The sequence below is a fragment of the Peromyscus maniculatus genome, chromosome 1, assembly GCF_049852395.1.
Source record: "Peromyscus maniculatus bairdii isolate BWxNUB_F1_BW_parent chromosome 1, HU_Pman_BW_mat_3.1, whole genome shotgun sequence".
Classification (NCBI taxonomy): domain Eukaryota; kingdom Metazoa; phylum Chordata; class Mammalia; order Rodentia; family Cricetidae; genus Peromyscus; species Peromyscus maniculatus.
In genome coordinates, this window is record NC_134852.1 from 394,213 (window position 1) to 455,160 (window position 60,948).

Consider the following 60,948-nt stretch of genomic DNA (forward strand, 5'->3'; position numbering starts at 1 on the left):
TTATATGCTTAAGCCAAACCAAGTGAGACATTTTTCTTCCTGTTACCTATGGATCAAAGATGTAAAATGTTCAGCTTCTTCTACAGAACTATGTCTGCATGCATAGCACCTTGTCTTCCCACGATGATAAAGGACTGAGCCTTTGAACTATAAGCCACTCAATCAAATGTTTTCCTTTGTAAGAGCTACTGGGGTCATGGTTCTCTTCACAGCAATAGAAATTCTTAAAGCTAGTCACCAATGTCTATTCCCTTATTTGGGCACTTCCTCCTCCTGAGGCTGACTATCAAGGTCCAGCATTCAAAGAATTGAAGTCCAGCTTCCCAAAACTCTGTTGTGTCTGTCCTAATTAAACTTTCCAATCAAAATTAAACACTTCAGCCTAAGCAGGGGTTTCCCTTTCATCTTTATTAGCTGCCATTTTCAAAGAGGCCATGTCTATGTCTTCCCTATCCAGAGTAGTTCTTTGTCCTCCATGGCAAAAAAGTCTTCCCCCTCTTTCTTATTGTTTTCCTCTTCTCCTTTATTCTCTATCTCCTGTTTCTGTCTCCTATTCCCTGCTCATTTTTCCTTAGGTCAAATGAATCTACTTTGTGTTGGCATGTCATGTGTGAATTCTAAGTGTCCCTACAGATTAGGTTTAGTATTTCTTCTATGTCAATGTATTTGGACTAGTAAATTTAAACTAGAAAACATATCACAGGAAGTGTCCCAATAGAAGACACACTCCCCATCTTTTATAGGAAGAATATAAATAAAACAGACAGAAAGACATTAGGAGGCACAACAACCATGGGATCGGAGACTTTAAAATACACTCTGTGTATTTTATATTGGTTAATGATTTCACCCTCTGTCAATTCACCAGTTTAAGTCATGTACTGAAAATATCTGTGCTTTATGATATCATAACAAATGACATCATCACCACATCGTAAATTAGACAATACACAGTGTGTTTGGTTTCAATCCCAATAAAGATAATGAATGAGTATTATGAAATGGAAGCATTGTTATTCAGCAATGTCCTTCCACTCCATCCTCAGAAACAAATGCAGATAGTGCAATGCTTCTTCAGCACATTAAATTGAAATATCAAGTCAAAAAAATGGCTAAAGCTGCATTAATCATACTTTCCTTTCTCCATCAGATGTGGAAAAATGTGTGAGGTGTCCAGAGGACCAGTATGTCAACAGTGAGCAGAACCAGTGCATTCCCAAATCTGTGGTCTTTTTGGCCTATGAAGACCCCTTGGGGAAGACTCTTGCCTCAACAGCCTTGTGCTTCTCTGCATTCACAGTGCTTGTTCTTGCGGTCTTTGTCAAGCTCAATGACACTCCCCTTGTGAAGGCAAACAACCAGAATCTTAGTTACATGTTGCTCATCTCACTCATGTTTTGTTTCTTGTGCCCCTTGCTCTCCAATGGCCATCCCAGCTCAGCTACCTGTATTCTACAGCAAATCACATTTGGAGTTGTATTCACTGTGGCTATTTCCACTGTGCTGGCCAAAACAGTCACTGTGCTTTTGGCTTTCATAGTCATAGCCCCTGGAAGAAGGATGAGGTTCTTCATGATTTCAAGGGCACCCAACTACATCAATGCCATATGTACCCTTATCCAAATTATTCTCTGTGCAATATGGCCTCTAATTTCTCCTCCCTCTATTGACATTGATGCACACTCTGAGTATGGCCAAATCATCATTGTGTGCAACAAGGTCTCAGTTACTGTATTCTACTGTGTGTTGGGATACCATGGCTCCCTTGCCTTAGGGAGCTTCATTGTGGCTTTCTTGGCCAGGAATCTCCCTGACACATTCAATGATGTCAAATTGCTGACCTTCAGCATGCTATTGTTCTGCAGTGTGTGGATCACCTTTCTCTCTGTCTACCACAGCACCAAGGGCAAGGTCATGGTGGTGGTGGAGGTCTTCTCCATTTTTTCCTCAAGTGCAGGTCTGCTGGGATGCATTTTTATCCCCAAGTGCTACATAAATTTGTTCCGACCTGAGAGAAATTCTCTTCAAAAGTTATGGGAGAAAACATCTTCCTGAACACTCACTTCATAAATTGTTACTGAAAAGTATAGTGATGGTACAAAGACACCAGTTGTGATACAATGCAAGATGTATGTATCAACTATCGATTCTCATTGTTTCTTTTATGATAATGCCCAGAAATGTCAGGTGTACTTCTTTTCTGTACATTGTATCCTATAATCTTCCACTCCAACACTTATTTTACATGACCTGGTTCCTGGAGATTAGTGCATAAGGGATGTGTTCTTTTATCTCTCTAATACAAAGTAATATTTGAAATTAACTCCAAGTAATTCTTTAATATCTGAATTAATGTGTGACTTTTAATGTAAGAGAAAAACCAAGAAAGTTTGTAGTAGAGGGAATGAATATTTGCAGACTAATTACCCCTTCTGGAGGTGACAAGAGACTGCTGCTGCATCCTAGGAGTTAGAGGAGTAAAACTTAGGAAAAAAAAGATGTTTTGTTATATAGATAGAAATAATATTGTGAAAGATGGGGAGATGTATTAGCATTTAAAATCATATACAGCTTTTTGAAACTAGACCAGTTAGTTCACTATCAAATCCATGCATATTAACATTCATAGGTACCTTTAACAAGAGTGCCAATGGATCAGATGCCTTTTCTGTCTCTCAAGAACACCTACATGCAGGTGTGCACATAAGAGCACACTCAAAAGCACACATACATATAAGGGAAATTAAAAGAAAAATTTAAAGTGAAGTTCACATAGCACTACAATGGAACACTGATTTTCTTTCTTTCCCATTCATTGAAATAGATTTTCTTTCACAAAATATCCCCTGATTATGGTTTCCCCTCCCAGCTCCTTAAAGCTCTCCCAAGATCCTCCCCACATTACTTCCTATCTGAATCCACCCCACTTCTATCTCTCACCGGAAAACAGTAAGTTTTCTATGTGATAATAATAAAAAAAACATACTATGATAAAGACAATCTAACACGTTGGAATTGGTCAAAATCAGCAAACATAAGGAAAAGAGCCCAAGAGCATGCATGAGAATTAAACACATGTTTTTGTACAATCAGGAATCCCCCAAATATCATTTCTTGAACCATAGCATATATGCAAGCAATGTGTAGTTTAAAAGTGAGTAGAAATTACATATATAAAAGTGTGTACATACACACACACACACACACACACACACACACACACACAGCATGAAATACCTACAAAAGTGGGACAAAGTGGGAACTCTCATAATACTATGAGACAAGAACCTCCAAAAATGAGGTTGACTCAATTTTCTGTTCCCATCTAGCTCTGGCATGCAGTCTACCTTTAAAAGTAGTTCAATTACCTAATGAGAGTCCTTTGAAGGAAAGTAAATTCTCATTAGCTGATGGTTTTCAGTTGGAGTTAACTTCTGGTTTAGGGATGAGGCTTGTGATCACTTGTACTCCCAGGTCTGGGACCCCAAGTGGGAAAAAAACATGTTTGCACTATCCTGTTTCCTAGGTTCTATGATTTCTTTTATTTATCAATCCTGTTCATTTATAAGGATTTTTTCTTTGGTGTCCTCTGTCATGGTATCTGCTCCACCCATGAACATGGGCTATACAGGCCAAAGGAGGCTTTGCTTCTTACCACCATACGTGACCTCTTAAAAGGAGAGGGAGAGGCGTCACATTCTTCTTCTTACTGGCTTGATCTGTTGGCTAGGTGCATTTGCTCACAGAATAGAAGATGACTTGAGTTTACTTGTGTCTGAATTAGTGAGTGTATTTCTAAATTTAAATGTTAATAAACCCATATTACCTATTAAATAGACTCACATGCTTTGACCTTAAGAGGATAAGAGGCAGACGGACCTCCACTCCGTCTGCCTCTTATCCTCTTTCCACATATGTGTCCATGTTATTTTCTGTGGCTTTTAGGGAGATATGTGAAGGAGGCAACCTTTTTAAACTTAGTTTTCTTCCTCTCACCATAATGTCTGGCTGTTGTTTTCTGTATGCTCCTTGTTCCTGTCTGCTGCAAAATGAAGATATTCTGAAGATGACTGAGCAAGATGTTGATTCATGAATTTGGATCATTTGGTTTTACTGTAGGTAAGGGTGGATCTAAACCTAGAAAGGAGAAAGTTAAGCTTAATTAACAACACATCCACCAGGCTTTCTCAAACAGGTAATCTGGATTCTTAAGTCTGTTCTTAGTGAATCTGTGAAGTATCTCAAATAAGATACTTCGTCCATCCAGAGATGGTCCTGGATGAATGCTGATAATGATGATAATTACAGAAAGGCCTTAAATTAGGGATCCTGGGCTGGAGAGATGGCTCAGAGGTTAAGAGCACTGACTGCTCTTCCAGAGGTCCTGAGTTCAATTCCCAGCAACCACATGGTGGCTCACAACCATCTGTAATGAGATCTGGCGCCGTCTTCTGTGTACATAATAAATAAATAAATCTTTAAAAAAAAAAAATTAGGGATCCTGGCTGTGTTACTGCCCAGAAGTTTATCTAAATATTCCATGAGTAGAGGGGAAATTGTGCCTAATAAATGATGGAAATGCTACAACAACACATGAGAAATTCATAGCAGGAAATGGCTAATAATCAAAGGACGATATCACCAAGGCTCTTTGAGCCTCGGCTTGACCTTGGCTTCTTCCAGGTAATAGCTTGTCATAATCAGCTGAAATCTTACTTTGTACTATTGCAGCTTACAATAGTTCTGTTTTTTTCATTTAGCAAAGAAAAGTAGAATGTTTAATTCTCTCTAGAGAAAACAAAAATGTGGATAAATTTAAATTTAGAGATGACTGGAAAAATGGTAATGGTTAATTAATATTGATAATTAATCAATATTTGTATCAATAATGTATAATTATAATTAATTAAATATATTTATAATCAATAATCTATATAGATAAAAAGCTGAGGATTAATTTAACCATTTAATAGGTGTAGTCAAAAGTTTTCCTGTGTCCCAGCTGGCCAGCCATTGGGACAAGTCTCTCTCACTTCCATCCCCCAAGTAAGCAAATGGAAGCATATATATATATATATATATATATATATATATATATATATATGAATTTGGATCATATGGTTTTACTGTAGGTAAGGTTGGATCTAAACCTAGAAAGGAGAAAGTTAAGCTTAATTAACACATCCACCAGGCTTTCTCAAACAGGTAATCTGGATTCTTAAGTCTGTTTATTAAAGACTTATTTATTTATTGTGTATATAATGTTCTGCCTGTATGTATGCCTGCAGGTCAGAAGAGGGAACCAGATCTCCTTCTACATGGTTGTGAGCCACCTTGTGGTTGCTGTGAAATGAACTCAGGACCTTTGGAAGAACAGCCAGTGCTCTTAAGCACCGAGCCATCTCTCCAGCCTGGAAGTTTATATTAATTATATCTTCTTCACCATTAGCTCAGGCTTATCACTGACTTAACTCTTACAGTTTATTTAACCCATAATTCTTATCTATGTTTAGCCATATGGCTTGGTACCTTTTCTCAGTTCTGCCTTGTCATCTTGCTTTCCCTGTGTCTGACTCCTCACTCAGCCTTCTTTTTCCCTGAATTCTCCCTGTTTGCTCATCACACCTATATTTCTTGCCTGGCTACTGGGCAATCAGCATTTTATTTATCAACCAATTAGAGCAACACACATCCACATCATACAGAATTACATTTCACAGCAAATAGGTGTAGTTGTATGTAATTAGAATATATCTGTCCCAAGGAGGGAGCAGAGAAGTAACATAAAAATCTATCATTAGTCAGTGTGATATAATATGGTAAAGTGTGTCTAAGCAATAAGATTCTGATTTATCAAACAGAAATGGTTAATTTGGAATATTAAGAATATTTTTTAGTTTTTGATTAGTGGTATTAATTTGATTAATCTGTATTTTAACGAAGTATTGCTAGATTAAGAGTTACATGAGTTAGTCATGAGCAACTGTGGGGCTGCAGGTGAAGCTGACCTAATAGTTCAAATTTATAATCAAGGCAATGGAAACCCATTTAACTTTGAGAGGCCTGTAATAACCTGTGTCAGGGTATATACAGAAAGACTTACAGAACAATTGTCACAAGCACATGACGACTGTGTCTGATAGGACATACAAGTCAGGATCACAGGCAGAGTTCACACAATTAATAATAAAACCTTAAAAAAGGTAATCTAATCTTTTTATATGAAGGTTATGTAAGCAAAAAGGAAATGAAGGGGAGTGACATTTTGGGGCATGGAATTTGCTTATAGTTGCTTCATGCTGAAATAGGGCAAAGTTTGGAGCTGAGAAGGCTGGAACACAGAGGAAACTCAGGGAAGAGTTGAATTTTTCAAGTGTTGTCCATGCAGACCACAATTTGAATCAGTCTGTGCTTAGAGACAAACAGGAGTGCAGAAGGACTCCTTGGTATGTGGGCTGGAGTGTGGGGTGCAGGGCTGCAGCTAGACAGCACACCAGTTGGCAAGAGGTTGACAACCTTTAACTCTTTAAGTGATTAGAATTCCTGCTGGAAACAAATATATATTAGTGGTAGAACATGCAGTGAAGGAGTTATTAAGAGGAACCTTTTTTTCCTATCAATTAATTCCTAAAACCAAGGTTTAAATATTAAGAATCTAGAGGTATATTACAGCTTGTAACCTGACTGGCAGCTAGGAGTGCTTTTGCCTGCAGTGGCCTGGCCATGAAGTATGATCAAGTGATCCAGGATCCAAAAGGGTGAGTCAGTTTACTGTTAAAACATGCAAGCATATTGTCTTACTGTCACTATTAAAACATCAGGACCTTCCTATTACCAGTGAGGAGGTCCAAGAGGCTCAAGTGTAACTTTTGTGGAGATGTGTCTGAGGAAAGAACTTTTATTGTCCATATATATATATATATATATATATATATATATATATATATATATATTCATATGATTAAAATGGAACATGATTTAAGTTAAGATGGGCAGATGAATATTAAAATCATCACATTGCAATTTGGATACTTGGGTGTTTAAAGTGTGATGAGCTCTTTCTACCATAGCATGATGTTGGAGGTTATAAGGAATGCCTTTTTGGGATATAGGAATCCTGAGCAGCAGTTCTTAAAATTTCTTGAAGTGTAAGAAGGCCATTGTCCTTTTTTAGAGTTCTAGGCATTCCTGATATTGAAAATCAATGACCCAAATGCTGTAGATTGAATTAACACCTGAAATTATGAAAGCATGTTTAGTACTCTTACAAACCAATATTGAACAGATAATGGTCATGTAGTTTATACGAAAAGATGTATATTTATCCTGTCTGAGGTACTTGCCAATCTTCAGGCTCATAATACAAGATATTATGCTTTTCAGCCAATGAAGGAGGATTTTCACATGAATATCTTGCCCAAATAAATCTTTTCTTTTTGGTTTAACTTCCTTCCTAGTCCCAGTAGTTTAGAATTAAGTCCCTCTCACAAACAGCCAAGGAAGCTTTAGCCTCAGATATATAATTTTCATGATGATCTTGGATTAGGGTCAACAAAGAGGTATGTCAAATAAAGTTTTGAGTACAAACATGGGTACATCTAAATAAGTATGTACTCAGGAGAGATCATCAAGCAATTTTTGAAAATCATGTAAAGTTTTTAAACAGTGCATTCCCAAATGAAAAGATTGAGGAGAGACAAAATTTGTTTGAGTAACTTGCCCCAAATATGAGAAAGGAGGTTGAATTTGGATTTTTCTGGGGCCATTTGAGGCCCAATATAAAGTCAATTGTTGGACCAGAAAATGTAATATTTCTTGTAAATAGGCTCTGTCAGCATGAGAAATCAATATATCATTCATACAGTGAACAAGATAAACCTCAGAATACATTTTACAAACTTCCAAAAACATAATTTTGACATATTGTCAGGCTAGTTTTGCCTCCTTGAGGTAAGGTATTTCCCTCATACCTCTGATAGAGTCTATGAAAATTTGGGAAGGTAAGCTGAAAAGTGAAACATTGACAGTCTTTAGGGTGTAGAGGTATGGTAAAGTAGCAATCTTGCAAATCTATGACAATTAAGTTTTTGATTTCTAGGGATGGCCATAGGAGATGGCAAGCCAGGCTGTAAGTGTCCAAAGGCTCCAGTGAATTCCATTTAATTTTCTATGATCTTGTAACAGCCTTCCTTAGCCTGATTTTTTTCCTTAATAACAAATATTGGTGTGTTTCAAGAGCTGGTGGGGGGCTCTATCTTCCACCAGACAGGTAGCAGCTTCATATTTCTCAGCATTTAAGGGCCATTGTTTAACACTTATAGGAGCATCAGACTTCCATGTAATGGAGGTCAGCAGTAAGAACAGTGGTCCCTAGGATAGATTTTGATACACTAGGCCATGTCTATCATTTTTTAATTTCTGGAATAATGGGCTCAATTTTGCCTTGTGCTTGTTTACCCAAGTCCTTTTCAGGGTGTAAAAACCATCTGAAGCATTTGAGCTGAAACCAGTTCATTAGCAGAGCTTAATAAGACACCCATTAGTTGTAGCACATCTCTTTCCCATAGAGTGATAGGTATGGAGGGGATGACATATAGACAGAAAGTTCCATGATTTTCTCTATCAGATCACCTTAATATTCCTGAGCTTCTGGCTATAACATTAGCTTGACCTAGGCCTAGTAGAGAGGAAAGTGTAATAGTTGTTTCAAGAACTCAGCCAATCTTTTTGCAAATGCTTGAAATATCTGTGCCTATGTCTAGCAAGCCAATTATTTTCTTTCCCTGTGTTTTAAACATTTAGTTGGTCTGGAAAATTTAATTTCCTGTACCCAGAAAGCCATATCACTAGAATCAGAACTGGCACCTCCCTTCGGTGCTGACCTGCATGAATCTGATGTTTTCGTAGAAGGTAGTACAATGGTCTTAATCTCTCCAGTAAAGTCAAAATCAATCATCCCTGGGGTAACATTGATACTTTGTACAGCAGAGGAGCTATGGCCTATAATTAGCCACAGTGTCCTTCTAGAGAGGTCCATAGACTCTTGTATCAAGGCATACTGTTGGGGAGTCAGTGTTTGTATTGTGAAGGAGGTGGAACATAACTCCACTCCTAAAGCCTATATATCTCAGACAATAAAAAACTTTATCATTATATCTAACTTAGACATACATCATCAGTATATCTAGCTTATTTACTGAGACTCATGTATCATTTATTACATATTAGATGTTTATATGTTATATTTATCTCTCCCAATAAATTTTATTTCACATAACTTCAGTTATTTCTGAACTTCCCTAAACATTCTTTATATCTAAGCCTTCATATCCTTGTAAAAACTTTACATCTAAAAGCATCTTTGTATTAATTTCTTCAGGAGACATGAATGAGCAGCCAATGTAGAGTGATGAATTCCTTTAAACAAAGTAACAGTCAAAGATCATTTTGAAAACTATTTTTTAGACCTGGTAATTAGAAATATAGAACAAATGATCCCAAAGTCTAATTTGGACTAAACCCTGGCAGTAAGGGGCATGGCAGTTTTGTCTAAAATGGGAATCTTAAACATTTTAAATGCCAGGGTCTAAGTAATGAATTGATTATATTTGGCATACTTAGCAGGTATGTAAATATGATTTTACATACATTAAGGAATTAGACTTTTTAAAAAATGATCAAGATGTAACTTGTATCCCAATAATTGTCTTTAATAGCTTATAATTTAAGTACAACTAACTTATCCTTAAACAGTTACAACTTAAGTTGGCCAAGCAATTGATAAGTTGTATATCTTAATTATCTTTAATTGTTTTTAATTAATGTAAACTTATTCTTAACATTTTATAAGTTAGTTGTCCATATAAACTTAGAACTTTAAGATTTATCCATGTTAGGTTTAGGCTTAAAAAATTATAAGCGTGTACTGAAGTTATTTTAATATAGGGACAAGAGCTCTTATTCAGAATTATTGTATGTAAGGAGAGTAACAATTGGATAAATTCTATGTGATGTATCATAAAATAAGATAAGCACAGTAAAAAAAAATTAAAGGGAGAAGTGTATTGTTTTGTCATTTTATCTGTAGCAGCCAATTTGTTCAGTTTGTAATCAAGCCAGGTAACTGCTGGGAAGGGCAAGGTGAGGAGAGGGCTTGAGATGAACGGGGAAGTGACCTGTGACACAGCAGAAATGCAAGAAGATTAATTACAGGCAGGCAGTTAGGCTCAGAGACAAAAGAAGGCAGATGTCCAGGAAGCATTTACTTAGGTAGGATTTCTCAGTCTCCAGAAGTCTCTGGGGTCCAGAAAACCCATAGGATTTCCAGATCCTGGAAGAGTGTCCCTTTTCTGCAAGTCTGGTTTGAATGATTTAACTGGAAGTTCTTAGATTTGGCCAAGATTTTTGTAAATAACCAAATACCCCATAGAAACAGGCAACCCAGAAAGAGAAAAGGAAAAACAGACACTTTTGTAATACAGTGATAGGAGAGCTAAAGAAGTAGTTAATGAATGCTGGGGAGTTGCCATAGTTTTAAAACTGGCTCAAGCAGGGCTTTGAGGCTTGCATTGTTATTAAAGAAAGCTGCTGGATGGAGCTCCAGGGCTATCTGCAGAACAGGTTAGAAATTTTACAGCCCAAGTTATCCTTTTAGATTCTGCTGAGTCATAGCAAAAAAAAAAAAAAGCTGATTGTAGCAGGAGGCTGTCACTTCACAGGACTTAGTAGACTTCATTAGCTGTAGTTTTTGCTCTCAGGAGGTCATGTAGTGTGATAATATTGTGTTATCTCTTTGTAAGGCACTGAATGAAATAACAGCAGGTTTCTTCCTAGAAGAGAAAGGTTAGAAACTTTGCCACTTATCATAGTCTGCAAGTGAAACCATCCCACCAGGTCTGAGGCCCTTAGGGGTGCTTTAAATCTTTCTTTTTTATTTTTCATGGAGCCTTTGGGATTAAGATAGTCTGTTGCTTCTTTATCTAAGCTTGTAAACTGACTGGAGCTGGCTGAAATACCCTCTTATCTGAAGACTGTGTCCTGTAAGTTCTATCAGAAGCTCCTTCTCTTTGTTCTGATAGACTTGTTCTGATAGATGGTTTGAAAAATATTCTTAGGGCCTGGGCAAGGTATTATTCAACTACTCAACACTCCAGGGGGTAACATGTCCTTGGGGGCTGCAGCACCCTTTGGTTAGGTCCACTTGGTAGCTGAAGACTTCAGAGATCATCTTTATGACTCTCTGGAAAACTGACTCTACTCTGGACAGCCTCCTCTAATTGATTCCTCTCTCACTGGATGTACTTGGGTAATTACTCTTATGATTAGTATGGTTATCATGCCAAGCACCAGGTAAAGAAAGCTATTGGGGTCCAGCCCCTGAATTGCATTCACCCAGTGTTTTAGAAGAGATGCTACCGGTGGTGGATTAATCTGAGAGATTCTCTAATAAATCTATGTACACAAAGCTCTTTAGTCTATATGCTTTGTTATTCTGAGTCAGCTCTCTCTGCACATGCCTTCCATTTGCTCTCTTACTTAGCTCCTTTCTTGCCTAATACTCTCTACCTCTTTCTTCTGTTCCCTCTAAGACTATTATTTCTGCCCCATCTTTGTCTTTCTCATCTCGTTCTTCCCCATCTAGCTCTTCCCCATCTGACTTCCTCATCTTCTATCTCATCCTCCTCGTTCTCTCTTCTAGTCCTCCAATCTAGTTCTTCTCCAATTTAGTTCTCTTTTAATCTACTTCTTCCTCACCTCAGTTTATTCCCCTCCAGTTCTTACCTATCTAGTTCTTTCATTCTCTATTTTCTTTTCTATCTCTGCTCTGAAAATATAACTTCCTTTTATCCCTTTGGCCCTTATCTCTCCAAGCTATCTCAGCTTCTGCCACTTCTGGCAGGGTAGGGAAGTTTGCTTGGTCACTAGGCAACTTGGCTAGGCAACTTCAACCACATCTAGATGTACCTGTAAATAGGAAGGTTTCAGTTCTGAGTTAACTGTTAAGATTGGACCTAAAGCTAAAAATAAGATTTTGGAAATGAGAATGTTAAGCTTAATAAGCTCATTTACCTTCTTAAACAAATAGTCGGGATGCTTAAGTCTGTTCTTAGAGAATCTTTGAAGTATCTCCGGTAAGACACTTTTGTCTATTCAGAGATGATCCTGGCCAGATGTGACTAATGATAATTACAGAAAGTGTAGAAATTAGGGATCCTGGCTGTGTTACTCTGCAGAAGGTTATTGTTGTGGGATAATGATTTTGTACAGTTTTAATAAACCACTGATTGGCCAGTAGCCTGGTAGGGAGTATAGGTGGGATAAACAGACAAGCAGAAGAGGAAGGCTGAGTTGAGAGATGCTGGCCTCCTGTCTAGGGAGGAGCATTTAATGACACACAGGTAAAGCCACAAAAGACATGGGAACACATAGATTAACAGAATGAGCTGGGTTTAAGTGTAAGAGCTAGTCAGTGGTAGGTCTGAGCTCGTGGATGAGCAGCTTTAATTAATATAAGCCTCTGTGTGTTTACCTGGGTCTGAGCAGCTACAGACTGGGCAGGACACAGGACAACTTTCAGTGACAAATTTTGGCAAAACATAGGGCAAGTGTTTCCACCTAAAACCTGAGAAAGCTTTCAATTGTTGTAACCAAGGCTCTCCAGTCTTGAGAGATAGTTCTATTATAAGTTTACCACAAGTTTAACATCTGCTTCACAAAAGGTGAATGCATAGCATATGAGACTATTGATTCCTTGAATCTCCTTAAGTCTAACATTTGAACAGGAGTCTATTAAGCTCTTACTCATCCTTGAGGATATCTACCATTTGGCAGTTCCTGTAAAGTTACTGGGTAAATTAAGGTTGGTTGTTTGAAAATCTTAGGTTGTTCCTCTCAATCTTATAATGCAGTGCTGAGATTGGTTCTCCTTTAAATTACTTGCTCAGGGTCTGAATATCTCTACCATCCTTTTTAATTAGTCTTTTTCTAAACTTTTATCTTGGCACTTTATTAATTAATTTTTAGTGATAAGGCAAAAAAGATCAGAGATAATATTTATAATTGGCACTATATAAATCCCATCTAAATTAATTATCCTGTCATTTAAGTGCTCCATTTCCAAACTGCCCAGTGTATTGTCATACAGACACCTAATTCCCTCCATGTTAATAGTTTCCCATTTTAATGTGGGGAAAAACTCTCTTTTAACTAAATCTGCCTTTGAGAATTTCCAGTTGTCTCACCAAATCTGCCAAAGTTCCCAATTCAGATGATGGTGAAGTGAGACAGATACCTACTGTGACAGTAGCCCAAGAAAGGGGTCCAGGGAAAACCTACAACCCACCAGGAGAGAGAACCTGTTATCTGATAAAATGCACACAGTAGATCATGAGGAAGAAACTTGTGTGGTGTGAACTGCCTAAAGGTAGATGTGTCTGATCATGAGAGGGGATAACTTCAGCAACATTCTGAGCCCATGTGTCTATGAAGTTTGCAGCAGACAGGCTATAATAGAAAAAAAAATCCAGACGTACTCAGTGGGCTTGGGAAACAGAAAGGAAATCCTTAGCTTTTGGGTTATCAACTCTGGCCATGTGTAGCCCTAGTCTGTGCTGGTGGCTGCAAAGCCACAGATGAGTGGCTTTTTGTGAGTTCATGTCTCACAAGTTGGATGCCAGATGTGGGGTGAATTCTAATTGATCTTAATAATAAAAACCCAGAGCCAGATATTGGGGTAAATGCTGAAAGATTTGAGAGACAAAGGAACAACCAGCCACTCACATCTTACCTTGCCAACTCTTCAACCTATAAGAGCCAAGCTCCTGTCTCTGTCCAACTTATATTCCTTTCTCCACCATACCATATCACTTGCTGATTCTACTTCCCATGTGCTGGTATTAAATGCATTGTGCCACCACTGCCTGGTCTCTAGTCACTAGCTCCATACTCTGATCTCTAGGTAAGCTTTAGTTGTTAGAGCACAAACAAAATATCTCCACAGATGCTGGGGGTGGGGTGGGGACAAAGTACTGCATTTGGATAGAGAGGAGACAGATGAATTCTGAAGGCAAATGGCAGTTTATAGAGCTAAAAGAGGAAACCCCATGTTAGGATGAGGTGTTTATTTTTTTAATTGGAATGGTTAATTAGGGCAGCCAAAAAGAGACTTTTGATTGCCAGACTTCAATACTTTGATAGCTGGACCGTAGTAGCCAACTCAGGAGGGGAAAGTGCCCAAATAAGGGAAATTACCTTGGTGGCTAGCTTTAGGAATGTAATCTAACCATTTTTATTAAGGAAGATAGAAATATCTTTCATATTCTTGGATTGGTAGAATTAACATAGTAAAAACGGCTATCTAAGCAGAAGTAATCTACTGACTTAGTACAATCCCTGTCAAAATTCCAACACAATTCTTTACAAATGTTGAAAGGACAATCCTCAACTTATGTAGAAGAACAAAAGCCAGGATGACTAAAACAATCCTGAACAATAAAAGGGCTGATGGAGGTCTCCGCATTCCAGATTTTCAGTTGTACTACAGAACTTTAGTCATAAAAACAGCATGATATTGGAATAAAAACTGATATGTTTATCAATGGAATTGAATTGAAAACTCAGACATGAATCTACGCACCTATGAATAACAGATTTCTGATGAAATAATAAGTCAGAAGTACACATGGAAAAAAGACAGCAACTTTATCATATGGTATTGGTCAAATTGACTTTCTACATTTAGATAATTGCAAATAGATCCATACTCATCACCCTGCACAAAACCCACATCATAAAACCTATAAACCAGTTACACTAAACCTGATAGAAGAAAAAGTGAAGAATAGCCTTGAATGCATTGTCACAGAATATGGCTTTCTGAATAGAACACAGATAGAACAGGCACTAATATAAAAAATTAATTAATGGAATCTCTTGAAACTTAAATGCTCCTTTAAGGCAAAGATACCATCATTCAGATAAGGCAGCAGCCCACCTAATGAGAAACAAATTTTACCAACTGCATGTCCAACAGAAGATTAACATCTAAAAAATATAAAGAATTCAGTAAACTGGACACAATCAAACCAAATTGTCCAGCTAAAATGGGACAGAGATGCTGTGGGATGTTCTGTATGGCAAATGTGTTGCTCTGATTGGTCAATAAATAAAACACTGATTGGCCAATGGCTAAGCAGGAAGTATAGGCGGGACTAACAGAGAGGAGAAAAGAAAGAACAGGAAGGCAGAAGGAGACACTGCCAGCCGCCACCATGATAAGCAGCATGTGAAGATGCTAGTAAGCCAAGAGCCGTGTGGCAAGGTATAGATTTATGGAAATGAATTAATTTAAGCTTTAAGAACAGTTAGCAAGAAGCCTGCCACAGCCATACAGTTTGTAAGCAATATAAGTCTCTGTGTTTAATTGGTTGGGTCTGAGCAGCTATGGTACTGGCGGGTGACAAAGATTTGTTCTGACTGTGGGCATGGCAGGAAAACTATAGCTACACAGAGATCTAAAAAGTGAATTTTTGATGTGAGTCTTTGTTCACCTAGCCAGTCACTCCAGCATTTAGGCTTTAGGCCCAGTGGCACAACCCATGCCCCTATACCTCTCCCCATTACAACCTGAGGTACAGGCCAACAGTCAGAACCTTTAAAGGCAAACCTGACTATCAACCCCTCACCAGACACTGTAACCAGCAAGCCCTACTCCACTGCTCCAACCCACCTATCCCCAAAGACCACAGCAGCTCTGAGACACAGACTTCACCAGCTCTGATTGGACCAAGAGGTGAATCTTTGTTCTCCTAGATGATCACCTCAGCCTCTAGGCATTAGGCCCAGGGGCACAACCCTGCCCCTATATCTCCACCCAATGCTGCCCCAGGTGCATGACAGTAGGCAGGACTACCCTCCACTGAGTAAATGAACAGGACCTACAGATGCAAGCAAAACCAAAAGAATGCAAGAGATGGAGGAGAGAATTTCTGGCATTGAAGATACAACACAGGAAATAGATCATCAGTCAAAAAAATTTAAAGGCGAAAAATTCATAAAACACAATTTCCAGAAAATCTAGGACACAATGAAAAGACCAAACCTAAGAATAATAGGGATATAATAATAATAATAATAATAATAATAATAATAATAGTATCAGGTCAAAGGCACAGAGAATATATTCAACAAAATCATAGAAGAAAACATTCCCAACCTATAGAAGGAAATGTTATGAAGATACAAGAAGCTTACAGAACATGAAATAGACAGGAACCCCCCCAAAATACCCTCAATACATAATAGTCAAAAAATAAACATACAAAATAAAGAAAAATTAAGCTCTGCAAAGAAAAAAAGTGAGGTAACATATAAAGGCAGGCCCATCGAAATAATATCTGACTTCTCATTGGAGACTCTGAAATTCAGAAGGTCTTGAACAGACATTAAGAAGCCATTGGTGCCAGCCCACACTATTATACCCAGCAAAACTGTCAGTCACCATAGACAGAGTAAACAAGATATTTCATAACCAAACCAGATTTAAACAATACTTATTCACAATTCCATCCCTACAAAAGCACTACAAAGAAACTCCAACATAAGAAAGTTAGATGCATGCATGAAAACACAGGCAATAAATAATCGCACACTAACAAACCTCAAAGAAGGGAAATACACACAGACACACACAGACACACACACAGACACACACACACACACACACACACACACACACAGACACACACACACTACCACCAAAAAATTAACAGGAATTAACAATCACTGCTCATTAATATTCCTTAATATCAGTAAACTCAATTCTTTTATAAAAAGACCCAGGCCAACAGAATGGATATGAAAATAGGATCCATTCTACTGTTGCATGCAAGAAACACACCTCAACTTCAAAGACAGGCACTACCTGAGAGGAAATCGCTGGGAAAAGTTCCAGTCAAATGGACTTAAGAAGTAAGCTGGTGTACCTATCCTAATAGCTAACAAAATAGACTTCAAACTAAAATTAATCAAAAGACATCAAGAAGGTCATTACATACTCACCACAGAAAAAATCCATCAAGATTAAGTCTTAATTCTGAACATTTATGCCCCAAATACAAGGGCACCCACATTTGTAAAAGAAACATTACCAAATCTTAAATTGCATATCAAACCCCACACACTAATAATGGGAGACTTCAACATCCCACTCTCACCAATGGACAAGTCTGCCAGACAGAAACTTAACAGAGAAATAAGAGAACTAACAGAGATTATGACTCAAATGGACTTTGCAGAAATCTATAGAACATTCCACTCAAACAGAAGAGAATATACGTTCTTCTCAGTACACCATCGAACCCTCTCTAAAATTCACCACATACTCAGTTACAAAGCAAATCTCAGTAGATACAAAAAAAGTTAGAATGGCCTCCCATATTTTATCTGACCATGATGGCTTAAAGTTAGAATTTAAGAACAACAAAAATTACACAAATCCTACAATCTCATGGAAACTGAATAATGCTCAACTGGATCACCACTGGGTCAAGGAAGTAATAAAAAAAGAAATTAAAGACTTCCTAGATTTCAATGAAAATGAATGTACAACATACCCAAACTTATTGGACACTATGAAAGCAGTACTAAGATGAAAGTTTAGAGCTCTAAATCCCCACACAAAGAAGTTGGAGAAGTCTTACACTAGCAAGGTAACAGCCCACCTGAGAGCTCTAGAAGAAAAAGAATCAACAGTTTGTTTCAATTGACCAACCTGTCTCTTGTTATGACTGTATCATGTGGTTTTTATAACTATAGGTTTCCAGTACAACTGGAAATCAGAGATGGTAAGAGTTCCAAGAGTTCACTTATTGTTTTTAGTTATTTCAGCTATTTGTTTATGTTCTTCTTGTTGTTTATCCATATGGATGTGAAAAAATTTCCTCTGATGATCTGTTTAAAATTGAGTTGGAATGGTACATTCTTTTTTTATTATTAATTAAATTTTATTTTACAATGTAATGTAGTTCTATATATCAGCCATGGATTCCCTTGTTCTCCTCCCTCCCACACCCTAGAATGGTACATTCTGATGGTGAAGCTTGGCTATATTTTTCCCACATGAATTTTTAATTTTTTTATTTCCAGAGATCTTTCACTTTGGTCCTTTTTCTTACTATTGATTTCCTTTCCATTTTTAGGTATTGAAGTGTATTATTCAATTCATTCCCCTGTTTTTATTTTGTGTGTGTGATCCTGGATTTCTTATTTAATTATTATTATTCCCACAAAAATTACATCCTATCAGTAGCCTCCCCTCCCTCCATCCCTTCCGGCCACCATGCCACAATTCCTCTCTCCACTAGACCCATTGCTTCTCCTTTTCCTTCATAAAGAGCAGGCCTCTCAGGGAAGTCAAACAAACACAGCATAACAAGATGCCATAAAACTCAACACAAACCCTCTTTTCAAGGTTGGATGAGGTAACCCAGTAGGAACAAAATTGTCTCAACAACAGTCAAAAGAGTGAGAGACAGACATGCAGTCCCACTGTTAATAGTCCCACAAACGCCCCAAGCTAAACAACCACTGCATGTATGCAGAGGACCTAGCATATACCCATGGAGGCTCTGTGTCTGCCCCTTTAGTCTCTTTGAGCCCCTGTGATCTCTGCTTAGTTGATCCTGAACACCATGTTCTCATTGTGTCCTTGACCTCCATTACTCCTACAATCCTTCCTCCTCCTCTTCCCTAGGGTTCCTGGTGTTCCACATAATATTTGACTCTTTTATTCATCTACAGTAATTATCCTATCATTGGCTATGTAATTTCGATGTCCAAAACTATCAGACTTTTTTAACGCTGAAAAAACTCTCCAGGCTCTGAATTGATGATGTTTTATTTTGTTCATGTTCTTCATAATTATATCATTTAATTCTCAGTGAATTAAATGATAGTACCAGCTGAGTACTAATCAATTGTGTGTATATAAACCTCATGAGTCCTTTAAAAATTCTAATATGCCTAAGAGAAGATTGTAATCAAAATTATAATTTGTTTAATTTTACCACTAACTTCTATCATTTGTGACTTTTAAGGAACCCATTTATTTAAGTTTTGGTAAAATTGCTGTTCATTATTTGGGTAAATATTTCCTTATACAATCCTGAAGAGGTAGCTTTGTGGTTAATAGCATTTGCTATTCTTCTAGAAGACCAGGGTTCTATTCCCCAGAACCTACAGGGCTGCTTATACCTCTTCTATTTCTGTTCTGAGGGTATCTGGCTACATATTCTGGCTTGACCATTCATTGGTTTGTCATCTCTGTAAAACCATTGCCCCAGCATGTTACATAGGCAGGAAAGACTGTAGGTCAATGGTTATGTGGCTGGGTTGTTATCCCAGTACCTCCACTGGAAATCTTACCTGGCCATAGGAAATGTACTGTTCAGGATATGTATCTGGTCTAGGTAGGTGTCCTAATTGGGGTCATCTTTACACATTTCTGTGAATTTCCCTTTCACCAGGTTTCTACCTTACCCCAAGTTTCCTCCACTATCCAGTCATCTTTTTCAATACTATTTCCCTCCACACAGCCCAATCTGATACTTCCTGTTCCCACCCATACCCAAACCCAGCCCATTAACAAAATCTCTTCTATCTCCCTTTCCCAGGAAGAATCATATACCCCCTTGAGCCCTACTTGTTAGGTAGCCTTTCTGGGTCTATTGATGGTGGCATGGTTATCCATTATGTTACAGATAATATCCATCTTTAAGTAAGTACATATAGAAGGTGATAGAAGGAAAATGCCTTCCACAAAGACAGAGGGATTAAACAATCTTAGACTATCAAAGAAAATAAGTGAAGCACACACACAAAGCACCAACAGCACCCAAACTAAGTAACAAGAATCAATAATCATTAGTTATTAAAATCTCTCGATATGAATGGACTCAATTCCCCAATTTAAAAGACAGGGACTGACAGAATTGATGTGAAAATAGGACCCATCTTTTGCTGCATTCTCAAAAATTACCTCAACATTAATACAGACATTAACTCATGGTTAAATACATGGTTAAAAATTGGAAAAATATTTCAAGAAAATGAACTTAAGAAGCAAGCTTGTATAGCCATTTTAATATCTGATACCATAGACTTCAAACCACTAAACAAAGCTCTTAGGGGAAGGACAATACATACTCATCAAAGTAAAAAAAAATCAACCAAGATAACATTTCAATTCTTAAAATCTCTGCTCCAACACAAAGTAACTCATGATTGTAAAAGAACCCAGTATTTTAAAATTCATATATTGAGCCCCACACGTTGATAGTGGGAGACTTCAGTACCCCACACTCACCAATGGACAGGCCATGCAGACAAAACCTAAACAGAGAAATACTGTACATATCAGATGCTGTAAACCAAATAGACCTAACAGATGTTTTCAGATCATTTCACCCAAACATCAAAGAATATGTCTTCTTCTCTGTACCTCATGGTGCTTTCTCCAAAACTGACCTCATTTTTAGAAACAAAGCAGTTCTCCACAGATACATGAAAATTGAAGTAAATTCCTGCATCATATCAGGCCATCATGAATTAAAGTTGGATACAAACAACAAGAGCAACAACAAAATCTCACAAAGTCATGCAAACTGGAGTATTCTCTAGTGAGTGAGAAATAGGCCAAGACAGAAAAAAAGAAAAAAATAATGACATCCTAGAATTCTATCAAGATGAATATACAGCATACCCAAACTTGTGGGACATGAAGAGCAGTGGCTCCAAGAGGCAAGTTCATATCACTAAGTGCCTACATGAAAATGTTGGAGAGATCTGGCACTAACAAAAATACAGCACACCTGGAAGCTCTAGAACAATAACAAAATGAAACAATGTAACCCAAGAGGAGTAGATACAAAAATTTAATCAATCTCAGGGTTGAAGTCAATGAAATAGAAATAAAGTGCTCTATATTGAAAAAAATGTAATCAAGTGAAGCTAGAGTTTTCCTGCCTTGCCCACAGTCAGGACAAATCTCTGTCACCCGCCAGTTGCACAGCCGCTCATACCCAACCAAGTAAACACAGAGACTTCTTTTGTTTACAAACTGTATGGCCGTGGCAGGCTTCTTGCTAACCGTTCTTATAGCTTAAATTAATCCATTTCCATAAATCTATACCTTGCCATGTGGCTCATGGCTTACCGGTGTCTTCACATGCAGCTTGTCATGGTGGCGCCTGGCAATTTCTCTGATTCAGCCTTCCACTTCCCAGAATTCTTCTCCTCCTTGTCCCGCCTATACTTCCTCCTGCCTGGCCACTGGCCAATCAGTGTTTTATTTATGACCAATCAGAGCAACAGATTTGACATACAGACCATCCCACAGCACTTCCCCTATTTTTTTTCAAAAAGAAAAATTTTAACTTTTACACATCTCCAAAGCCAGCTTGGTATGTTTGGGAATTTGGGCGTAGCTCCTCTTACTACTTCCTGCTGGAGGGGGTGCTGTATCTTATGGGGACACATAGAAATTTTAAGGATCATGGAGTAGTCCGTGAGGCTGTATCATCTGAGCCATTTACCTTGAAACGATTCTGGATGGTGGATCATCTGGGCCATGGTGTCATCGGTGACCATTCAGGGGGTCTTGGCTGGTCAGACCTGATGTATCTTAATCTGGAACAAATCCATATGCTCTGGCTTTCTGTGGAGACAAAAGCAGAACCTCCTTTCCAAAGCAACATATCCTTACATCCAAATTTTGAAGTCATGGTACCTTTAAAATATACATTTTGCCATAACTCAACAGCTTTTGCAATCAAATGTTTTTCTTCAGTTACAAATATCTAAAAGAACATAATCCAGATTCTCTGTGTGATAGCCATCTTTATGTGGCTTATTTTTTTTATATTACCTTGAGCCTATTGCTTTAAACTGCAGCCTTTTAAGCCTGAAACAGTGCTGTGGCTGCTGGCTCTGCCCACTTCAGCTTCCCAACATGGTGGTGGTATGTTTTCTGCCAGCTCTGGGAGTCATCAACTCTCAGAAACAGTGGGTCTATGCATTTATCAAGGCAGCATGTACCCCAGAAACCTCTTTTTGTTTTGTACTAGCAAAGGCTAAATCCACCACTCAGCTTAATGTGCCTCTTGCAGAGGCCTCATTCCTGCCGTACTGCAGGACAAGCACACACAGCAGGAACCCGCCATTGGAGCTAGTAGCTCAAACACGCATGCTGCCACTAACTTGAAAGAGACAACTATGAACTGTTTTAGGCTCTGTTTTAAAATCTCTTTAGTCAGATTTTAGGTGGAAACTCTTGCCAACACGTTGAGTGCTATTTGTAGCTAGAGTTTTCCTGCCTTACCCACAGTCAGTACAAATCTCTGTCACCCTCCAGTCTCACAGACACTCATATCCAATCAAGTAAACACAGAGACTTCTATTGTTTACAAACTGTATGGCCATGGCAGGCTTCTTGCTAACTGTTCTTATAGCTTAAATTAATCCATTTCCATAAATCTATAACTTGCCACGTGGCTTATGGCTTACCGGTGTCTTCACATGCGGCTTGTCATGGTGGCGCCTGGTAATTTCTCTGACACAGCCTTCCACTTCCCAGAATTCTTCACCTCCTTGTCCCTCCTATACTTCCTCCTGCCTGGCCACTGGCCAATCAGTGTTTTATTTATGACCAATCAGAGCAACAGATTTGACATACAGACCATCTGACAGCAATCAAGAGCTGGTTCTTGAGAACCATAAGAAAAATTAGTAGGTTATCCATGTTATCTAAACAGACTCTAGAAATTCAGACTTTTCACAGATTCTAGATATAATTGTGTGTATCTGTATGTATATGTGTATGTGATTGTGAGTTTGTGTGTGCATGTGCATGTTTTTGTGTGTGTGCATCATACAAACATTTTACACAAAAAAAGTAGGAGAGGTATTACGTAGATGTAATTCTAAATGGTCTTATTAAGTAAGAAACACAGAGCCAAATAAATAGTTAAAAGCCCAAGAGGTCATAGCACTAGTGAATAGCCTTTAGCTTACCAGTTGCTGCCATTCTGCCCCTGAGAGAGACCTTCTCCTGTGTGACCTGTCGTTTTATTGCCTTTCTGTTCTGCCTTCTCATTGGTTTTAATTCAACCACATGACTTCCTCATTAATGCCTTTCTACACAGACCTCCAGGTTTCTGTGTTTGGTACTGGCATTGAAGATGTGTATCACTATGCTGGCTGTGTCCTTGAACACAGAGAAACTTTGCCTGCCATGTGATTGGATTAAGGGCATGTGCTACCACTGCCAGACTTCTGCTAAATGGTGTGCTATTAGCTCGGACTGCCAGGCAACTTTATTTATTCACATACAAATAAAATCACATTTCAGAATAAATAAAATATCACATGTATTATTTGGGAATTTAAGGCATAAGGATCTAAGGAGGGGTTCCCATGTGAAACTAAAATAAAGAAAATATAACACTGTCTCATTAATTTAATATGCACACATACAAACATATAAACATAAGAACATTAGAAGGAAAGCACTTAGAGTGAGGAATGAAATGAGTAGTAAGTTGAGCAGTAGATGTGGGCAAGAGTAGAGAAAATACCACCAAAGGACACATGATACATGTGTGAATTGCCAGAATAAAGTATATTAAATAAAAAAAATAATTATACACACAAAACAAAGCTGGACACAAAGTGGTCCCAAACTGGACCACTGGAATTTTTATTTGCACTCTTCATGAAAGGTGATATTTCTCTGTCTTCCTATGAAAGACTCTTCCTGTCACATTCCTCTATTTCCACATTTTAGACTCCCAGGATAGCTCATCACAAACTAGAAGTCTTGCACTCTTTAAATGTTTTTTATTGAATAATAAAATAAGATCCAGATAAGAACAATAGCCATGTGTGCGTCATCTCAAATGCTAATTAAGACACATCACTAATCACCCCAAAGAAGTGCCCTACTTTTGTTCTGTTTCCTCTGTAGTCCATATCCACTGAAGGATGATCAGCCCACACTCATCAGAATGCTCTCACACTGGCAGTGCAAGTTCTGGAATGCAAACAATAATAGAAAACTAGGAAAATGTTATAAGAACAATTTACACATTAAACACAGGGCCACTTCCCATTTGTTATTTGCTTCTGAGATACTCAAAAAGCTTTCTTCACAGCATTTTTTAGATTGTAAAATGAACTAAAACAATGTATGGAATCAAATATAAAGCAGAAGAAATGAGTCAACAAAGAAATTGATCTATGAGAATTGAGGCTTGGGGACAAAGATGATGTTTTAGATATCAAATATTCAACTTATCTACACTTTAATAATTATTCGTGTAGAGGAGAAATGAGAGATCTTATTTAGTGTTTGAAGGGTAGGGCAGAAGATCTCTATGGATCTTTTTGAATATTTAAAAACATTTTTGTAATGCTATAAATGTAACCATTGTCTCTATGTTTAGCTTGATAGTATTAAAATGGCAGGATTAAGGAAATCATGGAATTTGGTCTGATTATTGTTTCTCAACATGTGAAAGCACAGGATTTAGTTAGACATTAACTATCACAGGTGTAGGTCCTGTGCATGGTGTGTGTAACTCAATTGCTATAAACATGAAGCTGCTTTAGCCTACCAGAGACTATGTGATACAATTCCCAGTATGTAACCATGAATTCTGACTGTGAATCCCCCCTAAACCATAACTGCAGGTCTCAATGCGGATCATCCAACAAAATCTACTGACATCATTTCTAAAGGCATTAACATACATAGATTATTGAGGCAGTCCTGGGACCAAATTTTCCAAAACTGGCATCCTCCAAAGAGCATTAATTTCCACAAATATGAGTGATGTCATGAAACTAGCTAAACTCTTCTCATATATATTTATCAACCAAATTTAATTACATGGACATCAGATGCAGAGCCCCAGGGAAGGGAGTGTCCAAGATTCTCTCGAGCAGAGGGACCATCTGGAAAAAAGGAAAACATGAATTCATAAGTAGTCCCTCCTTTGGCTATAGGAACAAAGCAAGGGAAATATGGGTGCCCAAATCATGTGTTGATCTGAATAGCACTTCACAATTCACATTGCTCAGGTGTCAAGTAAGACAAAGATGTTCACTTTGATTTTTCTGTTCTTCCTCCTGAACATTCCACTTCTTGTTGCCAGTTTCATTCATCCCAGGTGCTTTTGGAGAATGAAGCAGAAAAAAGACAAGGATGGAGACCAGTTGACAAGTTGTATCTTCTTCCTTAGGGTTGTGAAGGTGCATGTTGAGAAAGATATTTTCAACTACATTCTGAATACACAGTAAGTTTTTTTGTATCTTCTATGTAAATGTGTGAAGTAGATGGTTAGGTAGATGAGATACATAACATTGCTTTCAGCCTTTTGTCCTGTTACCCAGTCTGCACACCAAGAAACAACTCCAGATTCTTATAGAGACTCAATTCTATTTTTCTACTTTTACTTTGTCCAAAATGGTTTGTTATCCTCCCGTTAGCCTCCTACTTATTAGGCTGGAAGCTGAGTGAAAAAGTTCTCTGTATCTTGTTCCTCACATATAGTGCTCCTCTTGACAGTTTCTACAGCACAGTAGCTGGTGATGTCTCACTATAAGAAACCCCACACTATTCAAGGAGTATCATTATAAATGAGTGTAACGAAATGACTGTCAAATGAGTCTGTGATGACCCTTTGATCACTATGTCTCTCATAATGCATGTGGGAGGACAACTAGTATTTGTAATATTTGTGGCCACCCTAGCCTCAGAGAATTTTTACATAGCTATTCAGTTTCTCTCTCAGATGTTTTTCACGCAATCACATTGTGCTTTCTAAAGCTGCATCAAGAACAAAAGTGGAGACCTGTCCACTGTGAACTTCACATATGTTCCTGTTTTTCAATACATCACTTATAGACATGTGTAACAACTTACCTTTAATTTCATAGTCTAGTTCTTCCCTCTCTTTATAGGATACAGAAGGAATGTGTGGAGTATAAATGACATGTTTGCATTCTTTGAAATGTGAGGTGGCAACTAATTGTTGTGATTGCTTACTTTCTTTTTTTAATTAAGAATTTTTTATTCACTTTTCATACCAATCATAGATCCTCCTCTTCCCTCATATGACTTCTTACTTTCATTGTCATTTGCCTGAGTGACAGCTGTGGCATGTGATAGTTGGCTACACTTGAAAATAGTTACATACAAGTACATCTCTAACATTATTTAAGAAGCATATCGTTTTTCTCTTTTTGTCTAATATGTTTATTCTCTGACCCTTATATTTACCTCTTGTGTTTCTCTTTCTGTAATTTTACTAGTTATAGCTGCATATTTTACTAATTTGGATATAATATACATTTTGATTTTGTATATTACTGATAGTTGTTTTCAAACATAGCACTTTAGTCCAGTAGGTAACAGTAAGAGCTCCAAACATTAATGTTTCATATTGTTTAGTGTGCAGGAGTTGTTGTTTGAGATTCATAAGTTATGCTCTCAAATTCTGGGTTGACTGGTACTGAAAATTTCAATGCCATTTTTCCATGTGGTAATAAAGAATATTCTAAGATGTTTTTTATTTTTAAAATGCATAAATAAACATTTCTATTTATTCATGAAGATAGCACAGTGGTACAATTTCTAAGTGGAACATAGATTGTATCTAACTCTGAGTGAATTATTTAGAATGAAAAAGTATGTTTCAGTTTGATGTTTATTGGTCAGATGATATGAAATTTGTAATAAGATATGGGAGTTATTATTCTAGTCATACACATAAACAGAAAATTATATTTTTCTATTCCTACTAATTTTTAGACTATTTTTTTCAAAATTCATAAACATTTTCCATACATTGTAGACTCTATAATCTTTTATTATACAAACATGTAATATTGGCACAAAGAAATCTCAGTGCAATTTCCAGATGTTCCCAGTTCTCAGTAATATGCTAATGTTGTGCATATGTATGTGGAAATGTACACAAAATGTACTTTGTGTAGGAAAATTTTATGTTGTTCAGATATACCAAGTGGGAGTACATTGAACACACCTCTGTAAACATAAAATAGATGACCAATACTGTGGTACATACCCTTAATCTCTGCATTCCTGAAATGGAGTAGGAGTATTACTGTGCATTTGATGCCAGTCCAGTCTAAAGCCAAGTGTCATTTAAAATCAGGGAATCCATTATCCTTTTATGGCATAAATGAGTAGTTCTCATGTCCATACACAGATGCATATATTTACCAAATATACTCTGTTATTTAATTTTATTTAAAAATAAATCTTTTAAAAAATTGTGCCTGTAATAGACACATCAGAAAGAAAAAGAACAAGATGAGGATGCATATGAAAGAATATGATAACTACATTGCCCACTAATTCTAATGAATTATAAGTATTGGAGCCAAATGTTGCCCCAGAAAGATTACTGTGCACACACCAGTCATTCTTTGAATACCTTATCCAATTCAGTTTATTTCATAAAAATTACCAGAAACTTGGCTCATGCATCACATGCCATATGCTATAATTTCATAAGGAATTCAAGATTAGGTTTACTGTTTGGTCAAGTAGTGTGCCAAACAGTACAACTATTATTCACTTCTGAGCAAACTAACAAAAAACAGAAGACACAGCCCTCTCTGTGGAAAATGCAATGCCCCATTTTTTTATGGGACATGCACTCTCATGAACTTTATGAACTTATTGGCAGCAACTGTCATCATTGGGATATTCTTGGACATCTACCAATCATAGCAGATGAGTTTTTTGAGAGTGATTTTGCAGGAAATCCTGTCTCGACTGATACCACTCTCAGATTCTATGAAGAGTGTAAGGAGGAGACTGGCCTCACACTTATGTCAAACTGTGTAGTTCATGGGTACTATTCAGAGACTTGAGGGGACTTCCATATTTCCTTGTGTGAAACAAGATGAGGGAAGAAGTAACAAGGCAGGAGATTTTCTAGAACACTTAGCAGAAAGGTGTTTATAAGTTTTGAGGAGTGCATGATACCTCATGATACTGCCTGTGTCCTAGTTCATTTAGCTTACTTATGGACCCTTCCATCCTATCCTGTGTGATCATGATCAATTTCCATATCTGTATCCGATGGCCCCCTAAGACACATCTCTACCCCTGGCCATAATCTATTTGATGCTTCACTTCAACCTGAACAGGATTGGGTTGTCTATATTAAACAATGATCAGGCTATACAATTTCTTTCACATTTGAGAAGAGACATGGAAAAAATACAGTCTGCTTCACCTTTGTAAGCATGATGTCAGGCAGCATATCAAAAGCTGAAGTGTATTATAACAAAATCAGGACACCATCCATGAATGTAGTAATTATTTATGGAGACACAAACAGAATTCTAGTTTTGGGCTTTTGTATGTGGGACTCTCTAGGAATACAGAGAATATGAGTCACCACCTCACAGTGGGATGTCACTACAAGTAAGAGAAGATTCACACTTGACTCAACCCTTGGGTCTCTAGCTTTTCCACAAAACCATCCTTTGATTTCTGGTTTCAATTTTATATTTGGACATTGACCCATCTCAAATACTCAGATGAATACCTGGGAAGGCTGGGGAAAAAAGTTTAACTGTGAACTGTTGGCTTCTAAGTGTAAGACACTGAAAAACTGCTTATCAAATGCCTTGTTGGAATGGATAATGTTCCAGACTATTGAAATGGCTATTAGTGATGGAAGTTATGATGTATACAATTCTGTGTATGCTGTGTCCCTTGCCCTACATGAGATGCTTTGTCAACAAGAAGATAATCAGCCAATGCACAATAGGAAAAATCCTGATATTAGCTTTATGAAGGTAGTGTTTCTTCTATTGGATGGCATTTGGTGTCATCAAAGTCATAGTGCTTAAAAGTCCCTCAGATGTGCAAATCTCGTGTATTAAGAAATAATCACCAAAAGGGAAGATTTGTGAACATTTTTTTCTTTCTGAGGAAGTACATGTAGGAGATGTAGATGTAACCAACCGTCTTATTAAATAAGAAACACAGAAACAATGTAAAAGAGAAAGCCGAGAAGTCAGAGCTCAGAGCTAAAATCTCACCCTTCCTCCTGCTGTCCCAGCTTCGCGAAAAGAGACCTCCTTCCTATCGGTTCGTTTTTCTAAAGTATGTTGTTCTGCCTTCTCATTGGTTGTAAACCCAAACACATGACTGCCTCGTCACTGTCTGAATGTACAGCCCCCTAGGTCTTAAAGGCATATGTCTCCAATGCTGGCTGTATCCCTGAACACACAGAGATCTTATGGGATTAAAGGCGTGTGCCACCACCGCCACACTCTTGCTATGGCTCTAATAGCTCTGACCCTGAACACACAGATATCTATGGGATTAAAGGCGTGTGCCACCACCGCCACACTCTTGCTATGGCTCTAATAGCTCTGACTCCCAGACAACTTTATTTATTAACATACAATCAAAATAATAATTCAGTACAATTAGATTATCACCACATGTAGGTGTTGTTTTTAGTCTCTAATTCAAAGCCAATTAAGTGGAAGAGACAATTTATCAATGAAAATCAGTGATTATATTACAAAGCACCCAAATATCAGCAGTTCATCCTAATACTGAAAACATATCAACCCTTAGTCATTAATGCTCTCCATGTTTAGAAGATGAGCCCTCATGTATTAATTCTCAATTATGTTGTAATCCATGTAGGAGATGGTTTTCAAAAGTGTGCTTAGCTAATTCTGCCCCTACTCTAGGCTCTGGGGAGTAATTATGCATGAAATTGTACTGTGTTCCGTAGAGTGCATACATGCATATTCATGTATGTGAATGGATGCATCTCACTCTATATGGAGGTATGTTTCTGTGTTTCTGTGTGTCTGTGTATGTATCTGTGTTGCTTTACATATATGTGGGGTTGTGTCTACCTGTGTATCTGTCTGTGTGTATTTGTCAGTGTATGTGTCTACATGTGCCTAGGTGGGTATTTTGCATGTTTCTGTGTAGTGTTTGACATCCTTATGTCTGTGTTGGTGTATATGGGTGTGTCTGTTGGTATGTCTTTGGATGTGGGCATAAAGTTGTGTTTGTCAATGTCTCTCAGTGTATTTGTTTGTATCTGTGTATCTCTTCCCATGTGTATTTTTCTGGGAACATATATGTTTGTGAGTGGCCTGAGTAAATTGTGATTGTTTCTCTTTTTGTGTGTCTATATGGGTGTATACATCTCTGTGTCTATATGTGACAGCATGTTTCTCTGTGTGTCTTAGCATGTATGGGAATGTGTGTAAATAAGTATGTTGTTGTATTATGTTTGTATCTTTGTGTGGAAGTGAGTATCTCTCTGTGTAGCAATGTGTGTGTGTGGGTGTGTATGTGTCTAGTTGTGACCTCATGATCTAATTCAACAGTGTTACTGCTCTTACTTAATCTCAAATATTATATTGAGTAGATATAGAGAAAACAGACAGCCTTGTCTTCTTCCTGATTTTAGTGGGGTTGCTTTGAGTTTTTTCTGCTGACTTGGATTTTGCCTATACGGTGGTTGTACATTGCCTGTATTATTTTGAGTTTTGTTCCCTGTGTTCCTTCTTTCCCCAAGACTTTTATCATCAAAGTTGTTGTATTTTGTCAAACATTATTTCAGCATCTAATGAGATTATCATGTGGTGTTTTTCTCTTAGTTTGTTTATACAGTGGATTACACTGACTGATTTTCATATGTTGAACCATCCCTCAAAATCTGGGATAGAGTCTATTTGGTCATGATGGATGATCTTATTGATGTGTTTTTGGATTCAATTTGCATATATGTTTGAGTATTTTACATCTATGTTCATAAGGGGAATTTTTATTTTTTTATTGTGGAGTTATTTGTGGTTTGTGTATCAGATGACTGTGGCTTCATAAATTGAAGAGGCTGCTGTGCGACGGTCTGTATGTCAAATTGCTCTGATTGGTCAATAAATAAAACACTGGTTGGCCAGTGGCCAGGCAGGAAGTAGGTGGGACAAGGAGAGAGGAGAAATCTGGGAAGTGGAAGGCTGACGCAGAGAGTCACTGCAGCCGCCGCCATGACCAGCAGCATGTGAAGACGCCGGTAAGCCACCAGCCACGTGGCAAGGTGTAGATTTATGGAAATGGTTAATTTAAGATAAAAGAACAGTTAGCAAGAAGCCTGCCACGGCCATACAGTTTGTAAGCAATATAAGTCTCTGTGTTTACTTGGTTGGGTCTGAGCGGCTGTGGGACTGGCGGGTGACAAAGATTTGTCCTGACTGTGGGCAAAGCAGGAAAACTCTAGCTACAAGGGGCAATCATTCTTCTGTTTACATTTTGCGGAATATTTTGAAGAAAATTGATATTAGGTCTTACTGGAATATCTGGTAGAAGTCTATCCTAAAGCCATCTGTCACTGGGATTGATTTGTTTTGGAGACTGTGAAAGACTAATTCTATGTCCTTAGGGGTTGCGGGATCATTTCAATTGTTTGATCTCGATTTAAACTGGTAAGATGTATCTATTGAGAAAATTATGCGACTCTTTTAGCTTTTTCAAATTTTTAATTACAAGTTTTCAAATGTGATGTAATGATTATTCAGATTTCCTTGATATCTATTATTATATCTCCCTTTTAATTTCTGACTTTGTTATTTGGATATTCTGTCTATCTTTACATTAGGTTGGATAAGAGTTTGTTCCTGTTCTCAAAGAACCAATTCCTGTTAGATTGAATCTTTTTTTGTTGTTCTCTTTTTTTCTATCTAATTGATTTTACACCTGAGTTTGTTTATAATAGTGTCTATTCCTCTTGGATGGGGCTTACTTCTTTTTGTTCTAGAGCATTGAAGTGTATTGTAAATTGCTAGTATTGGTTCTCTCCATTTTTTTTGGTAAAAAGCTAAATAAACAAACTTTTCTTTTACCAACACTGCCACTTTCTCCCATAAATTTGGGTGTATGGTATATTCATATTCATTTGTTTCTCAGAAGTCATTAATTTCTTTGTTCTTTCCCTGGATTCCTTAGTCATTCATTAAAGGTTTCAGTTACCATGAGTTTGAAAGCTTCTGTTTTTTTCTCATATTTTCGATGTTTGGGTTTAATTTGTAGTGGTCAGATAGGAGGCAGTGTGTTATTTCTATTTTTGTGCATCAATTGAAACTTGTTTTGTGACCTACTATGTGGTCAGTTTTGGAGAAAGTTCCATGAGGTCCTAAAAAGAAGAAATACTTTGTGTTTGAGTGCAATGTTCTGTAGATATCTATTAGTTCCTTTGATTTATAACATCTAATAGCTTGAGCATTTCTCTGCTTAAATGACCTGTCCTTTGGACAGAGTGGGATATTGAAATTGCCAACTATCAATGTCTGATAATCAATGTGTGATTGAAGCTTCAATTATGTTTCTTTTATAAATGTGAATGCCCTTGCATTTAGAGCATAGATGTTGAGAAGCGAAAAGTTATCTATGTGGATTTCTCATAGGATACATATGTGGTACCCTTTCTCATCCCCTTTTGTTAATTTTGGTTTCGAGTGCATTTTGTTAGATGTTAGAATGGCTTCACTATCTTGTTTTCTAGTTCATTTGGCTTAAAATATTTTTCTTGCCATTAACTTTGAAGTATGACTATTTTGATTTTGAGGTACACTTATGAATTCCAGAAGAATGATGAATACTCTTTACACATCCATACTCTTGTTTGTCTCTTTCTATTTTGGAGCTGATACCACTGATATATCAATGACCAATGATTGTTAATTTCTTTTTTTTTATTGTTGTTGTTGATGGTGGCACTTGTGTGTGTTTTGCTTCTTTGCTTTGCTGGTAAGAAATTATTTATATCCTGTGTTTTCATGGATGAAGTCAACTTTCCTAGTTTCAGTTTTTCTAGTATTCCCTCCTGTAGTACAGTATATGTGGGTAGATATTGTTTAAATTTGATTTATTATGGAGTATCTTATTTTCTCCTTTCATGAGAATTGATTGAATGTTTTGCTGGGTATAGTAGTACGGGTTGTCATCTGTGATCTCATAGCATTTGCAGTACACCTGACCATATCATTCTGGCTTTTATAGCTTCCATTGAAAAGTCAGATGAAATTCAGATAGGTCTGCCTTTATATGTCACTACAGCTTTTTCATTGCAGTATTTAATATTCTTTCTTTGTTAGGTATATTTTATCTTTAGATTAATTTGCAAGGCCATCCTTTTTCTGTTCCAATCTATTTGGTGTTTTTAAAATTTTTTTGTACCTTGATAGATTGTCTCCTTTTCTAGGTTAGGAATATTTTCTTCTACAATTTAAAAAAAACACATTCTGGGAATTTCAGATATGATTCTTCTCATTCTTCTAGTCCTATTATTCTTATGATTGACATTTTCATAGTGTTGACCTATTCCTGGATGTTTTGTGTCAAGAATTTTTAGGATCTAACATTTGATAATTGTATCTATTTTTTCCTCATATCTGAATGCCTCAGATTCTCTCTTCCATCTCTTGCATTTTGTTGGTGATGATGATGTGTGTAGTTCCTGTTTGTTTACCTAGATATTCCTTTTCCAGAATTCCCTCAGTTTATGTTTTCTTTATTTTTTTCTAATTCATTTTCAGGTCTCTTTTATTATAAAAGTTATTCATTTTACATACCAACCACAGACTCCCTCTTTTCCCTCCTACCACTCCTCAGCATTCCCTCCTAACCCATTCTGCATTCCCTCCTCTAACAAGGTAAGACCACCTATAGGAAGTCAGCAGAGCTTGGTACATTCAGTTTTGGCAAGTCCAACCTCCCAGGCCCCACATAAAGGATATGCAAGGTATCCAACTGTAGGTAGTGGGCTCCATAAAGCTGGTTCATGCATCATGGATGGAACCTGATCCTACTGAGAAGGGGCCCCTTAAACAGATCAAGGTATACAACTGCCTCAATTATGCAGAGGGCTTAGTTGATTCCCATGGAAGTTCTACAGGTGTTGGTCTAAAGTTTATTTTGGTATGGTTGTCTCTGTAGATTTCCCCATCATGATCATGATGCTCCTTGTTCATAGAATCCCTGTTCCCTTTCTTTGATTGCACTCCTGAAGCTTGGTCTGGTGCTTGGCTGTGGTTCTCGGCATCTGCTTCAATTAGTTCCTGGATGAAGACTCTATGATGACACTTAGGGTATTCACCAACCTGATTACTAGGGTAGGTCAGTTCAGGTACCATTTCCATTATTGCTAGTAGTCTAAGCTGGGATCCCCCTTGTGAAATCCTGGGAACTTCCCTAGCATCCATTTTCTTTCTGTCCCCATGATGTCTCCCTCTAACATGGTATCTCCTTCATTGATCTCCTACTCTGTTCATGCTCTTGCTGAACCCTTCCATTCCCTCATGTTCTCATCCCTGATCCCATGCCTGCTTTTCCCCCTCTCAGTTTATTCTTGGAGATCTCATCTATTTCCCAAATTCCAGGGTAATTCATGCATCTCTTAGGGTTGTCGTTGTTAGCTAACTTCTCTGGAGCTGTGGGTTGTAGTCTGGCTATTTTTTGCTTTATATCTAGTATCCACTTATGAGTGAGGACATGTCATGTTTATTCTTCTGAGTCTGGGTTACCTCATTCAGGATGACATTATTAAGTTCCATCCCTTCAGGTCTTAAAGTTATATTCATTTCTTTCAACTGATTTTCCCCCTTCTTTAAAGGATTTACTCATTTCCTACATTGTTTCTTTTGTCTTTTCCTCTATTACTTTCAGGGAGTTTTTTCATTTCTCCCTTAAGGTCCTCATTCATCTCCAAGAAGTTGGTCTTAAGGTCTTTTTTATTCTACTTCAGCTGTGTTGGAATAGTCAGGGCTTGCTGTAGTAAGATAGCTAGAATTGCTAGTGTCATATTGCCTCAGTTGTTGTTGATTGTATACTTACACTTGTGTCTAGGATTCTAAGTGTGTGGTGAATATAAGCCTAGGTGCTCATTTTTATGTTCATCTTATTTGGATGTGTTTTGTTCCTTTGTTTCTGTTTTCTCTTTTTTTCCTCCAGTCAGCCTGGGATTCTTCAAGACATCTCCACTTGAGTTGGAGGAAAAAGTTCTGGTGTCTGAATTGGCCTCTGGTCATTCGGGGGGACTCTTTCCAGGTTGGGGCTGGGGAACTCTGATGCACAGGGATTTGTGATTATAGATAGAGTGGAACACCATAATGTGAGATAGTATAGAGGTGGGCTTTCAATGTGGACATCCTATAGTCCCGCATGTTCTCCAGTTGATCAGAGATCACTTAGTATTTTGTGTCTGCTGCCTTGTGGTGTGGAGGGTTATGGATGGGTGATAGCTTTGGGGGGACAAAGACAGTAGGAGATGTTCAAGGATGGGTGGCCTACATTGAATTCTGGTGGCCATTTTTATCTCTGATAGATATGCGAAACTCTGACCCATTGGGGTCTGGGATAATGTAGAAACAGTTATGAAAACGGGATAGATTAGGCTGATACTAAGAGAGTGAGAGACCTGGGGAGTTCAACATGCAAATGGCCTATAAAGAGTTTTGTTGGCAGGAATGTGAAATGGTTGAGTCTTGATTGACAAGTGTATGGTTGGGTTGAATCATTGACTTGCTCTGTCACTGGTGCTTTATCTGTTGTTAACAGTCATTTGTTCATCTGCCCAGGAAACCACAATGTTCAAAGCACATGTGAAAACAGTAAAACTTTTCTGAACAGTCAATTAGCAAAAAGTAATTAAATATTAAAATAAAAGTAATCAGATGAATCTCACAGTGCTACACTGGTTGCATCATAGGAATGTATTATAGCCTCTGTTTTAAACACACAAGTATGTTTTGCATCATGTGTTCCATTATATCATGCACATTATTATACTAATTGCAGGTAATTACTTTCCCCTCCATTCCAACACACCCATTCCCACATTCCACTCCCCAGATCAGCAGCAGACTACATGTTGGTCAATCATTTCTCTAACTCTGACCCTGTTGGCAATGGAACCCAGGAATCTCCCTTTCGTAACTTTCCTCCTCTCACTCATTGCTTTAACAGAGCCCCAAATTCAAGGAGACATTCCCTAGATACTTATATTCCACTCCAGGCAGGGAAGCCTAAAACTTAACTGCAAATGTTCACCTCTCCTTCAGTTCCTCAAAAAAAAAAAAAAAAACAAACCAAAAAAAAAAAAAAAACAATGCCATGTCATATACCCAGTTCTGTACCCGATCACCTGCTTCAGCCAGTACATCAACTTCTCCAGTAAATCATACAGATCTTCCTCAACAAACTTCCTTGTCCATATTTTATGCTTTTTTTCCTAGTCATGCAACTTGAGAAACTATACCTATGGAACACTCGAGAAACTATGGCCAGAGAAGCAGATTGGCTATCCACAGATATTCACCTCTGCTTCCATTCTTCACCTGTCAAATCACACATTACCATTCTCAGTTTTATAACAGTTTCTTCTCTGGCCTTTCCTGACTCTCTTACACATTCCTAGGGGACTAAGACATAGTGGTGGAAAAACCTAGTTTCCTTGCTTCAAAGGAAACAACCCTTTCCATCTTTCTACCTCGGCATTCTTCCTTAATATTTCTCAGCTCTTAGTAACTAAAGATTTATTTTTCATGGGAACCTCAGTGACTAGGCCTCTCAGGATAGCAGAAATGTTTATACCAGGCAACATACAGCCACCAAAATTTACAATGACAAAATTAAAATAACAGAATAAAACCAACCCTGGTGCATCAGCAGGCTTTTAGGAACCAAATACTTATAATGGGACACCTTGCACAACCTTGGCCAGGGGGAAGGGCTTGGACTTGCATCTACTGCATATGTCACCCCATGGGAGACCTTGTCTTATTGTGGGGAAGAGTGGAGGGTAGGTTGGGTGGGGGAGGTGGAGGGAGCTGGAGGAGTTTAGAAGGCAATCTTTGATTGGTGTGTAAAATGAATGGAAATTTTTTTGTTACCCTCTCTGTTTATTTAGCATGTCCTTTAGAACTTGATTTGATATTTCTATGACTGCTTAGCCTGTAAGATTATGTGATATACCTGTAATATGCTTTATATTGTAGTAAGCAATAGACTGTTTCATTTTAGCTGACACATAAGATGGTGCATTGTCAGTTTTAATTTGTGAAGTCATACCCATGATGGCCATAACTACTAGCAATTCATGATTAACGAAATCGCCCTTTTCTGAACTCAGAGCACTGACCCTTTGAAATCCTGAATACGTATCAATAGTGTGTTGTACTTTTTTTTGTTTTTCAAATTCTGCAAAGTGAAACACATCCATCTGCCAGATGTCATTCCTCTGAGTACACTTTGGGTTACATCCTGCTGGTAGCAGAGTCTGATTTCCAAAACAACAAGTGCCAGGGACAAGGACAGAATCTCTAGTTAGTGGAAAAATACAGACCCCCAATAAGACATGGAACTAGATCATCTTACAGTCAGGTTGCCTAGGAACAGGACATTGAGTCAGAGCCCTTGACCCTCTCACCCTGTAAACATCCTATACAAACATCCTGTTAGCTTGCCCCACCTTATGCTGATGACAGCTTTGTATCTCCTGTCCCTACATTCCCTCCTTAGGGTGGTCGAGAACCCATTGAAGCCCTGCAGGTGGGGCAAACAAGTAGGACATTTCCTTAGAATTTCCCTGGCTTGTTGCCATATTACGGAAAAATACCTTTTAAAACCTTTCCTATTGACATGACACTATTTATGAAATTCTGAGGCCTCCATCACACTTCCTATCAATAATTTTTCAGTCTCATCTTAACCTTGTTCTAGAGGGCCTGGCAGACCCATATGGGATCAGATGTTAGCTATATATATAAAGGATGACTCCTATTCCTCATTACATCTTATAACTGAATAAATAGTGAAGTTTATTCTGACTCATCAGACATAAATTCTGTAGTCTCAATATGTAATACCACTTTTTCAGCATATTGAAAGTCAGGAACTGTTGAGAGTTTCTGAAAAATCCATAAAAATCAACAGAATATTGCACAATTTCATTTTAGTACACAATTTTAAGCACTTTGAACCACTTTAGTTAAATTTTTCTGATGTGTAACCTGCCTTTCCTTTTTTCTTTGTGTCTGTCTAAAATTTATGAATTTTACATATTGGTGTTTCCTGTACAATGTGAGGCAAAACCCAATCAGCTCTCTTTATAAGTTGAATTCTATCACTGTTGGGATATTTGCTATTAATCTTTCCCAAAAAATTATTTCAACCTCTTTACCAAGTTTCATTGTCTGCCCATAATTTGTCAATGTCCTCCTTAGTTAACGGTATGACTGTTTTTGCTGGGACTATACCTGCTAATTGATTAAGTCTCAGTTTTCCTTTTAAAATCAAGTCAGAGATCTTTTCCACATAAGTTTTAAATTTTTCTCTATTTATATGGTAGAATTATCATTCCAATATATCTTCACTCTGCATTAAAATTCCTGAAACAGAATGCTTAGAGGGTAAAATAACCAAAATGTAATCAAGCTTGGATGCACAAATCCACATGTACTTCCTGTACTTCCTTTTCCACCAAGGCAAAATCTCAGCTTCAGCTGATAAATCTCTTGGACTATTTAAGACCTTGTCACTGTCTAAGGTTTTGAAAAAATCACTCAGTTCATCATTTTTTGCCCCAACAATGGTTCACAGCTAGGAAATATTTTCAAATAATCTCTGAAAGTCATTAGGACTCCGCAATGGACCTCTTCTAATTTGTACTTTTGGGGTCTAATTTTTGTAGACCTATTTTGCATCCCAAATAATTAAAAGAATATCCTCTTTGTATCTTTTCAGGAACAATTTGCAATCCCCAACATGGCAATGTTTTCTTTATTTCTTCAAACATTCTAAATTATCGGCATTGAATCATCCAGTAAAATATTGTCCATTCAATGATAAATTATAGACTTAGGAAACTGTTTATGTATTAATTCCCATGGCTGTGGTACACAATATTGGCACAGAGTTGGGCTATTTCACATTCCCTTTGGGAGAACCCTCTATTGATATCTCTTTGTTTTTTGAGAATTATTATATGTAGAGACTGCAAAGGTGAATCTTTCTCTGTCTTTTTCTTGTAAGAGTATTAAAAAGCAACAGTCTTTTTTTAAATTTATTTTATAATTTAATTTAATTTTACATATCAGCCACGGATTCCACTGTCCTCATTCTCCAGCTCCCCTCCCCCTTCCCCCTGCCCACCCTCCATTCCCATTCCTCCAGGAGAAGGACTCCCCTGGGGATTCAGCTTACCATGATAGATTCAATCAAGGCAGGTCCAGTCCACTCCTCCCTTCGCCAAGGCTGAGCAAAGTGTCCCTGCATAGGCCCCAGGTTCCAAACAGCCAGCTCATGCAAAAAGGAGAGGTCCCAGTCCCATTGCCTAGGGGCCTCACAAACCGTTCAAGTTAATCAACTGTCTAAATTATCCAGAGGGCCTGATCCATTTGGGGGCTCCTTAGCTATTGTTTCATAGTTTATGTGTCATGCTAGAACTCTCATTCAATGACTGATGCAAGCAGATGCAGAGATCCACAGCCATGCCCCAGGTGGAGCCCCAGGAGTCCAGTCAGCGAGAAAGAAGATGGGTTGTATGAGAAAGAATTTTTGAGACCATGATTGGAAACAGCACAGGAACAAATAACCAAACTAGTGAAAAGCAACAGTTTTTAAATTGATAACTATAAGTGGCCATCCTTCAGGTAACAGAGTAGGCAAAAGAATTCCAGATTGTAGAGAGCCAATTGGTTGAATTACTTTGTTAATTGCTCATAAGTCTGTTACCATTCTCCATTTACCAGATTTCTTTTTAACAGAAAACACAGGAGAATTCCAAGAGCTGGTTGATTCTTCAATATACTGGACATTTAACTGCTCTTATATTAGCTCTTCTAAAGCCTGCAGTTTCTCTGTTGTTAAAGGTCATTGCTGAACCTCTATAGGCTTGTCTTTTAACCATTTTAAAGGTAGAGCTGTTGGTGTCTTTGGAGGATCATCAGTTGTTGTGCCCTGTTCTTGTACAATCTGGGTGGCTATTGACAGCTCTTTAGAATAATACCTTCTATTATCTCTCTCAGAAACATGTGTTAGTTTATGATTTGTTTCTGAGGTTGGAGGAATGGTAATCTGAGTATTCCATTTTTGTAATAGATCAGAGCTCCATAAGTTCATAGCTATATTAGCCACATATGGCTTTCATTTTCCTCTCTGTCCTGCTTGTCCTACACAAGCCATCTTGCACTCTGTTTCACTTGAGATGATGTTCTATTCCCTAACAGCTGAAAATTTACCTCTTGCAGAGGCCAATTTGGATGCCAAAATTCTGATGCAATTATTTTCACATCCATACCCATGTCTACTAATTCTTCCAAGAAACCACAATTTATTTGTACTTTTAATTTTGGTCTTTGTTCATTTAGAGAAGTTTGTCAAGAATCTGCTTTATGGTTCCTCCAGAATTTTCGATTTTTCTGCTGTAGTTGTTCTATCCTCCCGAGCAGTCTGGTTTATTTCAATAGTTATTTGGTTATTTAATTGCTCTGAGTAGGGGTTTCTTTTATGATGGCATAAAGGTCTGAACAGAATTTGCTGTGGGGGCCTATATGAAGGCCTTCTGGGAGTTTCCTGAAGGCAAAGGCAAAGGATTACATTGTCTGTCTATTATTGATCTACATTTGTTGGTCTAATGTTTATGCTTACCACACCTTCTGCATAGTCCAGAATGGAGGGACATTCTTTTGCCATTGTTCTTTGAATAAACAATCTTTTAAGGAACACCCTGTTTATACTCGCTTTTCTAATAATTTTGTTTACCACAACCAAAATTTCTGACCTTTTTTCCTCAAAGGTTTTGAAATCACTTCTATCCACATCTCATCATGGTCATGAGATTCAATATTAATTTTGTCCCTGATCCAATCCTCCAAAGGTGCTGATCATGCTTTTAATGGCCTGATTATTCTTTTGCATTCTTCATTTGCATTCTCAAAAGCCAAACATTCAATTATTTTCTGTCCAGCTTCTGAATTTGGTATTATTCTATATACTGCTGAGGCCAGCCTTTGTAAGAAATCTGTGAAGGATTCTCTGGGACCATGTACACCTTTTGTGAATGATTCAAAATTTTTCCTGCTTCCTCAATTCTGTTCCATGAATTCACTGCTGCCATGTGGCATAGAATTAAGGATTGGTTATCATATAAACAGTATCTTTGTATATCATCATATTCGCCTTATCCAAGAAGTTGATTCTCGTAAATTTCCACACCTCTTGTTCTACATTGGCTTTTTATTGTCTTAGCCTCCTCCTTTAACCATGTTCTCCACTGTAATTGTGCTCCAGACTCTAGGACAGCTGTTACCAGTTCTTTCCAGTTCTGAGGAGTTATACTATTCCAAGTTTGCCTTGAGTATAACTTTTGCTTTATGAGTGGAAAATGCATGCCATATGATATAATAGCTTCCTTAAATCTCTTTAAATCTCCCATTTCCACTGGAGTCCAGTTAGCTTGTACATGCCATTAAGCAGGTAATTCCTGTAAAGTTACCAGATCGATTAAGTTTGATTGTTTGGAAAGAGGCTATGTTTCTTTAACCATATAAGTCAATCCTGAAATTATTTCACCTTTAAATTCTTTTCTCTGCGTCTGAATTTCTATATAAATCATTTTTAACAGATTTTACTAAAGCTTTTATCTTGGCACTTAAATTAAACCACAGTTTTAATACTATAATAAGGATGATTAAAAAAATAATATTCATAATTGATGTTATATACATCCCATCAACAATATTCACCCTCTCTTTTATTGTTCCATTTTCACACTGTCTAATGTGTTATCAAAAATACCAATTTTGTTCCATTGTAAATATGTTTCCCAATTTTTAATATGGGAAAAAGTTGTCTTTCAACTAGTTTCTCCCTTTAAGGTATCTTTATGAATTAAGTCTGCTTAGCACAGTAGATGTCCAAGGAAATTTAAAAGCTACTATCTAGTCTGCTGGTAGTCCAAAATTGGAATTACAAGAGAGAGGGGTGAGTTATTACACACCAGGAGAAAAAAAATAACAAATTCTAGCCTTCTGCTCTGGCCTGAGCCACACCTGGCCTGAGCCTCGGAGTCAGTAACCCCAAAAGCAGTCCGGCCACTTGCAGGTCTGTTCCCTTGCTGCTATGGCTGTGTCCAGCTAACCTTACCTCATCATGCAACAGCTTCCAAAGTGTGTGCTACTTCCTGTTTCCCTGCACATTTATTACCTTGCTGTTCTCCCCCTCATTGGCTCTTAGCTTAGCTGCCTCACTTCCTTGTCACTGCCTGTCTGTTCAGACCTCCAGGTCTGTATGGCTGTTAGTCATACTAAAGGCATGTATTCTGTTCCCTAGCATGGCCTTGAACACAGAGAGATCCTGCCTGCCACATGATCAGATCAAGGCATGTGCTACCACTGCCTTACTTTTGTGTTTATTTAAAATGGCATGCTATTTCCTCTGATCTGCAGCCAAAATTTATTTATTGACATACAAATAAAATATTACTACATTTCAACACAATAAAATATTGTCACATCCAGCTTATGTCATTTCAACTTCACAGCACAGGACATTAGATTCAGTATTTGGGTCTGGTTGAAAATACCATCCAGGTTTGGATAGTCCTTCTGTTGAATACGAAGAATTAATTTTAGGTCTCTGTCCATATTAACCACCATATCCTCTTACAGAACATCACCCAAAAACATGCAGTTTCCATTGGCCTTAACTTTTTCCATGGATGAAGTCAATAGGAATCCTGATCTTTTGCCAAATATGTCATTAGTATTTGAATTGCTGGAGGGTGGATCCATGAATATGTCAGAATTAAACAGAATAACACATTTTGGTGAAGAAATTCAAGATTATTCCCCTAATTATGAGTGTAAAGGAGAGCCTCGTTGTATAGTATTGCTGACAGGACCAGATTATGAAACATCTACGCTATTGGGGATATATCTGGACCCCGGGCTATCTCAACAGGTGAGATTTTTGTGGTGTGGGTTTTCAAGAAATTGTGACTCTGTTGGAACAATACCAAGATGCTAAGAAGAGTATGTTGAATTGTTGGAAACAGTGGGGTTCAAGAGTACTATTCAGAGACTTGATGTGGCTTCATTTCCTTTTTTAAAGTTGAGATGAGGGAAAAATTATAGGTGAGAAGTTTTTATAGAACTCTTTGCTGAAAGTGTGTTTACAAGTTCTTAGAAGTGCATGCTACCTCATGCTGCTCCCTGTGTCCTAGGTCCTTCAGCTTACCTTTGGACCTTTCCATACCATCCTAAGTGATCATGAAAAATTTTCCTATCTATATCAGATGGCCCCCAAGGATACAGCTCTACCACTGGCAATGGTCTCTTTGATTCTTCACTTCAACTGGAACTGGATAGGAGTGGCCATCTCTGACAATGACCAGGGTGCCCAATTTCTCTCACATTTGAGAACTGAGATGCAGAAAAATAAAGTCTGCTTTTCCTTTGTATGCATGATCCCAACCAAATTCCTTACATACATGTCAAGAGCTGAAGTGTATTATAACCAAATCATAACATCATCTGCAAATGTAGTCATCATTTATGGTGACATTGACAGTACTCTAGCTGTGAGCTTTCAAATGTGGGAATCTCTAGGTTTACACAGAATATTTTTGACCACATCACAGTGGGATGTTACTACAAGTAAGAGAGACTCTACAATTGGCTCATCCCATGGGATACTAGCTTTTACACACCACCATTCTGAGATTTCTGGTTTTAAAACATTTGTCCAGACACTGAACCCTCTGAAATACACAGATGAATACCTTGCAAGGCTGGGATGGATGAACTTTAACTGTGAGGTCCTAGCTTCCAAGTGTAAGACACTGAAGGATTGTTCATCCAATGCCTCATTACAATTTCTAATGGGACAGACTATTGACATGGCCTTTAGTGATGACAGTTATGACATATATAATGCTGTGTATACTGTAGTCCATGCTATCCACGAGATGCTTCTTCAACAAGTGTATAATGGGAATGAACACTACGATAACTGCTTGAAGGTAGTGTTTTTTTTTCTATTGGATGAAATTATATATCATCAATACAGCCTTTAAGAATCTGTCAGATGCTCCAATTTACTGGACGAGCAAATATTTAATCAAATGGGAATATTTTGAAATTGTTTGCTGGTAAGGAGTTAAACCTAGATTCTGATATAAATATTAATGTCAAAGCAATGGAATGGAGGACACAATTTATCAAGGAATATCAGTAACATAATTAGAGAACACCTGAATATCATTTAACGTCTTCTATTACTGGAAATATAACAGTCCTTCCTCATTAACCCTCTCCATGATAAGAAGATGAGCCCTTGTTCATTGATTTTCAAACGTGGTAATCAGTGTATGAGATGGTTTTCACAAGTGTTCTCAGCTGATTATGCCCTAGTGTAGGCTCTAGGGACCTATTTGGCACACTGTGAGTAATTACACAGGAATTACTGTGTAACAGTGGTGCTCTTATATATTTCTGAACATATGTGTCCATGTGTGTGAATTAATGGTTCTCACAGTGTATGGGAGAATGATTCTTTTTTTCTGTGTATCTCTGTGTATAGCTGCATTGCTGCATATATTGTGCATATCTGTCTATCTGCATATTTATCTGTGGAAGTGAGAATAGATTTATCTTTTGTCAATGTCTTTGTGTATGTGTGTTTGTTTTATGTATATTTTTCTGTGTTTTTCAGTTCAGCTGCATGTCACTACTTCATGTTTTGTGTATCTGCTTTCACATATGAATATCTGTTTTTCTCTCTCTTTCTCTCTCTGTGTGTGTGTGTCTGTCAGTCTGTCAATAATTTATTGTGAGCCTAAATTTGTATATGTCAATGTTTCTCTGTGTGGGTGTTTCACTATGTGTATGTCTCCCTGTGTGTATTTGTCTAAAAATGTGCGCATTTGTGTGTGAGCCTCTGTGATTTTCAGGTTTCTGTTTCTGTGTGTCTGTTTGGGTTAGTATGACTCTCTGTTTCTGATTGTATTTTGATGTGTGTGTCTGACATGTATACATGTGTGTATATTGTATGTATCTGTATTATGTACATATGTCTGTATGGATTTGAGTCTCTCTTTCTCTTTCTCTCTCTCTCTCTGCTTTTTTCTTACCAAATTTTGTGTGTGCATGTATGTCTGGGTTACTCCTTGTAGTTTCCTCTGAAAGAATTTAAATTCTAAGAATGTTATGAAATTTTATTTATCCACATTCTTTTATTTCTCTTATTATATTTCTCTCATGGACAGCTTCAATAATGTTGCCTTTAAGAAGAAATATTTATATGTTTTCTGACATCAAGAAAGGACACATACATTATAAAATGCTGCCTCTCTTTCAGCTGCACTCTTTTCTGAGGAAGACTCATTTCACTAATCCTGTTGGAGAAAAAGTCAATATGATCCAGAGAGAAAACCAACAGGCAGAGTATGACATTTTCCAGATTTGGAATTTCCCAAATGGATTTGAAGTCAAGGTGAAGATAGGAGAGTATAGCCCATATTTTCCACATGGTCAAGAGCTCCATTTATATGAAGACATGATAGAGTGGGCCACAGGAAGTAGACAGGTGGGTCTGACCTAACTGTAATTATTTCTGTCATACAGCAGTAACACTGTCACGTGGGTCCATTTGTGCTGCCTTGTAACTGATGCATTGAAATAGACTGCCACATTAAGAAGCATTTTCTAGCCTCCCTCTTTATGTCTCTTCTTTTCAGTTCTTGATGTGACATTTTGTTAATTCTTTGAGGTTCCCAGACATGCATACCAGGCATACAGTGATTTTTCAATCATTCCAGAACATGTTTCTTGTTTTTATAACAAAAAGAATATTAATAGTTATCACTGTACTATATCATTTCCAGTGAAGCATTCAATATCTTCTTGATACTATTCTGATTACTATATAGTGCTTGTCATTTCTTTTGCTGAACCTTTCACATAGATGCTGAAAGACTGAAGGTAAATGTAAGGAGGAGTAAAGTAAACACATACAAATCATTAATTATTATTAAATATTTTTTTAAACCTTTGAACCCACAGATCCTAAATTGCCAACATCTCTAACCAAATATTAAGATAACATTTTCATGGCCCATTTAGATTCCCTATGAATTGTAACTATGTTCATTTCTTTCTTTCTTTCTTTCTTTCTTTCTTTCTTTCTTTCTTTCTTTCTTTCTTTCTTTCTTTCTCTCTGTCTCTTTCTTTCTTTGTTCCTTTTTTCTATTAAATGTGTATGGATGACTTGTCTGCATATATGTCTCTGCAACACTGGTATGCCTGGTGCATATGAATGCCAAAACAATGGCTTGAATCTCTGGGTGGTAGAGAGAGTGCAGGGCCACCCAGTGGGTGCTGAATGTAACACTTGAACCTTGTTTATGAGCAGTAATTGTTATAGACACTTGAGCCAATTTTCCAGCCTAAAAGCATGTTCTTAGAAAAATACTCAATAGAGGAAAATTTCATGGTCCCATTAGTTCTTTATAATTCTCTCAAACAAACAAGGATGTGCCTATTTTTGTCATCTGTGTGGGGAGGATGTATTATTGGTAGAAAAAATAGCTTTTGAAATGTATAAAGGATGTATACTTCTACAAACCTAAAGTATATTATAGGAATGAATTCTGATGTGGGTGGTTTTAAGGTATCTAGTTAAAACTTTCTGACAGCTCTCATTGGTCCTAGAGGCGAGTGACTCTTCATACCCAGTGAGCCCTGCCCCTAGGACCAATTCCTGGCCACAACCATTTCCCCCAGGAACATTGGCCCAACTTGGCCTCAGTTGATGGCCAGTAGGCAGGGTTCCTTCAGGAAAGCCCTTCCCTCACCATGACCTCCCAGTACACCCTGCAATCTACATGCCCTGTCCCAATACCTGTCCTACAGAGAACCGAGGGAACTTCCTGAAGCTAGGAAAACAACCCCAGCTATCATCAGGCCTAGAGAGAACTCTCATTGTACAAAGAGCTGTCACTGGACCAAGAGTAACCTCAGGAGACAGGGAATCTGCCAGCCCTCATCAGAACAAGAGTAGCTTTTGGAGAAGTAGAATCTGCCACCTCTCAATGTACCAAGAGAGTCTTCCTGAAACACGGAATCTGTAAAATCTGACTGGACTGAGAGCCCTGATAAGACCAAGAGTGGATCAGTGAGCCACAGAATCAACTACCTTGCATTGATCCAAGAGAAGCTCCCCAAGACACAGAATCTGCCTGCTCCAATTAGACCAAGAATAAGATGGGGCTGATAGCTCCCTGAGCCACAGACACAACAAGCACAGAGTGGACCAACAGCAACTCACTAAGACACAGGGCCCTCTTATAATCATTAGAGGAAGAGATGGGCCAATGTCAAGCAGAAGTATATACAACAACATAAAGAGCAATACAACATCACCAGAATGAAGGCCTCCTCCAACAGCAAGACCTGAACATCACAAGGTAGAAAAAGAGGAAGAAAGCAACATTAGGAATGGCATAATGAAGATGCTAGAGGCTTTTCAAGAAAAAATGTAATTGAGGAAGAGAATAACAAAAAAAAGTGGAAGAAATCAATAAAGAAATTGACTAAAAGAAATAAAAAATTGGAAGAAGTCAATATAGAAATCAAGGGAAAGACAAATAAAGAATTGGAAGAAAACAATAAATTCCTTAAATAAAATAATGAACAATCATTTAAACAGGTGAGGGAAACAGTTCAAGACTTGAAAAGGGAAATAGATACAATGAAGAAGACACAAACAGAATGAATGCTAGAAATAAAAAATGTGAGTAATCGATCAGGAAACACAGATGCAAGAATAACCAAGAGAATACAAGAGATGAAAGAGACAATCTCTGGTCTAGAGGATACAATAGAGGAAATAGTTTCGTCAGTCACAGAAAATACCAAAGCCAAAAAGGTCATAACACAAAATGTCCAAGAAATGTGGAACACCATGAAAAGAACAAACCTACAAATAATAGGGATAGAGGAAGCAGAAGAATACAAACTCAAAGGCACAGAAGATATATTCAACAAGATCATAAGAGAAAACTTGCCCAACTTAAAGAAGGAAATACCTATGAAGATAAAAGAAAGCTATAGAACACCAAACAGACTAGACTCTCTAAAAAAGTCTCTTTGCCATTTAATAATGAAAAACTAAATGTACAGAATAAAGAAAGAATACTAAGAGCAGGAATAAGGAAAAAGACCAAGTGACTTATAAAGGCAAACGTTCCAGAATAACACCTGATTTCTCAATGGAGATTTGAAAGCCAGAAGCACTGGAACTGATGTAATGCAGACACTAAGAGACCATGGATGCCAACCTAGACTAATATACCCAACAAAATTTCCAATCTTTATAGACAGATTGAAGAATACATTCCAAGACAAAACCAGATTTAAACAATACATATCCACAAATCCAGCACTACAGAAAGCACTAAAAAATTCCTACCTCACTTCAAAGCTCTAATATAGAGCTAGAGTTATAAAAACAGCTTGATACTGGCATAAAAACTGACATGTGGACTAATGGAACCGAAGTGAAGACCATGACATTAATCTGCACAACTATGAACATATGATTTTTTGCAAAGAAGCCATTAACTGTACAATGGAGAAAAGAAAGCATCTTCAACAAATAGTGCTGGCATAACTGTATGTCAACATGACTGCTGATAGATCCATATCTTTCACCAGGCTCCAAACTTAAGCCCAAGTGGAACAAAGACCTCAACATTAATCCAGCAACTCTAAACATGTTAGAACAGTAAATAGGAATTAGTCTTGAATTGGCATAGGAGATCACTTCCTAAACATAACACCAGTAGCACAGACACTGAGAGCAACCATTAATAAATGGGACCTCATGAAACTGAGAAGCTTTGTAGGGCAAAGGACACAGGCAATAAGATGAAACGACAGCCTACAGAATGGGAAAAGTTCTTCACCAACCCCACATCTGACAGAGAGTTGATATCCAGAATATATGAAGAAGTCAAAAATTTAGACATCAAAATACCCAAGAGTCCAATTAAAAAATGGGCTATAGAGCTAAACAGAGAATTCTCAACAGAAGAACCTCAAATGGCTGAAAGACATTAAGGAATTGCTCAACATCTTTAATCATCAGGAAAATGTAGGATAAAATGACTCTGAGATACCATCTTACACCTGGCAGAATGACTAAGGTCAGAAATACTCAAGAAAGCTTATGTTGGATAGGATGTGGAGCAAGGGGAATACTCCTACACTGTTGGTGGGAATGCAAGCTTGTATAACCACTTTGGAAATCAATGCAGTGCTTTCTTAGAAAATTGGGAATCAACCTCTCTCAAAATCAACCTCCCAGCTATACCACTCTTTACCATATACCCAAGGAATATTCAATCATACCACAAGGACACATGGTCAATATGTTCATAGCAGCATTATTTGTAATAGCCCGAACCTGGAAACAACCTAGATGCCCATTAACTGAAGAATGGATAAATAAAATATGGTACAGATACACAATGGAGTACTACTCAGCAGAGAAAAAACAATGACATCATGAGATATGCAGGAAAATGGATGGAACTAGAAAATATCATCCTGAGTGAGGTAACCCAGACTCAGAAAGACAAACATGGTATGTATTGACTCATAAGTGGATACTAGATGTAAAGCAAAGGATAACCAGACTGCAACTCACAACTCCAGGGAGGCTGCCTAGTAAAGAGGACCCTAAGAAAGATACAGGGATCATGCAGTGACAGAGAAATGGAAGAGATCTACAGGAGCAAACTGGATGTGAGGGGAAGTAATGGAGGGCAAGGGAGGGGGAAAGTGAGCTTAGGGGAACAGGAGGTACCAGCTCGGTCAGGAACAGAGTGGTAGAACAAGGAAAGAGACATGATGATAAATGAAGGCCCCATGGGAATAGGAAGAAGCAGAGTGCTAGAGAGGTCCCCAGAAATCCACAAAGATACCTCCACTATAGACTACTGGCAATGGTCAAGAGAGTGCCTGAGATGACCTACTCTGATGATGGGATGGCTGCACACCCTGGCTGTCATGATAGAACTCTCATCCAGTGACTGGTGGAAGCAGATGTAGAGATCCACAGCTAATCCCCAGGTGGCATTCCAGGAGTACAACCTGAGAGAGAGGGAGTAGGGATGATATGAGTAAGAGATATCAATACCATGATTCGAAAAAGCACAGGGACAAATAGCCAAACTAGTGGAAACACATGAACTGTCAACCAATAGCTGAGGAGCCCCCATGAAAATGGACCAGGCTCTCTGAATAAGTGAGACAACTGATGAGCTTGAACTGTTTCGGACCCCCTCCCCACACACAGTGGGATTGGGACCTGTCCTTGATGCATGAGCTGGCTTTTTGGAACCTAGGGCCTTTTTGAGACACATTGCTCAGCATTGGTGTAGGGAGGAGGCAACTGAACCTGCCTCAATGGAATCTACCAGGTTGGGCTGAATCCCCAGGGCAGACCTTGCCTTGGAGGAGGTGGGAATGGGGGGTATATTGGGGGGTTAGGTTGGTGGATGGCAGAAGGGAGGACAGGGGAATCCATGACTAATAGGTACAATTAAATTAATTATAAAATAAAAATATTTATAAAAACAATCCCAGCACTTGGGAGGCAGACACAGGCAGATCTCTGTGAGTTCAAGGCAAGACTGGGCTACAGATTGAATTCCAGGAAAGGCGCAAGCTACACAGAGAAACCCTGTCTCGAAAAACCAAAATAAATAAATAAATAAAAGAAAATATAAAATTAATAAACCTCCATATACTCGGTATTTGCTATCCAGAGTCTAGGCTTGGTGCCTCAGTGCTCAAGGGGCAGCACATCTTGTCTGTTCGGGGCACTCGAGCTGTGGTAGCATCTGATGCCCTTGAAACCTGCTGTGCTTCCTGCACTGACTCCCTGCATTTCCAGCATCGCAGGCAAGGGCTAGGCAGTGATGGATCCATGTCGATGTTCACTCTGACCAGGCTGCTGCATTTCCAGAAAACCAAATACAAAAGGTGAGCAGTTGAGCTGGGGGGTGATAGACAGTGGTCAGGTCGCAGTACCAGTCAGAGCCTTAAATATAAGTATGTTCAATGACATACTGAAAAAAGAATTCAAAGAATGATTATAACAATGTTCCACAATGCCAAACAGGACACAAATCACCTTCAGGATAATGTAATGAGATTAAAAACTTACACGCACAAAGGAACTGAGAGAATATATGACAGATGCATTCCTAAATGTACAAAATTATGAAAAAGTCAAGCTAAAATATGCAAAGGAAATAAAATAAATCCAAAATATCTCAGGAAAACTTTTCTCCAGAGGAATATTTAAAGTTGAAGACAAGTTGGCAGCCTTGAAGACCAAGCAGAATAATTAGAAAACTGAAATTGTGACAAAGATAAAAATTAGGATAAATGAAATATGTATAGGACCAGGGAGTGGGTTACCATTAAACAATCAAATTTACAAACAATGGGCAGAAAAGAAGAAGAAGGACTCACAATGACATCAACAGTATATCCAGTAAAATACAATGGGAATTTTCAAAATATAGTGAGACAGGTGGCCATCTTGAGGCAGGGCATTTAATATCAGAAAAGAAGCTTCCTGTCACATATCTTACTTAAAATTTGATTTATGCATATAAAGGAAGGAAATTATCAGTTGCAGAGAGGGAAACCCATTTCATAGAAAGGCCCCTTCTAGTTAACATCAGATTTCTTCATGAACTTTCTTAAAAGGGGAGAGTAACAGTGATGTAATCCAAGTAGCTAAAGATGTTACTATACCCAACAAAGTTATTTATAGTCAAAGGAGGCTGTGAGTCTCTTCAGGGGTATATGCTTGAGTGCATGTGGAATTTATCGAAACCAAAAATGGAGGGCACACTTGAGAGATATTTTCACTTCACTTGAAGTAGGAAGATCAATTTGCTACCCAGATCTTTGAGATAGGGAGATAGGCCTTATATTAGGTGACGGTGGTACATGCCTTTAATCTGAGCACTCAAGAGTCAGAGACAGAGGGATGTTTGTGTTCTAGGCCAGTCTCTTTTACAGAGAGAGCTCCAGGACAGCCAGAGCTACAAGGAGAAACCATGTCTCTAAAACAAAACCCAAAAAAGAAGAAAAAGGAAGTCATGCATGTAATTGGCATCTTTTAACCTGAGAAAAGACACATCTTTTATCAGGAAATTAAGTTGGAAAGACACAACTTAGAATTACATCATTTGATTTTGAAAGTCCCCCTCTGTGCTGGAAGCCTATATGAGGACAATTAAAAAGGAAACTTGTGTTCTTTGCTCTCTCTCATCTTTCTAGCAAGTCTATTTCTTCACTGGCATTAGAACCATCTATGGTATTTAAGTGTTTTCTGAAGATCAGCTCACACATTCCACATCACAGAATGAGAAGTTTCTACATTATTTATTGTCTTTGATGCCTAGTGATTTCTAGATTAGCTAGACTGCATCCTAGAAGACTTTCTAATAAATTGTGTGAATCTGTATATATGTATATGTGTGAGAGAAAGACAGAGAAACAGATTGAGGGAGAGAGAGAGGCAGAAAGATTCATTCTGTAAGTTCTTTAAGGACTTTAACAAATACTAAGACATATCAATGTTCCATGATATATATGAGTTTTAAGAATTCATAACCACTAACATTTCTATGAAAGACACTTGAAGAACTACTACACACTGAAAAGTAAGATAAATATGAGTGGTCAAAGAAGAGAAAGACAGCAACCATTACAAAACCAGATAGAAAATCAAATGTTATCAAACTGTATCAAATATTGCAATAACAAAATGGGCAATAATTAGCAAATAATTATCAATATAAAATTAATGTCAATCTTTACATTCTCTAATCATAATACATGAACAAAAAGATTGTTTTGTCAAACCAACATTCATTTTTTCTTCTAAAAACAAACCTTACTTACAGATGTAGAGAGATTCCTTCTGTAAATATGGAGGGAAAGATTTTTAAAGAAGTAGCATATTATAAAGTAAATCAGAGGCTAAACACTTGGATGGACATGGTGGAAAAATTCTCAAATAAACACTGACTAATATAAGTCAACAACACAACAGAAAGTTTTGTCCCTGTGACAAATATAGCTTCATTCCAGGGATACAGGGATGGTTCAGCATATGCAGGTCAGCTAAGTAAATGGGGCACATAAATAGATTCAAGCATAGGACTACATTATTATCCAAATGTGTGCAGAATGTGCTCTTAACAAAGTCCAGTTTCCAATCAGATTTAAAAGTTACAAAAAAACCAAAAACCTAACATAATAGAAGGAACACATCTTGACTTATTGAACTTTTCTTTTTCATTAAATAATTTTTCCCAGCCCAATCACATAAGAGGATTTTCCTATGGCAATCTTATTGACACCATTATATTACAGGAAGAGAAACTCAAAGAATTGCAATAAATTCCTAGTGAGGCCAGGTGTATGTGGTGGTGCATGTCTGTAATCAAACTTTTGGTTTTAGAGGCAGGCAAACCTTCTCAGTTTATGGCCAGTGTGGTGTACATAGTGATTCCATGTGAGCTAGGGTTGCATATATAGACCCTCCCTCAAAAGAAATGAGCAAAAATTAGACAGTGTTGATTTTTTTCTAGTTACATCCACTTGCTTTAAAATTTCATGATATCATTGTTTTTTGCTGCTAATTATGTAAATGTATCACATTTCCTTTATCCATTCTTTGCATGAGGGTCACCATCCTGAGTGAGTTAACCATGACCCAGGTACAGAAACATGGGAAGTGCTCACTCATTAACTGAACATAAGATGTAAAGAAAATGATAACACTTGCACCAGAGAAGTAAGTTAAAAATGACATAAAGAGGGACACATGTATCACCTTAGGAGGGGAAATTGCTGGAATCTCCTGAATAAACTGAGTGAACGGGACATGAGGTTTTGTGATGGCCCAGTTGGTGGAGGATGGAGAGGGAGAGCAATGAAAGATATATATTGAGAGAAGAGGTAATTATGGCATTATGGGGATAGGGAGAAAACTGGTACCAGAGAAACACCTAGGATTCTACAAGAAGGGCCCAGCTAAGATTCCTAGAAAGAGTACCTGAACAGGCCTTCTCCTTTAATCATAATGGTGAGTTTCCTAATTGTATCATGGAGTCTTCATCTAGTAACTATGGAAGCAGATGATTAGATGCACAGCCAAAAACTGAGCCAAAATCTGGGAGTCCAGTTGAATAGAGTAGGGATTATATGAGCAAGTGGGTCCAGATCATAACAGGTCAACCCACAGAGACAGGTGACCAGAGTAGTGGAAGCTGAGGGATTGTAGACCAACAGCTAGGGAGCCTTCATGGGACTTAACTAATCCCTGTGCATGTGGGTTATAAATGTATAGCTTGGTCTGTTTGTATTCCCTTGCAGTGGGCCCAAGATCTATCATTGGCACATAAACTGTCTTTTTAGAACCTATTCCCTATGATGGGATTAATCACCCTGCTTGATGAAGGTGGGTGAAGCTTGGTCCTTCTTCAACTTAGTATGCCATGCTATGTTGACTCTAATGGAAGGCCTTACCCTTTCTGAGGAGTGGGTGTTGTAGTAGAGAGGAATGGTGGAGAGGGAACTGGATAAGAGGAGGGAGGGGAAACTGTGGTTGGCAAATAAATTAAATAATTTAATGAAGAATAAAAAAGAAATTGGATGAGAAGATACATTTTCTCCACTCACCTTCAAAATAGTCCTTAATATCATAGCAAGTACAAGAAGAAATGATAAACATGAAATACAGAAACAAGGAAAGAAATGTGCCCACTTGTAGCTTACACCTTTAATTCTAGCATTCAGGAGGCAAGAGAGTCAGATCTCTATGTGATCTTAGTTAACCTACTATATATAGCTAGTTGAGATATACCAATAATACTTTGTGAAACCCTGTTTCAAGAAAACCACCACAAAAAGGATATTTGTAGTTAATCACACTGTGGAGAACATGCAAGAGGCCTTGCATCAGAGACATTCCGGTTCTGACACAGAACTCAATACTCAACAAAGGATGGCATGTGAGCACCTGATCATCAGCAGCTGTGTTAAACAGTATATAGATCCCTATCACCAGGTTTTTGATTATATAAAATTTTTATATTTTAAATTTTAAGAAATCCAAAAATTAACTTTCAACAATCTCACTTTTATTCCAGTTCCCCAAATATTTGCTGGCATTATATGGCCCTTTCACCTCAGGAAACATTCCACCTTTCAGTTCAATGCATATTAGTTCAACACTTTGTCACCAGAAATACACCAGGCTCTGCCTAATTAGCTGTGATTCTCTTTACACTCTGTTTGTCATGCTTTGCAGTGCTATTTATTGGAGTCATGTTTGCTGTCAGAGATTTGAAGAGATATTTCCCATGTTTCTGATATCCATTTATCCTACTTTGTTGCACTGTTGCTGTGATTAAACACTGACCATAAGGAAACTCAGGAGGAAGGGTTGATTAGGTTCATTGGTTACAGTAAATGGAAGACAAAGCAAGGATCTGGATTCTTCAACTAAAGTATAGACCCGAAAGGAACATTGTCTACTGCTTTGCTCTGGTTGATTTCTCCTATAGCCCTGCCTAGGGACAGCACTGCCCACAGTATACTGGGGACTCATACATCAATTATGCAGTAATAAAATGCATAAATATTATGACAGCCGCCTAGTTCAATGGAGAGAAATATTTTAGTTACACTTCTCTCTAACTTTTGTAATGTACTTTCTGTCAAGGGGAAATTAACTAGAAAATTCAGTTTGCAAGCTCTATGGTGTTTGCCCACAGCAAAGAACCCATTCTTATTCCTAAATTTCTAAGATTGGGAAGCTACTCAACTTACATCAGATTGTTTATATACATTTGCTTATAGCATGAATTTTAAAAGTTTTATTAATAAAACTAAACTTAAGGCCAGTTATTGGGGTGAACACTGGAAGATCAGAGAGACAGAACAAGACACAGCTAACCTCACCTTGACAACTTCTCAGCTGATCTTGTTTCCTCAGACTGGAAGCCTCTGTGTTCTTATATCCGAATAGCTCTCAACTGAACTGTTCTGCTCAAAACCTAAAAGCTTAACGAGCCAAATGCTTAACCAGCCAAATGCTTCTTGTTCCTGATTTTCATACCTTATATATCTATCTGCTTTCTACCACCATGCCCTGAGATGAAAGGCTCACTTTCTGGGATTAAAGGCTTCAAACAACATGCTTGGCAGTATCCTTGAAAACATGGATTTCTGCCTAGCTCAGCCTCCCAAGTGCTGGGATTAAAGGCATGTGCTACCACTGCCTATCCTCTGTGTTTAATATTGTGGATGTTCTGACTCTGACCCCAGATAAGTTTATTAGGGTGCACTATATTTTGGGGAACACGATACCACCACATTTGCTTGTTTGGCATTATAAAATATACTAAGTTTAATGTGGTCACTCATTTGGTATACATAAAATAAGCTCATTGGTATTTCTTCATACTAATATAATTTTGTTATGGAAGAAGTAAGTAAAAGTCCTGATATCAGCATATGTGTAATTTTCCTCAGATGCCACCCTCTGTGTGCAGTGCTGATTGTGGTCCTGGATTCAGAAAATTCATGCAGAAGGGAATTTCTGCCTGCTGTTTTGATTGCATCCCCTGCCCAGAAAATGAAGTTTCTAATGACACAAGTGAGTGCTTGCTGTTAGATAAATCCTTCACATAGAACATCCTCTCCCAAACACACTGGGATGATCAAAGTTTCTAAAAGATGTGTGTAAAAATAAACCATATCACTTTCCCAAGTTAGTTTTGATAATACTATGATCATTAACAATGTCACTTTAAGCAACATGTTATGCCATGACATACATCTTTGACTCCTTGAAAATCCATGGCAGGTGGCCTTTTCTCATAGAAATTTTGATAATCAAACCACAATGTGAGGGAATTCCTTAGAAGGTCTTTACTAGTGACTAATCTCCTTTGAAACTACAAGTAGATTAGATTCTAATCCCGAAATTTTATTAATATTTATTTTTTATATTTACATCTTTGTAATTTTATAATTTTATAAGTTGGTAGGCACCATGTATATGCAGGGAATCAATGGAAAAGCAACTAGGGCTTCTGATCCCTTGAACTCTGCAATGTGGGTTTTAGAAACCAAATATAAGCCCTCTGTCTCTGTAAGATTAATGAAGAGTAGAAACAAATTCTTGGGAAATAATAAGAAACTGATCAGTATGATACAAAGGATTTCAAGCTATATCCAGAGATCCCCCTTTCAAAGTATCAATGTGATTTGAAATCTAGAGGAGTGTGGAGAATTATTCCCACATAAAGTAGAAAATATGGAGTACTATAATCAGTATTTTTATATACAGAAATGTTAATAAAGTAAAAAGTAGAAGACACAATGGTTTTGAATGATAGCAACCAGCTACAGTTATCCAAATGGTGTTGCCACCTACACAGCCCATGTTCGTCAAATGATTATTTAGAGTTGGTTATATAATAATGGCTTAATTGGAGGATTTGTGCCACTGTGGATGAAGACTTGGAGGCCTCTTATATGCTTAAGCCATACCAAGTGAGACAGTTTTCTTCCTGTTGCCTATGGATCAAAGATGTAAAATGTTCAGCTTCTTCTCCAGAACTATGTCTGCATGCTTAGCATCATGTCCCCCCATGAATATAATGGACTGAGCCTTTGAACTATAAGCCACTCAATCAAATGTTTTCCTTTGTAAGAACTACTGGGGTCATGGTTCTCTTCACAGCAATAGAAATGATAACTAAAACTATTATATTCCTAAAGCTAGTCACCAATGTCTATTCCCTTATTTGGGCACTTCCTCCTCCTGAGGCTGACTATCAAGGTCCAGCATTCAAAGTATTGAAGTCCAGCTTCCAAAAACTCTGTTTTTTCTGTCCCAATTAAACTGTCAAATCAAAATTAAACACTTCAACCTAACCAGGGGCTTCACTTTCATCTTTATAAACTGCCAATTTTAAAGAGGCCATGTCTATGTCTTCTCTATCCAGAGCAGTTCTTTGTCCTCCATGGCCAAAAACCTCCTCCCCCTGTTTCTTTTTGTTTTCCTCTTCTCCTTCATTCTCTATCTCTTGGTTCTGTCTCCTATTCCCTGCTCATTTTTCTTTGGGTCAAATAAATCTACTTTGTGTTGGCATGCGATGTGTGAATTCTAAGTGTCCCTACAGATTTTGTTTAGGATTTCTTCTATTTCAATGGATTTGGGCTAGTAAATTCAAACTAGAAAACATATCACAGGAAGTATCCCAATAGAAGACAAAGTCTGCATCTATTATAGGAAGAAAATATATAACATAGATAGAAAGACATTAGGAGGCACTATAACCATGGGATCTGATACTTTAAAATACACTCTGTGCAAAATAATAGTTAATGATTTTACCCTCTGTCAATTCACCTTTTTAAGTCATGTACTGAAAATATCTGTGCTTTCTGATAACATAACAAATGACATCACCCACACATCATAAATTAGACAATACACGGTGTGTTTGGTTTCATTCCCCATAGAGATAATGAATGAGTATTATGAAATGGAAGCATTGTTATTCAGCAATGTCCTTCCACTCCATTCTCAGAAACAAATGCAGAGAGTGCAATGTTACTTCAGCACATTCAATTGAAATATCCAGTCAATAAATGGCTAAAGTTGCATTAATCATAATTTCCTTTCTCCATCAGATGTCGAAAAATGTGTGAGGTGTCCAGAGGACCAGTATGGTAACAGAGAGCAGAACCAGTGCCTTCCCAAATCTGTGGTCTTTCTGACCTATGAAGACCCCTTGGGAAAGACTCTTGCCTCAATAGCCTTGTGCTTCTCTGCATTCACAGTGCTTGTTCTTGTGGTCTTTGTCAAGCACCATGACACTCCCCTTGTGAAGGCAAACAACCAGAATCTTAGTTACATCTTGCTCATTTCACTCATGTTTTGTTTTCTGTGCCCCTTGCTCTTTATTGGCCATCCCAGGTTAGCTACCTGTATTCTACAGCAAATCACATTTGGAGTTGTATTCACTCTGGCTATTTCCACTGTGCTGGCCAAAACAGTGACTGTGCTTTTGGCTTTCATAGTCATAGCCCCTGGAAGAAGGATGAGGTTCTTCATGATTTCAAGGGCACCCAATTACATCATTGTCATATGTACCCTTATCCAAATTATTGTCTGTGCAATATGGCTGCTAGTCTCTCCTCCCTCTATTGACATTGATGCACACTCTGAATATGGCCAAATCATCATTGTGTGCAACAAGGGCTCAGTTACTGCATTCTACTGTGTCTTGGGATACCATGGCTTTCTTGCCTTTACAAGCTTTATTGTGGCTTTCTTGGCCAGGAATCTCCCTGACAAATTTAATGAAGCCAAATTGCTGACCTTCAGCATGCTGTTGTTCTGCAGTGTGTGGATCACCTTTCTCCCTGTCTACCACAGCACCAAGGGCAAGGTCATGGTGGTGGTGGAGGTCTTCTCCATTTTGTCCTCAAGTGCAGGTCTGCTGGGATGCATCTTTATCCCCAAGTGCTACATAATTTTGTTCCAACCTGAGAGAAATTCTCTTCAAAAGTTAAGGGAGAAAACATCTTCCTGAACACTCATTTCATAAAATGTTACTGACAAGTATAGTGATGGTACAGAGACACCAGTTGTGATACAATGCATGATGTACGTATTAGCTATCTATTCTCTTTGTTTCTTCTATGATAATGTCCAGAAATGTCAGGTGTACTACTTTTCTATACTTTGTATCCTATAATGTTCCACTCCAACACATATTTAACAAGACCTACTTCCTGGAGATTAGTGCATAAGGGATGTGTTCTTTTATTTCTCTAATACAAAGTAATACTTGAAATAAACTCAGAGTAATTCTTTTGATATCTGAATTAATGTGTGACTTTTAATGTAAGAGAAAAACTGAGAAAGTTTGTAGTAGAGGGAATGAATATTTGCAGACTAATTATCCCTTCTGGAGGTGACAAGAGACTGCTGTTGCATACTAGGAGTTAGAGGAATAAAACTTAGGAGAAAGAAAGATGTTTTGTTAAATAGATAGAAATAATATTGTGAAAGATGGGGAGATGCATCAGCATTTAACATCATGTTCGGCTTTTTCAAAGGAGATGAGTTCACTATCAAATCCTTACATCTTACAATTCATAGGCAACTATAACAATAGAACCAATGGATCAGATATCTTTTCTGTTTCTCAAGAACACCTACACACAGGTGTGCACATAAGAGCACACTCAAAAAGCACACATACACATAAGGGAAATTAAATGAAAATTTTAAGTTGAAGTTTACATAGCACTACAACGGAACACATGTTTTCTTTCTTTCCCATTCATTGAAAATAGTGTTTCTTTCACATAATATCCCGATTATGGTTTCGCCTCCCAGCTCCTTAAAGCTCCTACAAGATCCTCCCCACATGACTTCCTATATGAATTAACCCCATTTCTATCTCAAATTGGAAAAAAACAAGGTTTCTGGGAGATAATAATAAAAAACATACTATGATAGAGAAAATCTAACCCATTGGATTTGGTCAAAGTGAAAATATAAGGAAAAGAGCACAAGAGAAAGCATGATAATTAAACATATGTGTTTGTACACTCAGAAATCCCCCCAAAAACTTTCGTTGAACCATAACATGTATGCAAGCAATTTGTAGTTTAAAGTTGAATATATATTATATA

General features: G+C 37.7%; 1 protein-coding gene and 1 pseudogene across 1 annotated transcript in view; both read left to right on the plus strand.

The window, feature by feature from the left end:
- The window catches only part of LOC143271217 (vomeronasal type-2 receptor 116-like), a 9,927-nt gene extending 7,872 nt beyond the window's left edge, over positions 1-2,055 (plus strand). Inside the window, exon 4 of the mRNA XM_076563422.1 lies at positions 1,151-2,055. Within this exon, the coding sequence (XP_076419537.1) occupies positions 1,151-2,055 (905 nt within the window). The remainder of the gene's footprint in view (positions 1-1,150) is intronic.
- Positions 2,056-25,152: 23,097 nt separating this feature from the next.
- On the plus strand, positions 25,153-59,837 carry LOC143271863 (vomeronasal type-2 receptor 116-like; annotated as a pseudogene).
- Positions 59,838-60,948: the final 1,111 nt, after the last annotated feature.